Genomic DNA, 72089 nt, shown 5'->3' on the forward strand with positions numbered 1-72089 from the left:
CCGAACCCTAACCCTAACCCTTCCACGAAGCCTTACCCTCACCCATCCCCTAATCCTAACCCGTACGCTAACACTAACCCGTGCCCTCACACGTACGCTCACCCTAAACTGTTGCCGTACCCTCACCTGTACCATAAACCGTCCCCATCCCCTAACCCTAACCCTAGCCCGAACCCTAACCCTAACGCTTCCCCGAAGCCTTACCCTCACCCGTCCCCTATTCCTAACCCGTACGCTAACACTAACCCGTGCCCTCACACGTACGCTCACCCTAAACCGTTGCCTTTCCCTCACCTGGACCCTAAACGGCACCCGTCCCCTAACCCTAACCGTAGCCCGAACGCTAACCCTAACACTTCCCCTTACCCTTACCCTCACCCGTCCCCTAATCCTAAACTGTACGCTAACACTAACCCGTGCCCTCACACGTACGCTCACCCTAAACCGTTGTCGTACCCTCACCTGGACCCTAAACCGTCCCCGTCCCCTAACGCTAACCCTAGCCCGAACTCTAACCCTAGCCCTTCCCCGAAGCCTTACCCTCACCCGTCTCCTAATCCTAACCCGTACGCTAACACTAACCCGTGCCCTCACACGTACACTCACCCTAAACCGTTGTCGTACCCTCACCTGGACCCTAAACCGTCCCCGTCCCCTAACCCTAACCCTAGCCCGAGCTCTAACCCTAACCCTTCCCCGAAGCCTTACCTCACCCGTCCCCTAATCCTAACCCGTACGCTAACACTAACCCATGCCCTCACACGTACGCTCACCCTAAACTGATGCCGTACCCTCACCTGGACCCTAAACCGTCCCCGTCCCCTAACCCTAACCCTAGCCCGAACCCTAACACTAACCCTTCCCCGAAGCCTTACCCTCATCCGTCCCCTAATCCTAACCCGTACGTTAACACTAACCCATGCTCTCACACGTACGCTCACCCTAAACCGTTGCCGTACCCTCACCTGGACCCTAAACCGTCCCCGTCCCCTAACCCTAACCCTAGCCCGAACCCTAATCCTAACCCTTCCCCGAAGCCTTACCCTCACCCGTCCCCTAATCCTAACCCGTACGCTAACACTAACCCGTGCCCTCACACGTACGCTCACGCTAAACCGTTGCCGTACCCTCACCTGGACCCTAAACCGTCCACGTCCCCTAACCCTAACCCAAGCCCGAACCCTAACCCTAACCCTTCCCAGAAGCCTTACCCTCACCCGTCCCCTAATCCTAACCCGTACGCTAACACTAACCTGTGCCCTCACACGTACTCTCACCCAAAACAGTTGTCGTACCCTCACCTGGACCCTAAACCGTCCCCGTCCCCTAACCCTAACCCTAGCCCGAGCTCTAACCCTAACCCTTCCCCGAAGCCTTACCCTCACCCGTCCCCTAATCCTAACCCGTACGCTAACACTAACCCGTGCCCTCACAAGTACGCTCACCCTAAACCGTTGCCTTTCCCTCACCTGGACCGTAAACGGTCCCCGTCCCCTAACCCTAACCCTAGCCCGAACGCTAACCCTAACCCTTCCCCTTAGCCTTACCCTCACCCGTCCCCTAATCCTAAACTGTACGCTAACACTAACCCGTGCCCTCACACGTACGCTCACCCTAAACCGTTGTCGTACCCTCACCTGGACCCTAAACCGTCCCCGTCCCCTAACCCTAACCCTAGCCCGAATCCTAACCCTAACCCTTCCCCGAAGCCTTACCCTCACCCGTCTCCTAATCCTAACCCGTACGCTAACACTAACCCGTGCCCTCATACGTACGCTCAGCCTAAACCGTTGCCGTACCCTCACCTGGACCCTAAACCGTCCCCATCCCCTAACCCTAACCCTAGCCCGAGCTCTAACCCTAACCCTTCCCCGAAGCCTTACCCTCAGCCGTCCCCTAATCCTAACCCGTACGCGAACACTAACCCGTGCCCTCACACGTACGCTCACCCTAAACCGTTGTCGTACCCTCACCTGGACCCTAAACCGTCCCCGTCCCCTAAACCTAACCCTAGCGTGAACGCTAACACTAACCCTTTCCCGAAGCCTTACTCTTACCCGTCCTCTAATACTAACCGGTACGCTAACACTAACCCGTGCCCTCCCACGTACGCTCACCCTAAACCGTTGTTGTACCCTCACCTGGACCCTAAACCGTCCCCGTCCCCTAACCCTAACCCTAGCCCGAACCCTAATCCTAACCCTTCCCCGAAGCCTTACCCTCACCCGTCCCCTAATCCTAACCCGTACGCTAACACTAACCCGTGCCCTCACACGTACGCTCACCCTGAACCGTTACCGTACCCTCACTGGACCCTAAACCGTCCACGTCCCCTAACCCTAACCCTAGCCCGAACCCTAACCCTAACCCTTCCCCGAAGCCTTACCCTCACCCGTCTCATAATCCTAACCCGTAGGCTAACACTAACCCGTGCCCTCACACGTACGCTCACCCTAAACCGTTGTCGTACCCTCACCTGGACCCTAAACCGTCCCTGTCCCCTAAACCTAACCCTAGCGCGAACGCTAACACTAACCCTTTCCCGAAGCCTTACTCTTACCCGTCCTCTAATACTAACCCGTACGCTAACACTAACCCGTGCCCTCACACGTACGCTCACCATAAACCGTTGTTGTACCCTCACCTGGACCCTAAAGCGCCCCCGTCCCCTAACCCTAACCCTAGCCCGAACCCTAACCCTAAGGCTTCCCCGAAGCCTTACCCTCACCCGTCCCCTATTCCTAACCCGTACGCTAACACTAACCCGTGCCCTCACACGTACGCTCACCCTAAACCGTTGCCTTTCCCTCACCTGGACCCTAAACGGCACCCGTCCCCTAACCCTAACCCTAGCCCGAACGCTAACCCTAACCCTTCCCCTTACCCTTACCCTCACCCGTCCCCTAATCCTAAACTGTACGCTAACACTAACCCGTGCTCTCACACGTACGCTCACCCTAAACCGTTGTCGTACCCTCACCTGGACCCTAAACCGTCCCCGTCCCCTAACCCTAACCCTAGCCCGAACCCTAACCCTAACCCTTCCCCGAAGCCTTACCCTCACCCGTCTCCTAATCCTAACCCGTACGCTAACACTAACCCGTGCCCTCACACGTACACTCACCCTAAACCGTTGTCGTACCCTCACCTGGACCCTAAACCGTCCCCGTCCCCTAACCCTAACCCTAGCCCGAGCTCTAACCCTAACCCTTCCCCGAAGCCTTACCCTCACCCGTCCCCTAATCCTAACCCGTACGCTAACACTAACCCGTGCCCTCACACGTACGCTCACCCTAAACTGTTGCCGTACCCTCACCTGGACCCTAAACCGTCCCCGTCCCCTAACCCTAACCCTAGCCCGAACCCTAACACTAACCCTTCCCCGAAGCCTTACCCTCACCCGTCCCCTAATCCTAACCCGTACGCTAACACTAACCCATGCTCTCACACGTACGCTCACCCTAAACCGTTGCCGTACCCTCACCTGGACCCTAAACCGTCCCCGTCCCCTAACCCTAACCCTAGCCCGAACCCTAATCCTAACCCTTCCCCGAAGCCTTACCCTCACCCGTCCCCTAATCCTAACCCGTACGCTAACACTAACCTGTGCCCTCACACGTACGCTAACTCTAAACCGTTGCCGTACCCTCACCTGGACCCTAAACCGTCCACGTGCCCTAACCCTAACCCTAGCCCGAACCCTAAGCCTAACCCTTCCCAGAAGCCTTACCCTCACCCGTCCCCTAATCCTAACCCGTACGCTAACACTAACCTGTGGCCTCACACGTAGACTCACCCAAAACAGATGTTGTACCCTCACCTGGACCCTAAACCATCCCCGTCCCCTAACCCTAACCCTAGCCCGAACTCTAAACCTAACCCCTCCCCGAAGCCTTACCCTCACCCATCCCATAATCCTAATCTGTACGCTAACACTAACCCGTGCACTCACACTTACGCTCACCCTAAACCGTTGCCATACCCTCACCTAGACCCTAAACTGTCCCCGTCCCCTAACCCCAACCCCAGCCCGAACCCTAACAATAACCCTTCCCCAGAGCCTTACCCTCACCCGTCTCCTAATCTTAAACCGTACGCTAACATTACCACGTGCCCTCACACGTACGCTCACCCTAAACTGTTGACGTACCGTCACCTGTACCATAAACCGTCCCCATCCCCTAACCCTAACCCTAGCCCGAACCCTAACCCTAACCCTTCCCCGAAGCCTTACCCTCACCCGTCCCCTATTCCTAAACCGTACGCTAACACTAACCCGTGCCCTCACACGTACGCTCACCCTAAACCGTTGCCTTTCCCTCACCTGGACCCTAAACCGTCCCCGTCCCCTAACCCTAAACCTAGCCCGAACGCTAACCCTAACCCTTCCCTGAATCCTTACCCTCATCCGTCCCCTAATCCTAAACTGTACGCTAACACTAACCCGTGCCCGCACACGTACGCTCACCCTAAACCGTTGTCGTACCCTCACCTGGACCCTAAACCGTCCCCGTCCCCTAACCCTAACCCTAGCCCGAGCCCTAACCCTAACCCTTCCCCGAAGGCTTACCCTCACCCGTACCCTAATCCTAACCCGTACGCTAACACTAACCCGTGCCCTCACACGTACGCTCACCCTAAACCGTTGCCGTACCCTCACCTGGACCCTAAACCGTCCACGTCCCCTAACCCTAACCCTAGCCCGAACCCTAACCCTAACCCTTCCCAGAAGCCTTACACTCACCAGTTCCCTAATGCTAACCCGTACGCTAACACTAACCTGTGCCCTCACACTTACGCTCACCCTAAACCGTTGCCGTACCCTCACCTGGACCCTAAACCGTCCACGTCCCCTAACCCTAACCCTAGCCCGAACGCTAACCCTAACCCTTCCCCGAAGCCTTACCCTCACCCGTCCCCTAATCCTAACCCGTACGCTAACACTAACCCGTGCCCTCACATGTACGCTCAGCCTAAACCGTTCTCATACCCTCATCTGGACCCTAAACCGTCCAAGTCCCCTAACCCTAAGCCTAGCCCGAACCCTAACACTAACCCTTCCCCGAAGCCTTACCCTCACCCGTCCCCTAATCCTAACCCGTACGCTGACACTAACCCGTGCCCTAACACGTACGCTCACCCTAAACTGTTGCCGTACCCTCACCTGGACCCTAAACCGTCCCCGTCCCCTAACCCTAACCCTAGCCCAAACCCTAACACTAACCCTTCCCCGAAGCCTTACCCTCACCCGCCCCCTAATCCTAACCCGTCCGCTAACACTAACCCGTGCCCTCACACGTACGCTCACACTAAACTGTTGCCGTACCCTCACCTGTACCATAAACCGTCCCCATCCCCTAACCCTAACCCTAGCCCGAACCCTAACCCTAACGCTTCCCCGAAGCCTTACCCTCACCCGTCCCCTATTCCTAACCCGTACGCTAACACTAACCCGTGCCCTCACACGTACGCTCACCCTAAACCGTTGCCTTTCCCTCACCTGGACCCTAAACGGTCCCCGTCCCCTAACCTTAACCCTAGCCCGAACGCTAACCCTAACCCTTCCCCGAAGCCTTACCCTCACCCGTCACCTAATCCTAAACTGTACGCTAACACTAACCCGTGCCCTCACACGTACGCTAACCCTAAACCGTTGTCGTACCCTAACCTGGACCCTAAACCGTCCCCGTCCCCTAACCCTAACCCTAGCCCAAACCCTAAACCTAACCCTTCCCCGAAGCCTTACCCTCACCCGTCCCCTAATCCTAACCCGTACGCTAACACTAACCCGTGCCCTCACACGTACACTCACCTTAAACCGTTGTCGTACCCTCACCTGGACCCTAAACCGTCCCTGTCCCCTAACCCTAACCCTAGCCCGAGCTCTAACCCTAACCCTTCCACGAAGCCTTACCCTCACCCGTCCCCTAATCCTAACCCGTACGCTAACACTAACCCGTGCCCTCACACGTACACTCACCCTAAACTGTTGCCGTACCCGCACCTGGACCCTAAACAGTCCCTGTCCCCTAACCCTAACCCTAGCCCGAACCCTAACACTAACCCTTCCCCGAAGCCTTACCCTCACCCGTCCCCTAATCCTAACCCTTACGCTAACACTAACCCATGCTCTGACACGTACGCTCACCCTAAACCGTTGCCGTACCCTCACCTGGACCCTAAACCGTCCCCTTCCCCTAACCCTAACCCTAGCCCGAACCCTAATCCTAACCCTTCCCCGAAGCCTTACCCTCACCCGTCCCCTAATCCTAACCCGTACGCTAACACTAACCCGTGCCCTCACACGTACGCTCACCCTAAACCGTTGTTGTACCCTCACCTGGACCCTAAACCGCCCCCGTCCCATAACCCTAAACCTAGCCCGAACCCTAACCCTAACCCTTCCACGAAGCCTTACCCTCACCCATCCCCTAATCCTAACCCGTACGCTAACACTAACCCGTGCCCTCACACGTACGCTCACCCTAAACTGTTGCCGTACCCACACCTGGACCCTAAACCGTCCCCGTCCCATAACCCTAACCCTAGCCCGAACCCTAACACTAACCCTTCCCTGAAGCCTTACCCTCACCCGTCCCCTAATCCTAACCCGTACGCTAACACTAACCCATGCTCTCACACGTACCCTCACCCTAAACCGTTGCCGTACCCTCACCTGGACCCTAAACCGTCCCCGTCCCCTAACCCTAACCCTAGCCCGAACCCTAATCCTAACCCTTCACCGAAGCCTTACCCTCACCCGTCCCCTAATCCTAACCCATACGCTAACACTAACCTGTGCCCTCACACGTACGCTCACCCTAAACCGTTGCCGTACCCTCAGCTGGACCCTAAACCGTCCACGTCCCCTAACCCTAACCCTAGCCCGAACCCTAACCCTAACCCTTCCCAGAAGCCTTACCCTCACCCGTCCCCTAATCCTAACCCGTACGCTAACAGTAACCTGTGCCCTCACACATACGCTCACCCAAAACCGTTGTTGTACCCTCACCTGGACCCTAAACCGTCCCCGTCCCCTAACCCTAACCCTAGCCCGAACTCTAACCTTAACCCCTCCCCGAAGCCTTACCCTCACCCATCCCATAATCCTAATCTGTACGCTAACACTAACCCGTGCACTCACACTTACGCTCACCCTAAACCGTTGTCGTACCCTCACCTAGACCCTAAACCGTCCCCGTCCCCTAATCCCCACCCCAGCCCGAACCCTAACAATAACCCTTCCCCAGAGCCTTACCCTCACCCGTCCCCTAATCCTAAACCGTACGCTAACACTAACCCGTGCCCTCACACGTACGCTCACCCTAAACTGTTGTCGTACCCTCACTTGTACCGTAAACCATCCCCGTCACCTAACCCTAACCCTAGCCCGATCCCTGACCCTAACCCTTCTCCGAAGCCTTACCCTCAACCGTCTCCTAATCCTAACCCGTAGGCTAACACTAACCCGTGCCCTCACACGTACGCTCACCCTAAACTGTTGACGTACCGTCACCTGTACCATAAACCGTCCCCATCCCCTAACCCTAACCCTAGCTCGAACCCTAACCCTAACCCTTCCCCGAAGGCTTACCCTCACCCGTCCCTTATTCCTAACCCGTACGCTAACACTAACCCGTGCCCTCACACGTACGCTCACCCTAAACTGTTGACGTACCGTCACCTGTACCATAAACCGTCCCCATCCCCTAACCCTAACCCTAGCCCGAACCCTAACCCTAACACTCTCCCGAAGCCTTACCCTCACCCGTCCCCTATTCCTAAACCGTACGCTAACACTAACCCGTGCCCTCACACGTACGCTCACCCTAAACCGTTGCCTTTCCCTCACCTGGACCCTAAACCGTCCCCGTCCCCTAACCCTAACCCTAGCACGAACGCTAACCCTAACCATTCCCTGAAGCCTTACCCTCATCCGTCCCCTAATCCTAAACTGTACGCTAACACTAACCCGTGCCCTCCCACGTACGCTCACCCTAAACCGTTGTCGTACCCTCACCTGGACCCTAAACCGTCCCCGTCCCCTAACCCTAACCCTAGCCCGAGCCCTAACCCTAACCCTTCCCCGAAGGCTTACCCTCACCCGTACCCTAATCCTAACCCGTACGCTAACACTAACCCGTGCCCTCACACGTACGCTCACCCTAAACCGTTGCCGTACCCTCACCTGGACCCTAAACCGTCCACGTCCCATAACCCTAACCCTAGCCCGAACCCTAACCCTAACCCTTCCCAGAAGCCTTATCCTCACCCGTCCCCTAATCCTAACCCGTACGCTAACACTAACCTGTGCCCTCACACTTACGCTCACCCTAAACCGTTGCCGTACCCTCACCTGGACCCTAAACCGTCCACGTCCCCTAACCCTAACCGTAGCCCAAACGCTAACCCTAACCCTTCCCCGAAGGCTTACCCTCACCCGTCCCCTAATCCTAACCCGTACGCTAACACTAACCCGTGCCCTCACATGTACGCTCACACTAAACCGTTCTCATACCCTCATCTGGACCGTAAACCGTCCCAGTCCCCTAACCCTAAGCCTAGCCCGAACCCTAACACTAACCCTTCCCCGAAGCCTTACCCTCACCCGTCCCCTAATCCTAACCCGTACGCTAACACTAACCCGTGCCCTCACACGTACGCTCACCCTAAACTGTTTCCGTACCCTCACCTGCACCCTAAACCGTCCCCGTCCCCTAACCCTAACCCTAGCCCAAACCCTAACACTAACCCTTCCCCGAAGCCTTACCCTCACCCGTCCCCTAATCCTAACCCGTACGCTAACACTAACCCGTGCCCTCACACGTACGCTCACCCTAAACTGTTGCCGTACCCTCACCTGTACCATAAACCGTCCCCATCCCCTAACCCTAACCCTAGCCCGAACCCTAACCCTAACGCTTCCCCGAAGCCTTACCCTCACCCGTCCCCTATTCCTAACCCGTACGCTAACACTAACCCGTGCCCTCACACGTACGCTCACCCTAAACCGTTGCCTTTCCCTCACCTGGACCCTAAACGGTACCCGTCCCCTAACCTTAACCCTAGCCCGAACGCTAACCCTAACCCTTCCCCGAAGCCTTACCCTCACCCGTCCCCTAATCCTAAACTGTACGCTAACACTAACCCGTGCCCTCACACGTACGCTCAACCTAAACCGTTGCTGTACCCTCACCTGGACCCTAAACCGTCCCCGTCCCCTAACCCTTACCCTAGCCCGAACCCTAATCCTAACCCTTCCCCGAAGCCTTACCCTCACCCGTCCCCTAATCCTAACCCGTACGCTAACACTAACCCGTGCCCTCACACGTACGCTCACCCTAAACCGTTGCCGTACCCTCACCTAGACCCTAAACCGTCCACGTCCCCTAACCCTAACCCTAGCCCGAACCCTAACCCTAACCCTTCCCAGAAGCCTTACCCTCACCCGTCCCCTAATCCTAACCCGTACGCTAACACTAACCTGTGCCCTCACACGTACGCTCACCCAAAACCGTTGTTGTACCCTCACCTGGACCCTAAACTGTCCCCGTCCCCTAACCCTAACCCTAGCCTGAACTCTAACCCTAACCCCACCCCGAAGCCTTACCCTCACCCATCCCATAATCCTAATCTGTACGCTAACACTAACCCGTGCACTCACACTTACGCTCACCCTAAACCGTTGCCGTACCCTCACCTAGACCCTAAACCGTCTCCGTCCCCTAACCCCAACCCCAGCCCGAACCCTAACAATAACCCTTAACCAGAGCCTTACCCTCACCCGTCCCCTAATCCTAAACCGTACGCTAACACTAACCCGTGCACTCACACGTACGCTCACCCTAAACCGTTGTCGTACCCTCACTTGTACCGTAAACCATCCCCGTTACCTAAACCTAACCCTAGCCCGAGCCCTGACCCTAACACTTACCCGAAGCCTTACCCTCACCTGTCCCCTAATCCTAACCCGTATGCTAACACTAACCCGTGCCCTCACATGTACGCTCAACGTAAACCGTTGCCGTACCCTCACCTGGACCCTAAACCGTCCCCGTCCCCTAACCCTAACCCTAACCCTAGCCCGAACCCTAACCCTAACCCTTCCCCGAAGCCTTACCCTCAACCGTCTCCTAATCCTAACCCGTAGGCTAACACTAACCCGTGCCCTCACACGTACGCTCACCCTAAACTGTTGACGTACCGTCACCTGGACCCTAAACCGTCCCCGTCCCCTAAACCTAACCCTAGCCCGTACCCTAACCCTAACCCTTCTCCGAAGCCTTACCCTCAACCGTCTCCTAATCCTAACCCGTAGGCTAACACTAACCCGTGCCCTCACACGTACGCTCACCCTAAACTGTTGACGTACCGTCACCTGTACCATAAACCGTCCCCATCCCCTAACCCTAACCCTAGCTCGAACCCTAACCCTAACCCTTCCCCGAAGGCTTACCCTCACCCGTCCCTTATTCCTAACCTGTACGCTAACACTAACCCGTGCCCTCACACGTACGCTCACCCTAAACTGTTGACGTACCGTCACCTGTACCATAAACCGTCCCCATCCCCTAACCCTAACCCTAGCCAGAACCCTAACCCTAACACTTCCCCGAAGCCTTACCCTCACCCGTCCGCTATTCCTAAACCGTACGCTAACACTAACCCGTGCCCTCACACGTACGCTCACCCTAAACCGTTGCCTTTCCCTCACCTGGACCCTAAACCGTCCCTGTCCCCTAAGCCTAACCCTAGCGCGAACGCTAACCCTAACCCTTCCCTGAAGCCTTACCCTCATCCGTCCCCTAATCCTAAACTGTACGCTAACACTAACCCGTGCCCTCACACGTACGCTCACCCTAAACCGTTGTCGTACCCTCACCTGGACCCTAAACCGTCCCCGTCCCCTAACCCTAACCCTAGCCCGAGCCCTAACCCTAACCCTTCCCCGAAGGCTTACCCTCACCCGTACCCTAATCCTAACCCGTACGCTAACACTAACCCGTGCCCTCACACGTACGCTCACCCTAAACCGTTGCCGTACCCTCACCTGGACCCTAAACCGTCCACGTCCCCTAACCCTAACCCTAGCCCGAACGCTAACCCTAACCCTTCCCCGAAGCCTTATCCTCACCCGTCCCCTAATCCTAACCCGTACGCTAACACTAACCTGTGCCCTCACACTTACGCTCACCCTAAACCGTTGCCGTACCCTCACCTGGACCCTAAACCGTCCACGTCCCCTAACCCTAACCCTAGCCCGAACGCTAACCCTGAACCTTCCCCGAAGCCTTACCCTCACCCGTCCCCTAATCCTAACCCGTACGCTAACACTAACCCGTGCCCTCACATGTACGCTCACCCTAAACCGTTCTCATACCCTCATCTGGACCCTAAACCGTCCCAGTCCCCTAACCCTAAGCCTAGCCCGAACCCTTACACTAACCCTTCCCCGAAGCCTTACCCTCACCCGTCCCCTAATCCTAACCCGTACGCTAACACTAACCCGTGCCCTCACACGTACGCTCACCCTAAACTGTTGCCGTACCCTCACCTGGACCCTAAACCGTCCCCGTCCCCTAACCCTAACCCTAGCCCAAACCCTAACCCTAACCCTTCCCCGAAGCCTTACCCTCACCCGTCCCCTAATCCTAACCCGAACGCTAACACTAACCCGTGCCCTCACACGTACGCTCACCCTAAACTGTTGCCGTACCCTCACCTGTACCATAAACCGTCCCCATCCCCTAACCCTAACCCTAGCCCGAACCCTAACCCTAACGCTTCCCCGAAGCCTTACCCTCACCCGTCCCCTATTCCTAAACCGTACGCTAACACTAACCCGTGCCCTCACACGTACGCTCACCCTAAACCGTTGCCTTTCCCTCACCTGGACCCTAAACGGTCCCCGTCCCCTAACCTTAACCCTAGCCCGAACGCTAACCCTAACCCTTCCCCGAAGCCTTACCCTCACCCGTCCCCTAATCCTAAACTGTACGCTAACACTAACCCGTGCCCTCACACGTACGCTCACCCTAAACCGTTGCTGTACCCTCACCTGGACCCTAAACCGTCCCCGTCCCCTAACCCTAACCCTAGCCCGAACCCTAACCCTAACCCTTCCCCGAAGCCTTACCCTCACCCGTCCCCTAATCCTAACCCGTACGCTAACACTAACCCTTGCCCTCACACGTACGCTCACCCTAAACCGTTGCCGTACCCTCACCTAGACCCTAAACCGTCCACGTCCCCTAACCCTAACCCTAGCCCGAACCCTAACCCTAACCCTTCCCAGAAGCCTTACCCTCACCCGTCCCCTAATCCTAACCCGTACGCTAACACTAACCTGTGCCCTCACACGTACGCTCACCCAAAACCGTTGTTGTACCCTCACCTGGACCCTAAACTGTCCCCGTCCCCTAACCCTAACCCTAGCCCGAACTCTAACCCTAACCCCTCCCCGAAGCCTTACCCTCACCCATCCCATAATCCTAATCTGTACGCTAACACTAACCCGTGCACTCACACTTACGCTCACCCTAAACCGTTTCCGTACCCTCACCTAGACCCTAAACCATCCCCGTCCCCTAACCCCAACCCCAGCCCGAACCCTAACAATAACCCTTCACCAGAGCCTTACCCTCACCCGTCCCCTAATCCTAAACCGTACGCTAACACTAACCCGTGCACTCACACGTACGCTCACCCTAAACCGTTGTCGTACCCTCACTTGTACCGTAAACCATCCCCGTTACCCAACCCTAACCCTAGCCCGAGCCCTGACCCTAACACTTACCCGAAGCCTTACCCTCACCTGTCCCCTAATCCTAACCTGTATGCTAACACTAACCCGTGCCCTCACATGTACGCTCACCCTAAACCGTTGCCGTACCCTCACCTGGACCCTAAACCGTCCCCGTCCCCTAACCCTAACCCTAGCCCCAACCCTAACCCTAACCCTTCCCCGAAGCCTTACCCTCAACCGTCTCCTAATACTAACCCGTAGGCTAACACTAACCCGTGCCCTCACACGTACGCTCACCCTAAACTGTTGACGTACCGTCACCTGTATCATAAACCGTCCCCATCCCCTAACCCTAACCCTACCTCGAACCCTAACCCTAACCCTTCCCCGAAGCCTTACCCTCACCCGTCCCTTATTCCTAACCCGTACGCTAACACTAACCCGTGCCCTCACACGTACGCTCACCCTAAACTGTTGACGTACCGTCACCTGTACCATAAACCGTCCCCATCCCCTAACCCTAACCCTAGCCCGAACCCTAACCCTAACCCTTCCCCGAAGCCTTACCCTTACCCGTCCCCTATTCCTAAACCGTACGCTAACACTAACCCGTGCCCTCACACGTACGCTCACCCTAAACCGTTGCCTTTCCCTCACCTGGACCCTAAACCGTCCCCGTCCCCTAACCCTAACCCTAGCCCGAACGCTAACCCTAACCCTTCCCTGAAGCCTTACCCTCATCCGTTCTCTAATCCTAAACTGTACGCTAACACTAACCCGTGCCCTCACACGTACGCTCACCCTACACCGTTGTCGTACACTCACCTGGACCCTAAACCGTCCCCGTCCCCTAACCCTAACCCTAGCCCGAGCCCTAACCCTAACCCTTCCCCGAAGGCTTACCCTCACCCGTACCCTAATCCTAACCCGTACGCTAACACTAACCAGTGCCCTCACACGTACGCACCCTAAACCGTTGCCGTACCCTCACCTGGACCCTAAACCGTCCACGTCCCCTAACCCTAACCCTAGCCCGAACCCTAACCCTAACCCTTCCCAGAAGCCTTACCCTCACCCGTCCCCTAATCCTAACCCGTACGCTTACACTAACATGTGCCCTCACACGTACGCTCACCCAAAACCGTTGTTGTACCCTCACCTGGACCCTAAACTGTCCCCGTCCCCTAACCCTAACCCTAGCCCGAACTCTAACCCTAACCCCTCCCCGAAGCCTTACCCTCACCCATCCCATAATCCTAATCTGTACGCTAACACTAACCCGTGCACTCACACTTACGCTCACCCTAAACCGTTGCCGTACCCTCACCTAGACCCTACACCGTCCCCGTCCCCTAACCACCACCCCAGCCCGAACCCTATCAATAACCCTTCACCAGAGCCTTACCCTCACCCGTCCCCTAATCCTAAACCGTACGCTAACACTAACCCGTGCACTCACACGTACGCTCACCCTAAACCGTTGTCGTACCCTCACTTGTACCGTAAACCATCCCCGTTACCTAACCCTAACCCTAGCCCGAGCCGTGACCCTAACACTTACCCGAAGCCTTAACCTCACCTGTCCCCTAATCCTAACCCGTATGCTAACACTAACCCGTGCCCTCACATGTACGCTCAACCTAAACCGTTGCCGTACCCTCACCTGGACCCTAAACCGTCCCCGTCCCCTAACCCTAACCCTGACCCTAGCCCGAACCCTAACCCTAACCCTTCCCCGAAGCCTTACCCGCAACCGTCTCCTAATCCTAACCCGTAGGCTAACACTAACCCGTGCCCTCACACGTACGCTCACCCTAAACTGTTGACGTACCGTCACCTGTACCATAAACCGTCCCCATCCCCTAAACCTAACCCTAGCCCGAACCCTAACCCTAACCCTTCCCCGAAGCCTTACCCTCACACGTCCCCTATTCCTAACCCGTACGCTAACACTAACCCGTGCCCTCACACGTACGCTCACCCTAAACTGTTGACGTACCGTCACCTGTACCATAAACCGTCCCCATCCCCTAACCCTAACCCTAGCCCGAACCCTAACCCTAACCCTTCCCCGAAGCCTTACCCTCACCCGTCCCCTATTCCTAACCCGTACGCTAACACTAACCCGTGCCCTCACACGTACGCTCACCCTAAACCGTTGCCTTTCCCTCACCTGGGCCCTAAACCGTCCCCGTCCCCTAACCCTAAACCTAGCCCGAATGCTAACCCTAACCCTTCCCTGAAGCCTTACCCTCATCCGTCCCCTAATCCTAAACTGTACGCTAACACTAACCCGTGCCCTCACACGTACGCTCACCCTAAACCGTTGTCGTACCCTCACCTGGACCCTAAACCGTCCCCGTCCCCTAACCCTAACCCTAGCCCGAGCCCTAACCCTAACCCTTCCCCGAAGGCTTACCCTCACCCGTACCCTAATCCTAACCCGTACGCTAACACTAACCCGTGCCCTCATACGTACGCTCACCCTAAACCGTTGCCGTACCCTCACCTGGACCCTAAACGGTCCCCGTCCCCTAACCCTAACCCTAGCCCGAACCCTAACCCTAACCCTTCCCCGAAGCCTTACCCTCACCCGTCCCCTAATCCTAACCCGTACGCTAACACTAACCCGTGCCCTCACACGTACGCTCTCCCTAAACCGTTGCCGTACCCTCACCTGGACCCTAAACCGTCCACGACCCCTAACCCTAACCCTAGCCCGAACCCTAACCCTAACCCTTCCCAGAAGCCTTACCCTCACGCATCCCATAATCCTAATCTGTACGCTAACACTAACCCGTGCACTCACACTTACGCTCACCCTAAACCGTTGCCATACCCTCACCTAGACCCTAAACCGTCCCCGTCCCCTAACCCCAACCCCAGCCCGAACCCTAACAATAACCCTTCCCCAGAGCCTTACCCTCACCCGTCCCCTAATTCTAAACCGTACGCTAACACTACCACGTGCACTCACACGTACGCTCACCCTAAACCGTTGTCGTACCCTCACTTGTACCGTAAACCATCCCCGTTACCTAACCCTAACCCTAGCCCGAGCCCTGACCCTAACCCTTCCCCGAAGCCTTACCCTCACCTGTCCCCTAATCCTAACCCGTATGCTAACACTAACCCGTGCCCTCACATGTACGCTCACCCTAAACCGTTGCCGTACCCTCACCTGGACCCTAAACCGTCCCCGTCCCCTAACCCTAACCCTAGCCCGAACCCTAACCCTAACCCTTCCCCTAAACCTTACCCTCAACCGTCTCCTAATCCTAACCCGTAGGCTAACACTAACCCGTGCCCTCACACGTACGCTCACCCTAAACTGTTGACGTACCGTCACCTGTACCATAAACCGTCCCCATCCCCTAACCCTAACCCTAACCCTAACCCTTCCCCGAAGCCTTACCCTCACCCGTCCCCTATTCCTAACCCGTACGCTAACACTAACCCGTGCCCTCACACGTACGCTCACCCTAAACTGTTGACGTACCGTCACCTGTACCATAAACCGTCCCCATCCCCTAACCCTAACCCTAGCCCGAACCCTAACCCTAACCCTTCCCCGAAGCCTTACCCTCACCCGTCCCCTATTCCTAACCCGTACGCTAACACTAACCCGTGCCCTCACACGTACACTCACCCTAAACCGTTGCCTTTCCCTCACCTGGACCCTAAACCGTCCCCGTCCCCTAACCCTAACCCTAGCCCGAACGCTAACCCTAACCCTTCCCCGAAGCCTTACCCTCATCCGTCCCCTAATCCTAAACTGTACGCGAACACTAACCCGTGCCCTCACACGTACGCTCACCCTAAACCGTTGTCGTACCCTCACCTGGATCCTAAACCGTCCCCGTCCCCTAACCCTAACCCTAGCCCGAGCCCTAACCCTAACCCTTCCCCGAAGGCTTACCCTCACCCGTACCCTAATCCTAACCCGTACGCTAACACTAATCCGTGCCCTCACACGTACGCTCACCCTAAACCGTTGCCGTACCCTCACCTGGACCCTGAACGGTCCCAGTCCCCTAACCCTAACCCTAGCCCAAACCCTAACCCTAACCCTTCCCCGAAGCCTTACCCTCACCCGTCTCCTAATCCTAACCCGTACGCTAACATTAACCCGTGCCCTCACACGTACACTCACCCTAAACCGTTGCCGTACCCTCAACCCTCAACCCTAAACCGTCCCCGTCCCCTTACCCTAACCGTAGCCCGAACCCTAACACTAACCCTTCCCCGAAGCCTTACCCTCACCCGTCCCCTAATCCTAACCCGTACGCTAACACTAACGCATGCTCTCACACGTACGCTCACCCTAAACCGTTGAGGTACCCTCACCTGGACCCTAAACCGTCCCCGTCCCCTAACCCTAACCCTAGCCCAAACCCTAATCCTAACCCTTCCCCGAAGCCTTACCCTCACCCGTCCCCTAATCCTAACCCGTACGCTAACACTAACCCGTGCCCTCCCACGTACACGCACCATAAACCGTTCTTGTACCCTCACCTGGACCCTAAACCGTCCCCATCCCCTAACCCTAACCCTAGCCCGAACCGTAACCCTAACCCTTCACCGAAGCCTTACCCTCACCCGTCTCATAATCCTAACCCGTAGGCTAACACTAACCCGTGCCCTCACACGTACGCTCACCCTAAACCGTTGTCGTACCCTCACCTGGACCCTAAACCGTCCCCGTCCCCTAAACCTATCCCTAGCGCGAACGCTAACACTAACCCTTTCCCGAAGCCTTACTCTTACCCGTCCTCTAATACTAACCCGTACGCTAACATTAATCCGTGCCCTCACACGTACGCTCACCCTAAACCGTTGTTGTACCCTCACCTGGACCCTAAACCGCCCCCGTCCCCTAACCCTAAACCTAGCCCGAACCCTAACCCTAACCCTTCCACGAACCCTTACCCTCACCCGTCCCCTAATCCTAATCCGTACGCTAACACTAACCCGTGCACTCACACTTACGCTCACCCTAAACCGTTGCCATACCCTCACCTAGACCATAAACCGTCCCCGTCCCCTAACCCCAACCCCAGCCCGAACCCTAACAATAACCCTTCACCAGAGCCTTACCCTCACCCGTCCCCTAATCCTAAACCGTACGCTAACACTAACCCGTGCACTCACACGTACGCTCACCCTAAACTGTTGTCGTACCCTCACTTGTACCGTAAACCATCCCCGTTACCTAACCCTAACCCTAGCCCGAGCCCTGACCCTAACACTTACCCGAAGCCTTACCCTCACCTGTGCCCTAATCCTAACCCGTATGCTAACACTAACCCGTGCCCTCACATGTACGCTCACCCTAAACCGTTGCCGTACCCTCATCTGGACCCTAAACCGTCCCAGTCCCCTAACCCTAAGCCTAGCCCGAACCCTAACACTAACCCTTCCCCGAAGCCTTACCCTCACCCGTCCCCTAATCCTAACCCGTACGCTAACACTAACCCGTGCCCTCACACGTACGCTCACCCTAAACTGTTGCCGTACCCTCACCTGGACCCTAAACCGTCCCCGTCCCCTAACCCTAACCCTAGCCCAAACCCTAACACTAACCCTTCCCCGAAGCCTTACCCTCACCCGTCCCCTAATCCTAACCCGTACGCTAACACTAACCCGTGCCCTCACACGTACGCTCACCCTAAACTGTTGCCGTACCCTCACCTGTACCATAAACTGTCCCCATCCCCTAACCCTAACCCTAGCCCGAACCCTAACCCTAACGCTTCCCCGAAGCCTTACCCTCACCCGTCCCCTATTCCTAACCCATACGCTAACACTAACCCGTGCCCTCACACGTACGCTCACCCTAAGCGGTTGCCTTTCCCTCACCTGGACCCTAAACGGTCCCCGTCCCCTAACCTTAACCCTAGCCCGAACGCTAACCCTAACCCTTCCCCGAAGCCTTACCCTCACCCGTCCCCTAATCCTAAACTGTACGCTAACACTAACCTGTGCCCTCACACGTACGCTCACCCTAAACCGTTGCTGTACCCTCACCTGGACCCTAAACCGTCCCCGTCCCCTAACCCTAACCCTAGCCCGAACCCTAATCCTAACCCTTCCCCGAAGCCTTACCCTCACCCGTCCCCTAATCCTAACCCGTATGCTAACACTAACCCGTGCCCTCACACGTACGCTCACCCTAAACCGTTGCCGTACCCTCACCTAGACCCTAAACCGTCCACGTCCCCTAACCCTAACCCTAGCCCGAAACCTAACCCTAACCCTTCCCAGAAGCCTTACCCTCACCCGTCCCCTAATCCTAACCCGTACGCTAACACTAACCTGTGCCCTCACACGTACGCTCACCCAAAACCGTTGTTGTACCCTCACCTGGACCCTAAACTGTCCCCATCCCCTAACCCTAACCCTAGCCCGAACTCTAACCCTAACCCCTCCCCGAAGCCTTACCCTCACCCATCCCATAATCCTAATCTGTACGCTAACACTAACCCGTGCACTCACACTTACGCTCACCCTGAACCGTTGCCGTACCCTCACCTAGACCCTAAACCGTCCCCGTCCCCTAACCCCAACCCCAGCCCGAACCCTAACAATAACCCTTCACCAGAGCCTTACCCTCACCCGTCCCCTAATCCTAAACCGTACGCTAACACTAACCCGTGCACTCACACGTACGCTCACCCTAAACCGTTGTCGTACCCTCACTTGTACCGTAAACCATCCCCGTTACCTAACCCTAACCCTAGCCCGAGCCCTGACCCTAACACTTACCCGAAGCCTTACCCTCACCTGTCCCCTAATCCTAACCCGTATGCTAACACTAACCCGTGCCCTCACATGTACGCTCACCCTAAACCGTTGCCGTACCCTCACCTGGACCCTAAACCGTCCCCGTCTCCTAACCCTAACCCTAACCCTAGCCCGAACCCTAACCCTAACCCTTCCCCGAAGCCTTACCCTCAACCGTCTCCTAATCCTAACCCGTAGGCTAACACTAACCCGTGCCCTCACACGTACGCTCACCCTAAACTGTTGACGTACCGTCACCTGTACCATAAACCGTCCCCATCCCCTAAACCTAACCCTAGCCCGAACCCTAACCCTAACCCTTCCCTGAAGCCTTACCCTCACACGTCCCCTATTCCTAACCCGTACGCTAACACTAACCCGTGCCCTCACACGTACGCTCACCCTAAACTGTTGACGTACCGTCACCTGTACCATAAACCGTCCCCATCCCCTAACCCTAACCCTAGCCCGAACCCTAACCCTAACCCTTCCCCGAAGCCTTACCCTCACCCGTCCCCTATTCCTAACCCGTACGCTAACACTAACCCGTGCCCTCACACGTACGCTCAACCTAAACCGTTGCCTTTCCCTCACCTGGGCCCTAAACCGTCCCCGTCCCCTAACCCTAACCCTAGCCCGAACGCTAACCCTAACCCTTCCCTGAAGCCTTACCCTCATCCGTCCCCTAATCCTAAACTGTACGCTAACACTAACCCGTGCCCTCACACGTACGCTCACCCTAAACCGTTGTCGTACCCTCACCTGGACCCTAAACCGTCCCCGTCCCCTAACCCTAACCCTAGACCGAGCCCTAACCCTAACCCTTCCCCGAAGGCTTACCCTCACCCGTACCCTAATCCTAACCCGTACGCTAACACTAACCCGTGCCCTCACACGTACGCTCACCCTAAACCGTTGCCGTACCCTCACCTGGACCCTAAACGGTCCCCGTCCCCTAACCCTAACCCTAGCCCGAACCCTAACCCTAACCCTTCCCCGAAGCCTTACCCTCACCCGTCCCCTAATCCTAACCCGTACGCTAACACTAACCCGTGCCCTCACACGTACGCTCACCCTAAACCGTTGCCGTACCCTCACCTGGACCCTAAACCGTCCACGTCCCCTAACCCTAACCCTAGCCCGAACCCTAACCCTAACCCTTCCCAGAAGCCTTACCCTCACCCGTCCCCTAATCCTAACCCGTACGGTAACACTAACCTGTGCCCTCACAGGTACGCTCACCCAAAACCGTTGTTGTACCCTCACCTGGACCCTAAACCGTCCCCGTCCCCTAACCCTAACCCTAGCCCGAACTCTAACCCTAACCCCTCCCCGAAGCCTTACCCTCACGCATCCCATAATCCTAATCTGTACGCTAACACTAACCCGTGCACTCACACTTACGCTCACCCTAAACCGTTGCCATACCCTCACCTAGACCCTAAACCGTCCCCGTCCCCTAACCCCAACCCCAGCCCGAACCCTAACAATAACCCTTCCCCAGAGCCTTACCGTCACCCGTCCCTTATTCCTAACCCGTACGCTAACACTAACCCGTGCACTCACACGTACGCTCACCCTAAACCGTTGTCGTACCCTCACTTGTACCGTAAACCATCCCCGTTACCTAACCCTAACCCTAGCCCGAGCCCTGACCCTAACCCTTCCCCGAAGCCTTACCCTCACCTGTCCCCTAATCCTAACCCGTATGCTAACACTAACCCGTGCCCTCACATGTACGCTCACCCTAAACCGTTGCCGTACCCTCAACCCTCAACCCTAAACCGTCCCCGTCCCCTAACCCTAACCCTAGCCCAAACCCTAACACTAACCCTTCCCCGAAGCCTTACCCTCACCCGTCCCCTAATCCTAACCCGTACGCTAACACTAACCCATGCTCTCACACGTACGCTCACCCTAAACCGTTGCCGTACCCTCACCTGGACCCTAAACCGTCCCCGTCCCCTAACCCTAACCCTAGCCCAAACCCTAATCCTAACCCTTCCCCGAAGCCTTACCCTCACCCGTCCCCTAATGCTAACCCGTACGCTAACACTAACCCGTGCCCTCCCACGTACGCTCACCATAAAACGTTCTTGTACCCTCACCTGGACCCTAAACCGTCCCCGTCCCCTAACCCTAACCCTAGCCCGAACCGTAACCCTAACCCTTCACCGAAGCCTTACCCTCACCCGTCTCATAATCCTAACCCGTAGGCTAACACTAACCGGTGCCCTCACACGTACGCTCACACTAAACCGTTGTCGTACCCTCACCTGGACCCTAAACCGTCCCCGTCCCCTAAACCTAACCCTAGCGCGAACGCTAACACTAACCCTTTCCCGAAGCCTTACTCTTACCCGTCCTCTAATACTAACCCGTACGCTAACACTAATCCGTGCCCTCACACGTACGCTCACCCTAAACCGTTGTTGTACCCTCACCTGGACCCTAAACCGCCCCCGTCCCCTAACCCTAAACCTAGCCCGAACCCTAACCCTAAACCTTCCACGAACCCTTACACTCACCCGTCCCCTAATCCTAATGCTTACGCTAACACTAACCCGTGCACTCACACTTACGCTCACCCTAAACCGTTGCCGTACCCTCACCTAGACCCTAAACCGTCCCCGTCCCCTAACCCCACCCCCAGCCCGAACCCTAACAATAACCCTTCACCAGAGCCTTACCCTCACCCGTCCCCTAATCCTAAACCGTACGCTAACACTAACCCGTGCACTCACACGTACGCTCACCCTAAACCGTTGTCGTACCCTCACTTGTACCGTAAACCAACCCCGATACCTAACCCTAACCCTAGCCCGAGCCCTGACCCTAACACTTACCCGAAGCCTTACCCTCACCTGTCCCCTAATCCTAACCCGTATGCTAACACTAACCCGTGCCCTCACATGTACGCTCACCCTAAACCGTTGCCGTACCCTCACCTGGACCCTAAACCGTCCCCGTCCCCTAACCCTAACCCTAGCCCGAACCCTAACCCTAACCCTTCCCCGAAGCCTTACCCTCAACCGTCTCCTAATACTAACCCGTAGGCTAACACTAACCCGTGCCCTCACACGTACGCTCACCCTAAACTCTTGACGTACCGTCACCTGTACCATGAACCGTCCCCATCCCCTAACCCTAACCCTAGCTCGAACCCTAACCCTAACCCTTCCCCGAAGCCTTACCCTCACCCGTCCCTTATTCCTAACCCGTACGCTAACACTAACCCGTGCCCTCACACGTACGCTCACCCTAAACCGTTGTCGTACCCTCACCTGGACCCTAAACCGTCCCCGTCCCCTAACCCTAACCCTAGCCCGAGCCCTAACCCTAACCCTTCCCCGAAGGCTTACCCTCACCCGTACCCTAATCCTAACCCGTACGCTAACACTAATCCGTGCCCTCACACGTACGCTCACCCTAAACCGTTGCCGTACACTCACCTAGACCCTAAACCGTCCACGTCCCCTAACCCTAACCCTAGCCCGAACCCTAACCCTAACCCTTCCCAGAAGCCTTACCCTCACCCGTCCCCTAATCCTAACCCGTACGCTTACACTAACCTGTGCCCTCACACGTACGCTCACCCAAAACCGTTGTTGTACCCTCACCTGGACCCTAAACTGTCCCCGTCCCCTAACCCTAACCCTAGCCCGAACTCTAACCCTAACCCCTCCCCGAAGCCTTACCCTCACCCATCCCATAATCCTAATCTGTACGCTAACACTAACCCGTGCACTCACACTTACGCTCACCCCAAACCGTTGCCGAACCCTCACCTAGACCCTACACCGTCCCCGTCCCCTAACCCCAACCCCAGCCCGAACCCTAACAATAACCCTTCCCCAGAGCCTTACCCTCACCCGTCCCCTAATCCTAAACCGTACGCTAACACTAACCCGTGCACTCACACGTACGCTAACCCTAAACCGTTGTCGTACCCTCACTTGTACCGTAAACCATCCCCGTTACCTAACCCTAACCCTAGCCCGAGCCCTGACCCTAACACTTACCCGAAGCCTTACCCTCACCTGTCCCCTAATCCTAACCCGTATGCTAACACTAACCCGTGCCCTCACATGTACGCTCAACCTAAACCGTTGCCGTAACCTCACCTGGACCCTAAACCGTCCCCGTCCCCTAACCCTAACCCTAATCCTAGCCCGAACCCTAACCCTAACCCTTCCCCGAAGCCTTACCCTCAACCGTCTCCTAATCCTAACCCGTAGGCTAACACTAACCCGTGCCCTCACACGTACGCTCACCCTAAACTGTTGACGTACCGTCACCTGGACCCTAAACCGTCCCCGTCCCCTAACCCTAACCCTAGCCCGTACCCTAACCCTAACCCTTCCCCGAAGCCTTACCCTCAACCGTCTCCTAATCCTAACCCGTAGGCTAACACTAACCCGTGCCCTCACACGTACGCTCACCCTAAACCGTTGCCTTTCCCTCACCTGGACCCTAAACCGTCCCCGTCCCCTAACCCTAACCCTAGCGCGAACGCTAACCCTAACCCTTCCCTGAAGCCTTACCCTCATCCGTCCCCTAATCCTAAACTGTACGCTAACACTAACCCGTGCCCTCACACGTACGCTCACCCTAAACCGTTGTCGTACCCTCACCTGGACCCTAAACCGTCCCCGTCCCCTAACCCTAACCCTAGCCCGAGCCCTAACCCTAACCCTTCCCCGAAGGCTTACCCTCACCCGTACCCTAATCCTAACCCGTACGCTAACACTAACCCGTGCCCTCACACGTACGCTCACCCTAAACCGTTGCCGTACCCTCACCTGGACCCTAAACCGTCCACGTCCCCTAACCCTAACCCTAGCCCGAACCCTAACCCTAACCCTTCCCAGAAGCCTTATCCTCACCCGTCCCCTAATCCTAACCCGTACGCTAACACTAACCTGTGTCCTCACACTTACGCTCACCCTAAACCGTTGCCGTACCCTCACCTGGACCCTAAACCGTCCACGTCCCCTAACCCTAACCCTAGCCCGAACGCTAACCCTAACCCTTCCCCGAAGCCTTACCCTCACCCGTCCCCTAATCCTAACCCGTACGCTAACACTAACCCGTGCCCTCACATGTACGCTCACCCTAAACCGTTCTCATACCCTCATCTGGACCCTAAACCGTCCCAGTCCCCTAACCCTAAGCCTAGCCCGAACCCTAACACTAACCCTTCCCCGAAGCCTTACCCTCACCCGTCCCCTAATCCTAACCCGTACGCTAACACTAACCCGTGCCCTCACACGTACGCTCACCCAAAACTGTTGCCGTACCCTCACCTGGACCCTAAACCGTCCCCGTCCCCTCACCCTAACCCTAGCGCAAACCCTAACACTAACCCTTCCCCGAAGCCTTACCCTCACCCGTCCCCTAATCCTAACCGGTACGCTAACACTAACCCGTGCCCTCACACGTACGCTCACCCTAAACTGTTGCCGTACCCTCACCTGTACCATAAACCGTCCCCATCCCCTAACCCTAACCCTAGCCCGAACCCTAACCCTAACGCTTCCCCGAAGCCTTACCCTCACCCGTCCCCTATTCCTAAACCGTACGCTAACACTAACCCGTGCCCTCACACGTACGCTCACCCTAAACCGTTGCCTTTCCCTCACCTGGACCCTAAACGGTCCCCGTCCCCTAACCTTAACCCTAGTCCGAACGCTAACCCTAACCCTTCCCCGAAGCCTTACCCTCACCCGTCCCCTAATCCTAAACTGTACGCTAACACTAACCCGTGCCCTCACACGTACGCTCACCCTAAACCGTTGCCGTACCCTCACCTAGACCCTAAACCGTCCACGTCCCCTAACCCTAACCCTAGCCCGAACCCTAACCCTAACCCTTCCCAGAAGCCTTACCCTCACCCGTCCCCTAATCCTAACCCGTACGCTAACACTAACCTGTGCCCTCACACGTACGCTCACACAAAACCGTTGTTGTACCCTCACCTGGACCCTAAACTGTCCCCGTCCCCTAACCCTAACCCTAGCCCGAACTCTAACCCTAACCCCTCCCCGAAGCCTTACCCTCACCCATCCCATAATCCTAATCTGTACGCTAACACTAACCCGTGCACTCACACTTACACTCACCCTAAACCGTTGCCGTACCCTCACCTAGACCCTAAACCGTCCCCGTCCCCTAACCCCAACCCCAGCCCGAACCCTAACAATAACCCTTCACCAGAGCCTTACCCTCACCCGTCCCCTAATCCTAAACCGTACGCTAACACTAACCCGTGCACTCACACGTACGCTCACCCTAAACCGTTGTCGTACCCTCACTTGTACCGTAAACCATCCCCGTTACCTAAACCTAACCCTAGCCCGAGCCCTGACCCTAACACTTACCCGAAGCCTTACCCTCACCTGTCCCCTAATCCTAACCCGTATGCTAACACTAACCCGTGCCCTCACATGTACGCTCACCCTAAACCGTTGCCGTACCCTCACCTGGACCCTAAACCGTCCCCGTCCCCTAACCCTAACCCTAGCCCGAACCCTAACCCTAACCCTTCCCCGAAGCCTTACCCTCAACCGTCTCCTAATACTAACCCGTAGGCTAACACTAACCCGAGCCCTCACACGTACGCTCACCCTAAACTGTTGACGTACCGTCACCTGTACCATAAACCGTCCCCATCCCCTAACCCTAACCCTAGCTCGAACCCTAACCCTAACCCTTCCTCGAAGCCTTACCCTCACACGTCCCTTATTCCTAACCCGTACGCTAACACTACCCCGTGCCCTCACACGTACGCTCACCCTAAACTGTTGACGTACCGTCACCTGTACCATAAACCGTCCCCATCCCCTAACCCTAACCCTAGCCCGAACCCTAACACTAACCCTTCTCCGAAGCCTTACCCTCACCCGTCCCCTATTCCTAAACCGTACGCTAACACTAACCCGTGCCCTCACACGTACGCTCACCCTAAACCGTTGCCTTTCCTCACCTGGACCCTAAACCGTCCCCGTCCCCTAACCCTAACCCTAGCCCGAACGCTAACCCTAACCCTTCCCTGAAGCCTTACCCTCATCCGTCCTCTAATCCTAAACTGTACGCTAACACTAACCCGTGCCCTCACACGTACGCTCACCCTAAACCGTTGTCATACCCTCACCTGGACCCTAAACCGTCCCCGTCCCCTATCCCTAACCCTAGCCCGAGCCGTAACCCTAACCCTTCCCCGAAGGCTTACCCTCACCCGTACCCTAATCCTAACCCGTACGCTAACACTAACCCGTGCCCTCACACGTACGCACCCTAAACCGTTGCCGTACCCTCACCTGGACCCTAAACCGTCCACGTCCCCTAACCCTAACCCTAGCCCGAACCCTAACCCTAACCCTTCCCAGAAGCCTTACCCTCACCCGTCCCCTAATCCTAACCCGTACGCTTACACTAACCTGTGCCCTCACACGTACGCTCACCCAAAACCGTTGTTGTACCCTCACCTGGACCCTAAACTGTCCCCGTCCCCTAACCCTAACCCTAGCCCGAACTCTAACCCTAACCCCTCCCCGAAGCCTTACCCTCACCCATCCCATAATTCTAATCTGTACGCTAACACTAACCCGTGCACTCACACTTACGCTCACCCTAAACCGTTGCCGTACCCTCACCTACACCCTACACCGTCCCCGTCCCCTAACCCCAACCCCAGCCCGAACCCTAACAATAACCCTTCCCCAGAGCCTTACCCTCACCCGTCCCCTAATCCTAAACCGTACACTAACACTAACCCGTGCCCTCACACGTACGCTCACCCTAAACCGTTGTCGTACCCTCACTTGTACCGTAAACCATCCCCGTTACCTAACCCTAACCCTAGCCCGAGCCCTGACCCTAACACTTACCCGAAGCCTTACCCTCACCTGTCCCCTAATCCTAACCCGTATGCTAACACTAACCCGTGCCCTCACATGTACGCTCAAACTAAACCGTTGCCGTACCCTCATCTAGACCCTAAACCGTCCCCGTCCCCTAACCCTAACCCTAACCCTAGCCCGAACCCTAACCCTAACCCTTCACCGAAGCCTTACACTCAACCGTCTCCTAATCCTAACCCGTAGGCTAACACTAACCCGTGCCCTCACACGTACGCTCACCCTAAACTGTTGACGTACGGTCACCTGTACCATAAACCGTCCCCATCCCCTAAACCTAACCCTAGCCCGAACCCTAACCCTAACCCTTCCCCGAAGCCTTACCCTCACACGTCCCCTATTCCTAACCCGTACGCTAACACTAACCCGTGCCCTCACACGTACGCTCACCCTAAACTGTTGACGTACCGTCACCTGTACCATAAACCGTCCCCATCCCCTAACCCTAACCCTAGCCCGAACCCTAACCCTAACCCTTCCCCGAAGCCTTACCCTCACCCGTCCCCTATTCCTAACCCGTACGCTAACACTAACCCGTGCCCTCACACGTACGCTCACCCTAAACCGTTGCCTTTCCCTCACCTGGGCCCTAAACCGTCCCCGTCCCCTAACCCTAACCCTAGCCCGAACGCTAACCCTAACCCTTCCCAGAAGCCTTACCCTCACCCGTCCCCTAATCCTAACCCGTACGCTAACACTAACCCATGCTCTCACACGTACGCTCACCCTAAACTGTTGCCGTACCCTCACCTGGACCCTAAACCGTCCCCGTCCCCTAACCCTAACCCTAGACCGAACTCTAACCCTAACCCCTCCCCAAAGTCTTACCCTCACCCATCCCATAATCCTAATCCGTACGCTAACACTAACCCGTGCACTCACACTTACGCTCACCCTAAACCGTTGCCGTACCCTCACCTAGACCCTAAACCGTCCCCGTCCCCTAACCCCAACCCCAGCCCGAACCCTAACAATAACCCTTCCCCAGAGCCTTACCCTCACCCGTCCCCTAATTCTAAACCGTACGCTAACACTAACCCGTGCACTCACACGTACGCTCACCCTAAACCGTTGTCGTACCCTCACTTGTACCGTAAACCATCCCCGTTACCTAACCCTAACCCTAGCCCGAGCCCTGACCCTAACCCTTCCCCGAAGCCTTACCCTCACCTGTCCCCTAATCCTAACCCTTATGCTAACACTAACCCGTGCCCTCACATGTACGCTCACCCTAAACCGTTGCCGTACCCTCACCTGGACCCTAAACCGTCCCCGTCCCCTAACCCTAACCCTAGCCCAAACCCTAACCCTAACCCTTCCCCGAAGCCTTACCCTGAACCGTCTCCTAATCCTAACCCGTAGGCTAACACTAACCCGTGCCCTCACACGTACACTCACCCTAAACTGTTGACGTACCGTCACCTGTACCATAAACCGTCCCCATCCCCTAACCCTAACCCTAACCCTAACCCTTCCCCGAAGCCTTACCCTCACCCGTCCCCTATTCCTAACCCGTACGCTAACACTAACCCGTGCCCTCACACGTACGCTCACCCTAAACTGTTGATGTACCGTCACCTGTACCATAAACCGTCCCCATCCCCTAACCCTAACCCTAGCCCGAACCCTAACCCTAACCCTTCCCCGAAGCCTTACCCTCACCCGTCCCCTATTCCTAACCCGTACGCTAACACTAACCCGTGCCCTCACACGTACGCTCACCCTAAACCGTTGCCTTTCCCTCACCTGGACCCTAAACCGTCCCCGTCCCCTAACCCTAACCCTAGCCCGAACGCTAACACTAACCCTTCCCCGAAGCCTTACCCTCATCCGTCCCCTAATCCTAAACTGTACGCTAACACTAACCCGTGCCCTCACACGTACGCTCACCCTAAACCGTTGTCGTACCCTCACCTGGATCCTAAACCGTCCCCGTCCCCTAACCCTAACCCTAGCCCAAGCCCTAAACCTAACCCTTCCCCGAAGGCTTACCCTCACCCGTACCCTAATCCTAACCCGTACGCTAACACTAACCCGTGCCCTCACACGTACGCTCACCCTAAACCGTTGCCGTACCCTCACCTGGACCCTAAACGGTCCCCGTCCCCTAACCCTAACCCTAGCCCGAATCCTAACCCTAACCCTTCCCCAAGCCTTACCCTCACCCGTCTCCTAATCCTAACCCGTACGCTAACACTAACCCGTGCCCTCACACGTACACTCACCCTAAACCGTTGTCATACCCTCACCTGGAACCTAAACCGTCCCCGTCTCCTAACCCTAACCCTAGCCCGAGCTCTAACCCTAACCCTTCCCCGAAGCCTTACCCTCACCTGTTCCCTAATCCTAACCCGTACGCTAACACTAACCCGTGCCCTCACACGTACGCTCACCCTAAACTGTTGCCGTACCCTCAACTGGACCCTAAACCGTCCCCGTCCCCTAACCCTAACCCTAGCTCGAACCCTAACACTAACCCTTCCCCGAAGCCTTACCCTCACCCGTCCCCTAATCCTAACCCGTACGCTAACACTAACCCATGCTCTCACACGTACGCTCACCCTAAACCGTTGCCGTACCCTCACCTGGACCTTAAACCGTCCCCGTCCCCTAACCCTAACCCTAGCCCAAACCCTAATCCTAACCCTTCCCCGAAGCCTTACCCTCACCCGTCTCCTAATCCTAACCCGTACGCTAACACTAACCCGTGCCCTCCCACGTACGCTCACCCTAAACCGTTGTTGTACCCTCACCTGGATCCTAAACCGTCCCCGTCCCCTAACCCTAACCCTAGCCCGAGCCCTAAACCTAACCCTTCCCCGAAGGCTTACCCTCACCCGTACCCTAATCCTAACCCGTACGCTAACACTAACCCGTGCCCTCACACGTACGCTCACCCTAAACCGTTGCCGTACCCTCACCTGGACCCTAAACGGTCCCCGTCCCCTAACCCTAACCCTAGCCCGAATCCTAACCCTAACCCTTCCCCAAGCCTTACCCTCACCCGTCTCCTAATCCTAACCCGTACGCTAACACTAACCCGTGCCCTCACACGTACACTCACCCTAAACCGTTGTCATACCCTCACCTGGACCCTAAACCGTCCCCGTCTCCTAACCCTAACCCTAGCCCGAGCTCTAACCCTAACCCTTCCCCGAAGCCTTACCCTCACCTGTTCCCTAATCCTAACCCGTACGCTAACACTAACCCGTGCCCTCACACGTACGCTCACCCTAAACTGTTGCCGTACCCTCAACTGGACCCTAAACCGTCCCCGTCCCCTAACCCTAACCCTAGCTCGAACCCTAACACTAACCCTTCCCCGAAGCCTTACCCTCACCCGTCCCCTAATCCTAACCCGTACGCTAACACTAACCCATGCTCTCACACGTACGCTCACCCTAAACCGTTGCCGTACCCTCACCTGGACCTTAAACCGTCCCCGTCCCCTAACCCTAACCCTAGCCCAAACCCTAATCCTAACCCTTCACCGAAGCCTTACCCTCACCCGTCTCCTAATCCTAACCCGTACGCTAACACTAACCCGTGCCCTCCCACGTACGCTCACCCTAAACCGTTGTTGTACCCTCACCTGGACCCTAAACCGTCCCCGTCCCCTAACCCTAACCCTAGCCCGAACCCTAATCCTAACCCTTCCCCGAAGCCTTACCCTCACCCGTCCCCTAATCCTAAACTGTACGCTAACACTAACCCGTGCCCTCACACGTACGCTCACCCTAAACCGTTGCCGTACCGTCACCTGGACCCTAAACCGTCCACGTCCCCTAACCCTAACCCTAACCCGAACCCTAACCCTAACCCTTCCCAGAAGCCTTACCCTCACCCGTCCCCTAATCCTAACCCGTACGCTAACACTAACCTGTGCCCTCACACGTACGCTCACCCAAAACCGTTGTTGTACCCTCACCTGGACCCTAAACCGTCCCCGTCCCCTAACCCTAACCCTAGCCCGAACTCTAACCCTAACCCCTCCCCGAAGCCTTACCCTCACCAATCCCATAATCCTAATCTGTACGCTAACACTAACCCGTGCACTCACACTTACGCTCACCCTAAACCGTTGCCGTACCATCACGTAGACCCTAAACCGTCCCCGTCCCCTAACCCCAACCCCAGCTCGAACCCTAACAATAACCATTCCCCAGAGCCTTACCCTCACCCGTCCCCTAATCCTAAACCGTACGCTAACACTAACCCGTGCACTCACACGTACGCTCACCCTAAACCGTTGTCGTACACTCACTTGTACCGTAAACCATCCCCGTTACCTAACCCTAACCCTAGCCCGAGCCCTGACCCTAACACTTACCCGAAGCCTTACCATCACCTGTCCCCTAATCCTAACCCGTATGCTAACACTAACTCGTGCCCTCACATATACGCTCACCCTAAACCGTTGCCGTACCCTCACCTGGACCCTAAACCGTCCCCGTCCCCTAACCCTAACCCTAGCCCGAACCCTAACCCTAACCCTTCCCCGAAGCCTTACCCTCAACCATCTCCTAATCCTAACCCGTAGGCTAACACTGACCTGTGCCCTCACACGTACGCTCACCCTAAACTGTTGACGTACCGTCACCTGTACCATAAACCGTCCCCATCCCCTAACCCTAACCCTAGCCCGAACCCTAACCCTAACCCTTCCCCGAAGCCTTACCCTCACCCGTCCCCTATTCCTAACCCGTACGCTAACACTAACCCGTGCCCGCACACGTACGCTCACCCTAAACTATTGACGTACCGTCACCTGTACCATAAACCGTCCCCATCCCCTAACCCTAACCCTAGCCCGAACCCTAACCCTAACCCTTCCCCGAAGCCTTACCCTCACCCGTCCCCTATTCCTAACCCGTACGCTAACACTAACCCGTGCCCTCACACGTACGCTCACCCTAAACCGTTGCCGTACCCTCACCTGGACCCTAAACCGTCCCCGTCCCCTAACCCTAACCCTAGCCCAAACCCTAATCCTAACCCTTCCCCGAAGCCTTACCCTCACCCGTCCCATAATCCTAACCCGAACGCTAACACTAACCCGTGCCCTCCCACGTACGCTCACACTAAACCGTTGTTGTACCCTCACCTGGACCCTAAACCGTCCCCGTCCCCTAACCCTAAACCTAGCCCGAACCCTAATCCTAACCCTTCCCCGAAGCCTTACCCTCACCCGTCCCCTAATCCTAACCCCTACGCTAACACTAACCCGTGCCCTCACACGTACGCTCACCCTGAACCGTTACCGTAGCCTCACTGGACCCTAAACCGTCCCCGTCCCCTAACCCTAACCCTAGCCCGAACCCTAAACCTAACCCTTCCCCGAAGCCTTACCCTGAACCGTCTCCTAATCCTAACCCGTAGGCTAACACTAACCCGTGCCCTCACACGTACACTCACCCTAAACTGTTGACGTACCGTCACCTGTACCATAAACCGTCCCCATCCCCTAACCCTAACCCTAACCCTAACCCTTCCCCGAAGCCTTACCCTCACCCGTCCCCTATTCCTAACCCGTACGCTAACACTAACCCGTGCCCTCACACGTACGCTCACCCTAAACTGTTGATGTACCGTCACCTGTACCATAAACCGTCCCCATCCCCTAACCCTAACCCTAGCCCGAACCCTAACCCTAACCCTTCCCCGAAGCCTTACCCTCACCCGTCCCCTATTCCTAACCCGTACGCTAACACTAACCCGTGCCCTCACACGTACGCTCACCCTAAACCGTTGCCTTTCCCTCACCTGGACCCTAAACCGTCCCCGTCCCCTAACCCTAACCCTAGCCCGAACGCTAACACTAACCCTTCCCCGAAGCCTTACCCTCATCCGTCCCCTAATCCTAAACTGTACGCTAACACTAACCCGTGCCCTCACACGTACGCTCACCCTAAACCGTTGTCGTACCCTCACCTGGATCCTAAACCGTCCCCGTCCCCTAACCCTAACCCTAGCCCGAGCCCTAAACCTAACCCTTCCCCGATGGCTTACCCTCACCCGTACCCTAATCCTAACCCGTACGCTAACACTAACCCGTGCCCTCACACGTACGCTCACCCTAAACCGTTGCCGTACCCTCACCTGGACCCTAAACGGTCCCCGTCCCCTAACCCTAACCCTAGCCCGAATCCTAACCCTAACCCTTCCCCAAGCCTTACCCTCACCCGTCTCCTAATCCTAACCCGTACGCTAACACTAACCCGTGCCCTCACAAGTACACTCACCCTAAACCGTTGTCATACCCTCACCTGGACCCTAAACCGTCCCCGTCTCCTAACCCTAACCCTAGCCCGAGCTCTAACCCTAACCCTTCCCCGAAGCCTTACCCTCACCTGTTCCCTAATCCTAACCCGTACGCTAACACTAACCCGTGCCCTCACACGTACGCTCACCCTAAACTGTTGCCGTACCCTCAACTGGACCCTAAACCGTCCCCGTCCCCTAACCCTAACCCTAGCTCGAACCCTAACACTAACCCTTCCCCGAAGCCTTACCCTCACCCGTCCCCTAATCCTAACCCGTACGCTAACACTAACCCATGCTCTCACACGTACGCTCACCCTAAACCGTTGCCATACCCTCACCTGGACCTTAAACCGTCCCCGTCCCCTAACCCTAACCCTAGCCCAAACCCTAATCCTAACCCTTCCCCGAAGCCTTACCCTCACCCGTCTCCTAATCCTAACCCGTACGCTAACACTAACCCGTGCCCTCCCACGTACGCTCACCCTAAACCGTTGTTGTACCCTCACCTGGACCCTAAACCGTCCCCGTCCCCTAACCCTAACCCTAGCCCGAACCCTAATCCTAACCCTTCCCCGAAGCCTTACCCTCACCCGTCCCCTAATCCTAAACTGTACGCTAACACTAACCCGTGCCCTCACACGTACGCTCACCCTAAACCGTTGCCGTACCCTCACCTGGACCCTAAACCGTCCACGTCCCCTAACCCTAACCCTAACCCGAACCCTAACCCTAACCCTTCCCAGAAGCCTTACCCTCACCCGTCCCCTAATCCTAACCCGTACGCTAACACTAACCTGTGCCCTCACACGTACGCTCACCCAAAACCGTTGTTGTACCCTCACCTGGACCCTAAACCGTCCCCGTCCCCTAACCCTAACCCTAGCCCGAACTCTAACCCTAACCCCTCCCCGAAGCCTTACCCTCACCAATCCCATAATCCTAATCTGTACGCTAACACTAACCCGTGCACTCACACTTACGCTCACCCTAAACCGTTGCCGTACCCTCACGTAGACCCTAAACCGTCCCCGTCCCCTAACCCCAACCCCAGCCCGAACCCTAACAATAACCATTCCCCAGAGCCTTACCCTCACCCGTCCCCTAATCCTAAACCGTACGCTAACACTAACCCGTGCACTCACACGTACGCTCACCCTAAACCGTTGTCGTACACTCACTTGTACCGTAAACCATCCCCGTTACCTAACCCTAACCCTAGCCCGAGCCCTGACACTAACACTTACCCGAAGCCTTACCATCACCTGTCCCCTAATCCTAACCCGTATGCTAACACTAACTCGTGCCCTCACATGTACGCTCACCCTAAACCGTTGCCGTACCCTCACCTGGACCCTAAACCGTCCCCGTCCCCTAACCCTAACCCTAGCCCGAACCCTAACCCTAACCCTTCCCCGAAGCCTTACCCTCAACCATCTCCTAATCCTAACCCGTAGGCTAACACTGACCTGTGCCCTCACACGTACGCTCACCCTAAACTGTTGACGTACCGTCACCTGTACCATAAACCGTCCCCATCCCCTAACCCTAACCCTAGCCCGAACCCTAACCCTAACACTTCCCCGAAGCCTTACCCTCACCCGTCCCCTATTCCTAACCCGTACGCTAACACTAACCCGTGCCCGCACACGTACGCTCACCCTAAACTATTGACGTACCGTCACCTGTACCATAAACCGTCCCCATCCCCTAACCCTAACCCTAGCCCGAACCCTAACCCTAACCCTTCCCCGAAGCCTTACCCTCACCCGTCCCCTATTCCTAACCCGTACGGTAACACTAACCCGTGCCCTCACACGTACGCTCACCCTAAACCGTTGCCGTACCCTCACCTGGACCCTAAACCGTCCCCGTCCCCTAACCCTAACCCTAGCCCAAACCCTAATCCTAACCCTTCCCCGAAGCCTTACCCTCACACGTCCCCTAATCCTAACCCGTACGCTAACACTAACCCGTGCCCTCACACGTACGCTCACCCTGAACCGTTACCGTAGCCTCACTGGACCCTAAACCGTCCACGTCCCCTAACCCTAACCCTAGCCCGAACGCTAACCCTAACCCTTCCCCGAAGCCTTACCCTCACCCGTCTCATAATCCTAACCCGTAGGCTAACACTAACCCGTGCCCTCACACGTACGCTCACCCTAAACCGTTGTCGCACCCTCACCTGGACCCTAAACCGTCCCCGTCCCCTAAACCTAACCCTAGCGCGAACGCTAACACTAACCGTTTCCCGAAGCCTTACTCTTACCCGTCCTCTAATACTAACCCGTACGCTAACACTAATCCGTGCCCTCACACGTACGCTCACCCTAAACCGTTGTTGTACCCTCACCTGGATCCTAAACCGCCCCCGTCCCCTAACCCTAAACCTAGCCCGAACCCTAACCCTAACCCTTCCACGAACCCTTACCCTCACCCATCCCCTAATCCTAACCCGTACGCTAACACTAACCCGTGCCCTCACATGTACGCTCACCCTAAACTGTTGCCGTACCCTCACCTGGACCCTAAACCGTCCCCGTACCCTAACCCTAACCATAGCCCGAACCCTAACACTAACCCTTCCCCGAAGCCTTACCCTCACCCGTCCCATAATCCTAACCCGTACGCTAACAATAACCCATGCTCTCACACGTACGCTCACACTAAACCGTTGCCGTACCCTCACCTGAACCCTAAACCGTCCCCGTCCCCTAACCCTAACCCTAGCCCGAACCCTAATCCTAACCCTTCCCCGAAGCCTTACCCTCACCCGTCCCCTAATCCTAACCCGTACGCTAACACTAACCCGTGCCCTCACACGTACGCTCACCCTAAATCGTTGCCGTACCCTTACCTGGACCCTAAACCATCCACGTCCCCTAACCCTAACCCTAGCCCGAACCCTAACCCTAACCCTTCCCAGAAGCCTTACCCTCACCCGTCCCCTAATCCTAACCCGTACGCTAACAGTAACCTGTGCCCTCACACGTACGCTCACCCAAAACCGTTGTTGTACCCTCACCTGGACCCTAAACCGTCCCCGTCTCCTAACCCTAACCCTAGCCCGAACTCTAACCCTAACCCCTCCCCGAAGCCTTACCCTCACCCATCCCATAATCCTAATCTGTACGCTAACACTAACCCGAGCACTCACACTTACGCTCACCCTAAACCGTTGCCGTACCCTCACCTAGACCCTAAACCGTCCCCGTCCCCTAACCCCAACCCCAGCCCGAACCCTAACAATAACCCTTCCCCAGAGCCTTACCCTCACCCGTCCCCTAATCCTAAACCGTACGCTAACACTAACCCGTGCACTCACACGTACGCTCACCCTAAACTGTGGTCGTACCCTCACTTGTACCGTAAACCATCCCCGTCACCTAACCCTAACCCTAGCCCGATCCCTGACCCTAACCCTTCCCCGAAGCCTTACCCTCACCTGTCCCCTAATCCTAACCCGTATGCTAACACTAACCCGTGCCCTCACATGTACGCTCACCCTAAACCGTTGCCGTACCCTCACCTGGACCCTAAACTGTCCCCGTCCCCAAACCCTAACCCTAGCCCGAACCCTAACCCTAACCCTTCCCCGAAGCCTTACCCTCACCCGTCTCCTAATCCTAACCCGTAGGCTAACACTAACCCGTGCCCTCACACGTACGCTCACCCTAAACTGTGGCCGTACCCTCAACTGGACCCTAAACCGTCCCCGTCCCCTAACCCTAACCCTAGCCCGAAACCTAACACTAACCCTTCCCCGAAGCCTTAACCTCACCCGTCCCCTAATCCTAACCCATACGCTAACACTAACCCATGCTCTCACACGTACCCTCACCCTAAACCGTTGCCGTACCCTCACCTGGACCCTAAACCGTCCACGTCCCCTAACCCTAACCCTAGACCGAACCCTAAACCTAACACTTCCCAGAAGCCTTACCCTCACCCGTCCCCTAATCCTAACCCGTACGCTAACACTAACCTGTGCCCTCACACGTACGCTCACCCAAAACCGTTGTTGTACCCTCATCTGAACCCTAAACCATCCCCGTCCCCTAACACTAACCCTAGCCCGAACTCTAACCCTAACCCCTCCCCGAAGCCTTACCCTCACCCATCCCATAATCCTAATCTGTACGCTAACACTAACCCGTGCACTCACACTTACGCTCACCCTAAACCGTTACCGTACCCTCACTGGACCCTAAACTGTCCACGTACCCTAACCCTAACCCTAGCCCGAACCCTAACCCTAACCCTTCCCCGAAGCCTTACCCTCACCCGTATCATAATCCTAACCCGTAGGCTAACACAAACCCGTGCCCTCACACGTACGCTCACCCTAAACCGTTGTCGTACCCTCACCTGGACCCTAAACCGCCCCCGTCCCCTAACCCTAAACCTAGCCCGAAGCCTAACCCTAACCCTTCCACGAAGCCTTACCCTCACACATCCCCTAATCCTAACCCGTACGCTAACACTAACCCGTGCCCTCACACGTAAGCTCACCCTAAACTGTTGCCGTACCCTCACCTGGACCCTAAACCGTCCCCGTCCCCTAAACCTAACCCTAGCGCGAACGCTAACACTAACCCTTTCCCGAAGCCTTACTCTTACCCGTCCTCTAATACTAACCCGTACGCTAACACTAACCCGTGCACTCACACGTACGCTCACCCTAAACCGTTGTCGTACCCTCACTTGTACCGTAAACCATCCCCGTCCCCTAACCCTAACTCTAGCCCGAGCTCTAACCCTAACCCTTCCCCGAAACCTTACCCTCACCCGTCCCCTATTCCTAACCCGTACGCTAACACTAACCCGTGCCCTCACACGTACGCTCACCCTAAACCGTTGCCTTTCCCTCACCTGGACCCTAAACGGTCCCCGTCCCCTAACCCTAACCCTAGCCCGAACACTAACCCTAACCCTTCCCCTTAGCCTTACCCTCACCCGTCCCCTAATCCTAAACTGTACGCTAACACTACCACGTGCCCTCACACGTATGCTCACCCTAAACCGTTGTCGTACCCTCACCTGGACCCTAAACCGTCCCCGTCCCCTAACCCTAACCCTAGCCCGAACACTAACCCTAACCCTTCCCCGAAGCCTTACCCTCACCCTTCTCCTAATCCTAACCCGTACGCTAACACTAACCCGTGCCCTCACACGTACACTCACCCTAAACCGTTGTCGTACCCTCACCTGGACCCTAAACCGTCCCCGACCCCTAACCCTAACCCTAGCCCGAGCTCTAACCCTAAGCCTTCCCCGAAGCCTTACCCTCACCCGTCCCCTAATCCTAACCCGTACGCGAACACTAACCCGTGCCCTCACACGTACGCTCACCCTAAACTGTTGCCGTACCCTCACCTGGACCCTAAACCGTCCCCGTCCCCTAACCCTAACCTTAACCCTAGCCCGAACCCTAACACTAACCCTTCTCTGAAGCCTTACCCTCACCCGTCCCCTAATCCTAACCCGTACGCTAACACTAACCCGTGCCCTCACACGTACGCTCACCCTGAACCTTTACCGTACCCTCACTGGACCCTAAACCGTCCACGTCCCCTAACACTAACCCTAGCCCGAACCCTAATGCTAACCCTTCCCCGAAGCCTTACCCTCACCCGTCCCCTAATCCTAACCCGTACGCTAACACTAACCCGTGCCCTCACACGTACGCTCACCCTAAACCGTTGCCGTACTCTCACCTGGACCCTAAACCGTCTACGTGCCCTAACCCTAACCCTAGCCCGAACCCTAACCCTAACCCTTCCCAGAAGCCTTACCCTCACCCGTCCCCTAATCTTAACCCGTACGCTAACACTAACCTGTGCCCTCACACGTACGCTCACCCAAAACTGTTGTTGTACCCTCACCTGGACCCTAAACCGTCCCCGTCCCCTAACCCTAACCCTAGCCCGAACTCTAACCCTAACCGCTCCCCGAAGCCTTACCCTCACCCATCCCATAATCCTAATCTGTACGCTAACACTAACCCGTGCACTCACACTTACGCTCACCCTAAAACGTTGCCGTACCCTCACCTAGACCCTAAACCGTCCCCGTCCCCTAACCCTAACCCTAGCCCAAACCCTAATCCTAACCTTTCCCCGAAGCCTTACCCTCACCCGTCCCCTAATCCTAACCCGTACGCTAACACTAACCCGTGCCCTCACACGTACTCTCACCCTGAACCGTTACCGTACCCTCACTGGACCCTAAACCGTCCACGTCCCCTAAACCTAACCCTAGCCCGAACCCTAACCCTAACCCTTCCCCGAAGCCTTACCCTCACCCGTCTCATAATCCTAACCCGTAGGCTAACACTAACCCGTGCCCTCACACGTACGCTCACCCTAAACCGTTGTCGTACCCTCACCTGGACCCTAAACCGTCCCCGTCCCCTAACACTAACCCTAGCCCGAGCTCTAACCCTAACCCTTCCCCGAAGCCTTACCCTCACCCTTCCCCTAATCCTAACCCGTACGCTAACACTAACCCGTGCCCTCACACGTACGCTCACCCTAAACTGTTGCCGTACCCTCACCTGGACCCTAAACCGTCCCCGTACCCTAACCCTAACCCTAGCCCGAACCCTAACACTAACCTTTCCCCGAAGCCTTACCCTCACCCGTCCACTAATACTAACCCGTACGCTAACACTAACCCGTGCCCTCACACGTACGCTCACCCTAAACCGTTGTTGAACCCTCACCTGCACCCTAAACCGCCCCCGTCTCCTAACCCTAACCCTAGCCCGAACCCTAACCCTAAACCTTCCCCGAAGCCTTACCCTCACCCATCCCATAATCCTAACCCGTACGCTAACACTAACACGTGCCCTCACACGTACGCTCACCCTAAACTGTTGCCGTACCCTCACCTGTACCATAAACCGTCACCATCCCCTAACCTTAAACCTAGCCCGAACCCTAACCCTAACGCTTCCCCGAAGCCTTACCCTCATACGTCCCCTATTCCTAACCCGTACGCTAACACTAACCCGTGCCCTCACACGTACGCTCACCCTAAACCGTTGCCGTACCCTCACCTGGACCCTAAACCGTCCCCGTTCCCTAACCCTAACCCTAGCCCGAACCCTAACACTAACCCTTCCCCGAAGCCTTACCCTCACCCGTCCCCTAATCCTAACCCGTACGCTAACACTAACCCATGCCCTCACACGTACGCTCACCCTAAACCGTTGCCGTACCCTCACCTGGACCCTAAACCGTCCCCGTCCCCTAACCCTAACCCTAGCCCGAACCCTAATCCTAACCCTTCCCCGAAGCCTTACCCTCACCCGTCCCCTAATCCTAACCCGTACGCTAACACTAACCCGTGCCCTCACACGTACGCTCACCCTGAACCGTTACCGTAGCCTCACTGGACCCTAAACTGTCCACGTCCCCTAACCCTAACCCTAGCCCGAACGCTAACCCTAACCCTTCCCCGAAGCCTTACCCTCACCCGTCTCATAATCCTAACCCGTAGGCTAACACTAACCCGTGCCCTCACACGTACGCTCACCCTAAACCGTTGTCGCACCCTCACCTGGACCCTAAACCGTCCCCGTCCCCTAAACCTAACCCTAGCGCGAACGCTAACACTAACCCTTTCCCGAAGCCTTACTCTTACCCGTCCTCTAATACTAACCCGTACGCTAACACTAATCCGTGCCCTCACACGTACGCTCACCCTAAACCGTTGTTGTACCCTCACCTGGACCCTAAACCGCCCCCGTCCCCTAACCCTAAACCTAGCCCGAACCCTAACCCTAACCCTTCCACGAAACCTTACCCTCACCCATCCCATAATCCTAACCCGTACGCTAACACTAACCCGTGCACTCACACTTACGCTCACCCTAAACCGTTGCCGTAACCTCACCAAACCCTAAACCGTCCCCGTCCCCTAACCCCAACCCCAGCCCGAACCCTAACAATAACCCTTCCCCAGAGCCTTACCCTCACCCGTCCCATAATCCTAAACCATACGCTAACACTAACCCGTGCACTCACACGTACGCTCACCCTAAACCGTTGTCGTACCCTCACTTGTACCGTAAACCATCCCCGTCCCCTAACCCTAACTCTAGCCCGAGCTCTAACCCTAACCCTTCCCCGAAACCTTACCCTCACCCGTCCCCTATTCCTAACCCGTACGCTAACACTAACCCGTGCCCTCACACGTACGCTCACCCTAAACCGTTGCCTTTCCCTCACCTGGACCCTAAACGGTCCCCGTCCCCTAACCCTAACCCTAGCCCGAACACTAACCCTAACCCTTCCCCTTAGCCTTACCCTCACCCGTCCCCTAATCCTAAACTGTACGCTAACACTACCACGTGCCCTCACACGTATGCTCACCCTAAACCGTTGTCGTACCCTCACCTGGACCCTAAACCGTCCCCGTCCCCTAACCCTAACCCTAGCCCGAACACTAACCCTAACCCTTCCCCGAAGCCTTACCCTCACCCTTCTCCTAATCCTAACCCGTACGCTAACACTAACCCGTGCCCTCACACGTACACTCACCCTAAACCGTTGTCGTACCCTCACCTGGACCCTAAACCGTCCCCGACCCCTAACCCTAACCCTAGCCCGAGCTCTAACCCTAAGCCTTCCCCGAAGCCTTACCCTCACCCGTCCCCTAATCCTAACCCGTACGCGAACACTAACCCGTGCCCTCACACGTACGCTCACCCTAAACTGTTGCCGTACCCTCACCTGGACCCTAAACCGTCCCCGTCCCCTAACCCTAACACTAGCCCGAACCCTAACACTAACCCTTCCCCGAAGCCATACCCTCACCCTTCCCCTAATCCTAACCCGAACGCTAACACTAACCCATGCTCTCACACGTACGCTCACCCTAAACCGTTACCGTACCCTCACTGGAACCTAAACCGTCCACGTCCCCTAACCCTAACCCTAGCCCAAACCCTAACCCTAACCCTTCCCCGAAGCCTTACCCTCACCCGTCCCATAATCCTAACCCGTAGGCTAACACTAACCCGTGCACTCACACGTACGCTCACCCTAAACCGTTGTCGTACCCTCACCTGGACCCTAAATCGTCCCCGTCCCCTAAACCTAACCCTAGCGTTAACGCTAACACTAACCCTTTCCCGAAGCCTTACCCTCACCCGTCCCCTAATCCTAACCCGTACGCTAACACTAACCCGTGCCCTCACACGTACGCTCACCCTGAACCGTTACCGTACCCTCACTGGACCCTAAACCGTCCACGTCCCCTAACCCTAACCCTAGACCGAACCCTAACCCTAACCCTTCCCCGAAGCCTTACCCTCACCCGTCTCATAATCCTAAACCGTAGGCTAACACTAACCCGTGCCCTCACTCGTACGCTCACCCTAAACCGTTGTCGTACCCTCACCTGGACCCTAAACCGTCCCCGTCCCCTAAACCTAACCCTAGCGCGAACGCTAACACTAACCCTTTCCCGAAGCCTTAATCTTACCCGTCCTCTAATACTAACCCGTACGCTAACACTAACCCATGCCCTCACACGTACGCTCACCCTAAACCGTTGTTGTACCCTCACCTGGACCCTAAACCGCCCCCTTCCCCTAACCCTAACCCTAGCCCGAACCCTAACACTAACGTTCCACGAAGCCTTACCCTCACCCATCCCCTAATCCTAACCCGTACGCTAACACTAACCCGTGCCCTCACACGTATGCTCACCCTAAACTGTTGCCGTACCCTCACCTGTACCATTAACCGTCCCCATCCCCTAACCCTAACCCTAGCCCGAACCCTAACCCTAACGCTTCCCCGAAGCCTTACCCTCACCCGTCCCCTATTCCTAACCCGTACGCTAACACTAACCCGTGCCCTCACACGTACGCTCACCCTAAACCGTTGCCTTTCCCTCACCTGGACCCTAAACGGTCCCCGTCCCCTAACCCTAACCCTAGCCCGAACGCTAACCCTAACCCTTCCCCTTAGCCTTACGCTGACCCGTCCCCTAATCCTAAACAGTACGCTAACACTAACCCGTGCCCTTACACCTACACTCACCCTAAACCGTTGTCGTACCCTCACCTGGACCCTAAACCGTCCCGGTCCCCTAACCGTAACCCTAGCCCGAACCCTAACCCTAACCCTTCCCCGAAGCCTTACCCTCACCCGTCCGCTAATCCTAACCCGTACGCTAACACTAACCCATGCTCTCACACGTACGCTCACCCTAAACCGTTGCCGTACCCTCAACTGCACCCTAAACCGTCCCCGTCCCCTAACCCTAACCCTAGCCCGAGCTCTAACCCTAACCCTTCCCCGAAGCCTTACCCTCACCCGTCCCCTAAACCTAACCCGTACGCTAACACTAACCCGTGCCCTCACACGTACGCTCACCCTAAACCGTTGCCGTACCCTCACCTGGACACTAAACCGTCCACGTCCCCTAACCCTAACCCTAGCCCGAACCCTAACCCTAACCCTTCCCACAAGCCTTACCCTCACCCGTCCCCTAATCCTAACCCGTACGCTAACACTAACCCGTGCACTCACACTTACGCTCACCCTAAACCGTTGCCGTACCCTCACCTAGACCCTAAACCGTCCCCGTCCCCTAACCCCAACCCCAGCCCGAACCCTAACAATAACCCTTCCCCAGAGCCTAACCCTCAACCGTCCCCTAATCCTAAACCGTACGCTAACACTACCACGTGCACTCACACGTACGCTCACCCTAAACCGTTGTCGTACCCTCACTTGTACCGTAAACCATCCCCGTTACCTAACCCTAACCCTAGCCCGAGCCCTGACCCTAACCCTTCCCCGAAGCCTTACCCTCACCCGTCCCCTAATCCTAACCCGTATGCTAACACTAACCCGTGCCCTCACATGTACGCTCACCCTAAACCGTTGCCGTACCCTCACCTGGACCCTAAACCGTCCCCGTCCCCTAACCCTAACCCTAGCCCGAACCCTAACCCTAACCCTTCCCCAAAGCCTTACCCTCAACCGTCTCCTAATCCTAACCCGTAGGCTAACACTAACCCGTGCCCTCACACGTACGCTCACCCTAAACTGTTGACGTACCGTCACGTGTACCATAAACCGTCCCCATCCCCTAACCCTAACCCTAGCTCGAACCCTAACCCTAACCCTTCCCCGAAGCCTTACCCTCACCCGTCCCCTATTCCTAACCCATACGCTAACACTAACCCATGCCCTCACACGTACGCTCACCCTAAACTGTTGACGTACCGTCACCTGTACCATAAACCGTCCCCATCCCCTAACCCTAACCCTAGCCCGAACCCTAACCCTAACACTTCCCCGAAGCCTTGCCCTCACCCGTCCCCTATTCCTAACCCGTACGCTAACACTAACCCATGCCCTCACACGTACGCTCACCCTAAACCGTTGCCTTTCCCTTACCTGGACCCTAAACCGTCCCCGTCCCCTAACCCTGACCCTAGCCCGAACGCTAACCCTAACACTTCCCCGAAGCCTTACCCTCATCAGTCCCCTAATCCTAAACTGTGCGCTAACACTAACCCGTGCCCTCACACGTACGCTCACCCTAAACCGTTGTCGTACCCTCACCTGGACCCTAAACCGTCCCCGTCCCCTAACCCTAACCCTAGCCCGAGCCCTAACCCTAACCCTTCCCCGAAGGCTTACCCTCACCCGTACCCTAATCCTAACCCGTACGCTAACACTAACCCGTGTCCTCACACGTACGCTCACCCTAAACCGTTGCCGTACCCTCACCTGGACCCTAAACCGTCCCCATCCCCTAAACCTAACCCTAGCCCGAACCCTAACCCTAACCCTTCCCCGAAGCCTTACCCTCACCGGTCTCCTAATCCTAACCCGTACGCTAACACTAACCCGTGCCCTAACACGTACACTCACACTAAACCGTTGTCGTACCCTCACCTGGACCCTAAACCGTCCCCGTCCCCTAACCCTAACCCTAGCCCGAGCTCTAAACCTAACCCTTCCCCGAAGCCTTACCCTCACCCGTCCCCTAATACTAACCCGTATGCTAACACTAACCCGTGCCCTCCCACGTACGCTCACCCTAAACTGTTGCCGTACCCTCACCTGGACCCTAAACCGTCCCCGTCCCCTAACCCTAACCCTAGCCCGAACCCTAACACTAACCCTTCCCCGAAGCCTTACCCTCACCCGTCCCCTAATACTAACCCGTACGCTAACACTAAACCGTGCCCTCACACGTACGCTCACCCTAAACCGTTGTACCCTCACCTGGACCCTAAACCGCCCGCGTCCCATAACCCTAACCCTAGCCCGAACCCTAACCCTAACACTTCCCCGAAGCCTTACCCTCACCCATCCCCTAATCCTAACCCGTACGCTAACACTAACCCGTGCCCTCACACGTACGCTCACCCTAAACTGTTGCCGTACCCTCACCTGTACCATAAACCGTCCCCATCCCCTAACCCTAACCCTAGCCCGAACCGTAACCCTAACCCTTCCCCGAAGCCTTACGCTCACCCGTCCCCTATTCCTAACCCGTACGCTAACACTAACCCGTGCCCTCACACGTACGCTCACCCTAAACCGTTGCCTTTCCCTCACCTGGACCCTAAATGGTCCACGTCCCCTAACCCTAACCCTAGCCCGAACACTAACCCTAACCCTTCCCCTTAGCCTTACCCTCACCCGTCCCCTAATCCTAAACTGTACGCTAACACTAACCCGTGCCCTCACACGTACGCTCACCCTAAACCGTTGTCGTACCCTCACCTGGACCCTAAACCGTCCCCGTCCCCTAACCCTAACCCTAGCCCGAATCCTAACCCTAACCCTTCTCTGAAGCCTTACCCTCACCCGTCTCCTAATCCTAACCCGTACGCTAACACTAACCCGTGCCCTCACACGTACGCTCACCCTAAACCGTTGCCGTACCCTCACCTGGACCCTAAACCGTCCCCGTCCCCTAACCCTAACCCTAGCCCGAGCTCTAACCCTAACCCTTCCCCGAAGCCTTACCCTCACCCGTCCCCTAATCCTAACCCGTACGCGAACACTAACCCGTGCCCTCACACGTACACTCACCCTAAACCGTTGTCGTACCCTCACCTGGACCCTAAACCGTCCCCGTCCCCTAAACCTAACCCTAGCGTGAACGCTAACACTAACCCTTTCCCGAAGCCTTACTCTTACCCGTCCTCTAATACTAACCGGTACGCTAACACTAACCCGTGCCCTCCCACGTACGCTCACCCTAAACCGTTGTTGTACACTCACCTGGACCCTAAACCGTCCCCGTCCCCTAACCCTAACCCTAGCCCGAACGCTAACACTAACCTTCCACGAAGCCTTACCCTCACCCATCCCCTAATCCTAACCCGTACGCTAACACTAACCCGTGCCCTCACACGTATGCTCACCCTAAACTGTTGCCGTACCCTCACCTGTACCATTAACCGTCCCCATCCCCTAACCCTAACCCTAGCCCGAACCCTAACCCTAACGCTTCCCCGAAGCCTTACCCTCACCCGTCCCCTATTCCTAACCCGTACGCTAACACTAACCCGTGCCCTCACACGTACGCTCACCCTAAACCGTTGCCTTTCCCTCACCTGGACCCTAAACGGTCCCCGTCCCCTAACCCTAACCCTAGCCCGAACGCTAACCCTAACCCTTCCCCTTAGACTTACGCTGACCCGTCCCCTAATCCTAAACAGTACGCTAACACTAACCCGTGCCCTCACACGTACGCTCACCCTAAACCGTTGCCTTTCCCTCACCTGGACACTAAACCGTCCACGTCCCCTAACCCTAACCCTAGCCCGAACCCTAACCCTAACCCTTCCCAGAAGCCTTACCCTCACCCGTCCCCTAATCCTAACCCGTACTCTAACACTAACCCGTGCACTCACACTTACGCTCACCCTAAACCGTTGCCGTACCCTCACCTAGACCCTAAACCGTCCCCGTCCCCTAACCCCAACCCCAGCCCGAACCCTAACAATAACCCTTCCCCAGAGCCTAACCCTCACCCGTCCCCTAATCCTAAACCGTACGCTAACACTACCACGTGCACTCACACGTACGCTCACCCTAAACCGTTGTCGTACCCTCACTTGTACCGTAAACCATCCCCGTTACCTAACCCTAACCCTAGCCCGAGCCCTGACCCTAAACCTTCCCCGAAGCCTTATCCTCAGCCGTCCCCTAATCCTAACCCGTATGCTAACACTAACCCGTGCCCTCACATGTACGCTCACCCTAAACCGTTGCCGTACCCTCACCTGGACCCTAAACCGTCCCCGTCCCCTAACCCTAACCCTAGCCCGAAACCTAACCCTAACCCTTCCCCAAAGCCTTACCCTCAACCGTCTCCTAATCCTAACCCGTAGGCTAACACTAACCCGTGCCCTCACACGTACGCTCACCCTAAACTGTTGACGTACCGTCACGTGTACCATAAACCGTCCCCATCCCCTAACCCTAACCCTAGCCCGAACCCTAACCCTAACCCTTCCCCGAAGCCTTACCCTCACCCGTCCCCTATTCCTAACCCATACGCTAACACTAACCCATGCCCTCACACGTAGGCTCACCCTAAACTGTTGACGTACCGTCACCTGTACCATAAACCGTCCCCATCCCCTAACCCTAACCCTAGCCCGAACCCTAACCCTAACACTTCCCCGAAGCCTTGCCCTCACCCGTCCCCTATTCCTAACCCGTACGCTAACACTAACCCATGCCCTCACACGTACGCTCACCCTAAACCGTTGCCTTTCCCTTACCTGGACCCTAAACCGTCCCCGTCCCCTAACCCTGACCCTAGCCCGAACGCTAACCCTAACACTTCCCCGAAGCCTTACCCTCACCCGTCCCCTAATCCTAAACTGTGCGCTAACACTAACCCGTGCCCTCACACGTACGCTCACCCTAAACCGTTGTCGTACCCTCACCTGGACCCTAAACCGTCCCCGTCCCCTAACCCTAACCCTAGCCCGAGCCCTAACCCTAACCCTTCCCCGAAGGCTTACCCTCACCCGTACCCTAATCCTAACCCGTACGCTAACACTAACCCGTGTCCTCACACGTACGCTCACCCTAAACCGTTGCCGTACCCTCACCTGGACCCTAAACCGTCCCCATCCCCTAACCCTAACCCTAGCCCGAACCCTAACCCTAACCCTTCCCCGAAGCCTTACCCTCACCGGTCTCCTAATCCTAACCCGTACGCTAACACTAACCCGTGCCCTAACACGTACACTCACCCTAAACCGTTGTCGTACCCTCACCTGGACCCTAAACCGTCCCCGTCCCCTAACCCTAACCCTAGCCCGAGCTCTAAACCTAACCCTTCCCCGAAGCCTTACCCTCACCCGTCCCCTAATACTAACACGTACGCTAACACTAACCCGTGCCCTCCCACGTACGCTCACCCTAAACTGTTGCCGTACCCTCACCTGGACCCTAAACCGTCCCCGTCCCCTAACCCTAACCCTAGCCCGAACCCTAACACTAACCCTTCCCCGAAGCCTTACCCTCACCCGTCCCCTAATACTAACCCGTACGCTAACACTAAACCGTGCCCTCACACGTACGCTCACCCTAAACCGTTGTACCCTCACCTGGACCCTAAACCGCCCGCGTCCCCTAACCCTAACCCTAGCCCGAACCCTAACCCTAACACTTCCCCGAAGCCTTACCCTCACCCATCCCCTAATCCTAACCCGTACGCTAACACTAACCCGTGCCCTCACACGTACGCTCACCCTAAACTGTTGCCGTACCCTCACCTGTACCATAAACCGTCCCCATCCCCTAACCCTAACCCTAGCCCGAACCCTAACCCTAACCCTTCCCCGAAGCCTTACGCTCACCCGTCCCCTATTCCTAACCCGTACGCTAACACTAACCTGTGCCCTCACACGTACGCTCACCCTAAACCGTTGCCTTTCCCTCACCTGGACCCTAAACGGTCCACGTCCCCTAACCCTAACCCTAGCCCGAACACTAACCCTAACCCTTCCCCTTAGCCTTACCCTCACCCGTCCCCTAATCCTAAACTGTACGCTAACACTAACCCGTGCCCTCACACGTACGCTCACCCTACACCGTTGTCGTACCCTCACCTGGACCCTAAACCGTCCCCGTCCCCTAACCCTAACCCTAGCCCGAATCCTAACCCTAACCCTTCCCCGAAGCCTTACCCTCACCCGTCTCCTAATCCTAACCCGTACGCTAACACTAACCCGTGCCCTCACACGTACGCTCACCATAAACCGTTGCTGTACCCTCACCTGGACCCTAAACCGTCCCCGTCCCCTAACCCTAACCCTAGCCCGAGCTCTAACCCTAACCCTTCCCCGAAGCCTTACCCTCACCCGTCCCCTAATCCTAACCCGTACGCGAACACTAACCCGTGCCCTCACACGTACGCTCACCCTAAACCGTTGTCGTACCCTCACCTGGACCCTAAACCGTCCCCGTCCCCTAAACCTAACCCTAGCGTGAACGCTAACACTAACCCTTTCCCGAAGCCTTACTCTTACCCGTCCTCTAATACTAACCGGTACGCTAACACTAACCCGTGCCCTCAAACGTACGCTCACCCTAAACCGTTGTTGTACCCTCACCTAGACCCTAAACCGTCCCCGTCCCCTAACCCTAACCCTAGCCCGAACCCTAATCGTAACCCTTCCCCGAAGCCTTACCCTCACCCGTCCCCTAATCCTAACCCGTACGCTAACACTAACCCATGCTCTCACACGTACGCTCACCCTAAACCGTTGCCGTACCCTCACCTGGACCCTAAACCGTCCCCGTCCCCTAACCCTAACCCTAGCCCGAACCCTAATCCTAACCCTTCCCCGAAGCCTTACCCTCAACCGTCCCCTAATCCTAACCCGTACGCTAACACTAACCCGTGCCCTCACACGTACGCTCACCCTAAACCGTTGCCGTACCCTCACCTGGACCCTAAACCGTCCACGTCCCCTAACCCTAACCCTAGCCCGAACCCTAACCCTAACCCTTCCCAGAAGCCTTACCCTCACCCGTCCCCTAATCCTAACCCGTACGCTAACACTAACCTGTGCCCTCACACGTACGCTCACCCAAAACCGTTGTCGTACCCTCACCTGGACCCTAAACCGCCCCGTCCCCTAACCCTAATTCTAGCCCGAGCTCTAACCCTAACCCTTCCCCGAAGCCTTACCCTCACCCGTCCCCTAATCCTAACCCGTACGCTAACACTAACCCGTGCCCTCACACGTACGCTCACCCTCAACCGTTGCCTTTCCCTCACCTGGACCCTAAACTGTGCCCGTCCCCTAACGCTAACCGTAGCCCGAACGCTAACCCTAACCCTTCCCCTTAGCCTTACGCTCACCCGTCCCCTAATCCTAAACTGTACGCTAACACTAACCCGTGCCCTCACACGTACGCTCACCCTAAACCGTTGTCGTACCCTCACCTTGACCCTAAACCGTCCCCGTCCCCTAACCCTAACCCTAGCCCGAACCCTAACCCTAACCCTTCCCCGAAGCCTTACCCTCACCCGTCTCCTAATCCTAACCCGTACGCTAACACTAACCCATGCCCTCACACATACACTCACCCTAAACCGTTGTCGTACCCTCACCTGGACCCTAAACCGTCCCCGTCCCCTATCCCTAACCCTAGCCCGAGCTCTAACCCTAACGCTTCCCCGAAGCCTTACCCTCACCCGTCCCCTATTCCTAACCCGTACGCTAACACTAACCCGTGCCCTCACACGTACGCTCACCCTAAACCGCTGCCTTTCCCTCACCTGGACCCTAAACGGTCCCCGTCCCCTAACCCTAACCCTAGCCCGAACACTAACCCTAACCCTTCCCCTTAGCCTTACACTCACCCGTCCCCTAATCCTAAACTGTACGCTAACACTACCCCGTGCCGTCACACGTATGCTCACCCTAAACCGTTGTCGTACCCTCACCTGGACCCTAAACCGTCCCCGTCCCCTAACCCTAACCCTAGCCCGAACCCTAACCCTAACCCTTCCCCGAAGCCTTACCCTCACCAGTCTCCTAATCCTAACCCGTACGCTAACACTAACCCGTGCACTCACACTTACGCTCACCCTAAACCGTTGCCGTACCCTCACCTAGACCCTAAACCGTCCCCGTCCCCTAACCCCAACCCCAGCCCGAACCCTAACAATAACCCTTCCCCAGAGCCTAACCCTCACCCGTCCCCTAATCCTAAACCGTACGCTAACACTACCACGTGCACTCACACGTACGCTCACCCTAAACCGTTGTCGTACCCTCACTTGTACCGTAAACCATCCCCGTTACCTAACCCTAACCCTAGCCCGAGCCCTGACCCTAACCCTTCCCCGAAGCCTTATCCTCAGCCGTCCCCTAATCCTAACCCGTATGCTAACACTAACCCGTGCCCTCACATGTACGCTCACCCTAAACCGTTGCCGTACCGTCACCTGGACCCTAAACCGTCCCCGTCCCCTAACCCTAACCCTAGCCCGAACCCTAACCCTAACCCTTCCCCAAAGCCTTACCCTCAACCGTCTCCTAATCCTAACCCGTAGGCTAACACTAACCCGTGCCCTCACACGTACGCTCACCCTAAACTGTTGACGTACCGTCACGTGTACCATAAACCGTCCCCATCCCCTAACCCTAACCCTAGCCCGAACCCTAACCCTAACCCTTCCCCGAAGCCTTACCCTCACCCGTCCCCTATTCCTAACCCGTACGCTAACACTAACCCATGCCCTCACACGTACGCTCACCCTAAACCGTTGCCTTTCCCTTACCTGGACCCTAAACCGTCCCCGTCCCCTAACCCTGACCCTAGCCCGAACGCTAACCCTAACACTTCCCCGAAGCCTTACCCTCACCCGTCCCCTAATCCTAAACTGTGCGCTAACACTAACCCGTGCCCTCACACGTACGCTCACCCTAAACCGTTGTCGTACCCTCACCTGGACCCTAAACCGTCCCCGTCCCCTAACCCTAACCCTAGCCCGAGCTCTAACCCTAACCCTTCCCCGAAGCCTTACCCTAACCCGTCCCCTAATCCTAACCCGTACGCTAACACTAACCCGTGCCCTCACACGTACGCTCACCCTAAACTGTTGCCGTACCCTCACCTGTACCATAAACCGTCCCCATCCCCTAACCCTAACCCTTGCCCGAACCCTAACCCTAACGCTTCCCCGAAGCCTTACCCTCACCCGTCCCCTATTCCTAACCCGTACGCTAACACTAACCCGTGCCCAAACACGTACGCTCACCCTAAACCGTTGCCTTTCCCTCACATGGACCCTAAACGGTCCCCGTCCCCTAGCCCGAACGCTAACCCTAACCCTTCCCCTTAGCCTTACCCTCACCCGTCCCCTAATCCTAAACTGTACGCTAACACTAACCCGTGCCCTCACACGTACGCTCACCCTAAATCGTTGTCGTACCCTCACCTGGACCCTAAACCGTCCCCGTCCCCTAACCCTAACCCTAGCCCGAACCCTAACCCTAACCCTTCCCCGAAGCCTTACCCTCACCCGTCTCCTAATCCTAACCCGTACGCTAACACTAACCCGTGCCCTCACACGTACGCTCACCCTAAACCGTTGTCGTGCCCTCACCTGGACCCTAAAACTTCCCCGTCCCCTAACCCTAACCCTAGACCGAGCTCTAACCCTAACCCTTCCACGAAGCCTTACCCTCACCCGTCCCCTAATCCTAACCCGTACGCTAACACCTACCCGTGCCCTCACACGTACGCTCACCCTAAATTGTTGCCGTACCCTCACCTGGACCCTAAACCGTCCCCGTCCCCTAACCCTAACCCTAGCCCAAACCCTAACACTAACCCTTCCCCGAAGCCTTACCCTCACCCGTCCCCTAATCCTAACCCGTACGCTAACACTAACCCGTGCCCTCACACGTACGCTCACCCTAAACTGTTGCCGTACCCTCACCTGTACCATAAACCGTCCCCATCCCCTAACCCTAACCCTAGCCCGAACCCTAACCCTAACGCTTCCCCGAAGCCTTACCCTCACCCGTCCCCTATTCCTAACCCGTACGCTAACACTAACCCGTGCTCTCACACGTACGCTCACCCTAAACCGTTGCCTTTCCCTCACCTGGACCCTAAACGGTCCCCGTCCCCTAACCTTAACCCTAGCCCGAACGCTAACCCTAACCCTTCCCTGAAGCCTTACCCTCACCCGTCCCCTAATCCTAATCTGTACGCTAACACTAACCCGTGCCCTCACACGTACGCTCACCCTAAACCGTTGTCGTACCCTCACCTGGACCCTAAACCGTCCCCGTCCCCTAACCCTAACCCTAGCCCAAACCCTAAACCTAACACTTCCCCGAAGCCTTACCCTCACCCGTCCCCTAATCCTAACCCGTACGCTAACACTAACCCGTGCCCTCACACGTACACTCACCTTAAACCGTTGTCGTACCCTCACCTGGACCCTAAACCGTCCCCATCCCCTAACCCTAACCCTAGCCCGAGCTCTAACCCTAACCCTTCCACGAAGCCTTACCCTCACCCGTCCCCTAATCCTAACCCGTACGCTAACACTAACCCGTGCCCTCACACGTACACTCACCCTAAACTGTTGCCGTACCCTCACCTGGACCCTAAACAGTCCCCGTCCCTTAACCCTAACCCTAGCCCGAACCCTAACACTAACCCTTCCCCGAAGCCTTACCCTCACCCGTCCCCTAATCCTAACCCTTACGGTAACACTAACCCATGCTCTCACACGTACGCTCACCCTAAACCGTTGCCGTACCCTCACCTGGACCCTAAACCGTCCCCGTCCCCTAACCCTAACCCTAGCCCGAGCCCTAATCCTAACCCTTCCCCGAAGCCTTACCCTCACACGTCCCCTAATCCTAATCCGTACGCTAACACTAACCAGTGCCCTCACACGTACGCTCACCCTAAACCGTTGTTGTACCCTCACCTGGACCCTAAACCGCCCCCGTCCCGTAACCCTAAACCTAGCCCGAAACCTAACCCTAACCCTTCCACGAAGCCTTACCCTCACCCATCCACTAATCCTAACCCGTACGCTAACACTAACCCGTGCCCTCACACGTACGCTCACCCTAAACCATTGTCGTACCCTCACCTGGACCCTAAACCGTCCCCGTCCCCTAACCCTAACCCTAGCCCGAATCCTAACCCTAACCCTTGCCCGAAGCCTTACCCTCACCCGTCTCCTAATCCTAACCCGTACGCTAACACTAACCCGTGCCCTCACACGTACGCTCACCCTAAACCGTTGCCGTACCCTCACCTGGACCCTAAACCGTCCCCGTCCCCTAACCCTAACCCTAGCCCGAGCTCTAACCCTAACCCTTCCCCGAAGCCATACCCTCACCCGTCCCCTAATCCTAAACCGTACGCGAACACTAACCCGTACCCTCACATGTACGCTCACCCTAAACCGTTGCCTTACCCTCACCTGGACCCTAAACCGTCCCCGTCCCCTAACCCTAACCCTAGCCCGAACCCTAACCCTAACCCTTCCCCAAAGCCTTACCCTCAACCGTCTCATAATCCTAACCCGTAGGCTAACACTAACCCGTGCCCTCACACGTACGCTCACCCTAAACTGTTGACGTACCGTCACCTGTACCATAAACCGTCCCCGTCCCCTAACCCTAACCCTAGCCCGAACCCTAACCCTAACACTTCCCCGAAGCCTTACCCTCACCCGTCCCCTATTCCTAACCCGTACGCTAACACTAACCCGTGCCCTCACACGTACGCTCACCCTAAACTGTTGACGTACCGTCACCTGTACCATAAACCGTCCCCATCCCCTAACGCTAACCCTAGCCCGAACCCTAACCCTAACCCTTCCCCGAAGCCTTACCCTCACCCGTCCCCTATTCCTAACCCGTACGCTAACACTAACCCGTGCCCTCACACGTACGATCACCCTAAACCGTTGCCTTTCCCTCACCTGACCCTTAACCGTCCCCGTCCCCTAACCCTAACCCTAGCCCGAACGCTAACCCTAACCCTTACCCGAAGCCTTACCCTCACCCGTCCCCTAATCCTAAACTGTACGCTAACACTAACTCGTGCCCTCACACGTACGCTCACCCTAAACCGTTGTCGTACCCTCACCTGGACCCTAAACCGTCCCCGTCCCCTAACCCTAACCCTAGCCCGAGCCCTAACCCTAACCCTTCCCCGAAGGCTTACCCTCACCCGTACCATAATCCTAACCCGTACGCTAACACTAACCCGTGCCCTCACACGTACGCTCACCCTAAACCGTTGCCGTACCCTCACCTGGACCCTAAACCGTCCCCGTCCCCTAACCCTAACCCTAGCCCGAACCCTAACCCTAACCCTTCCCCGAAGCCTTACCCTCACCCGTCTCCTAATCCTAACCCGTACGCTAACACTAACCCGTGCCCTCACACGTACGCTCACCCTAAACCGTTGTCGTACCCTCACCTGGACCCTAAACCGTCCCCGTCCCCTAACCCTAACCCTAGCCCGAGCTCTAATCCTAACCCTTCCCCGAAGCCTTACCCTCACCCGTCCCCTAATCCTAACCCGTACGCTAACACTAACCCGTGCCCTCCCACGTACGCTCACCCTAAATTGTTGCCGTACCCTCACCTGGACCCTAAACCGTCCCCATCCCCTAACCCTAACCCTAGCCCGAAACCTAACACTAACCCTTCCCCGAAGCCTTACCCTCACCCGTCCCCTAATACTAACCCGTACGCTAACACTAACCCATGCCCTCATACGTACGCTCACCCTAAACCGTTGTCGTACCCTCACTTGTACCGTAAACCATCCCCGTTACCTAACCCTAACCCTAGCCCGAGCCCTGACCCTAACCCTTCCCCGAAGCCTTACCCTCACCTGTCCCCTAATCCTAACCCGTAGGCTAACACTAACCCGTGCCCTCACACGTACGCTCACCCTAAACTGTTGACGTACCGTCACCTGTACCATAAACCGTCCCCATCCCCTAACACTAACCCTAGCCTGAACCCTAACCCTAACCCTTCCCCGAAGCCTTACCCTCACCGGTCCCCTAATCCTAACCCGTACGCTAACACTAACCCGTGCCCTCACACGTACGCTCACCCTGAACCGTTACCGTACCCTCACTGGACCCTAAACCGTCACGTCCCCTAACCCTAACCCTAGCCCGAACCCTAACCCTAACCCTTCCCCGAAGCCTTACCCTCACCCGTCTCATAATCCTAACACGTAGGCTAACCCTAACCCGTGCCCTCACACGTACGCTCACCCTAAACCGTTGTCGTACCCTCACCTGGACCCTAAACCGTACCCGTCCCCTAAACGTAACCCTTGCGCTAACGCTAACACTAACCCTTTCCCGAAGCCTTACTCTTACCCGTCCTCTAATACTAACCCGTACGCTAACACTAACCCGTGCCCTCACAGGTACGCTCACCCTAAACCGATGCCGTACCCTCTCCTGGACCCTAAACCGTCCCCGGCCCCTAACCGTAAACCTAGCACGAACGCGAACCCTAACCCTTCCCCGAAGCCTTACCCTCACCCGACTCCTAATCCTAATGTGTACGCTAACACTAACCCGTGCCCTCACTCGTACACTCACCCTAAACCGTTACCGTACCCTCACTGGACCCTAAACCGTCCACGTCCCGTAACCCTAACCCTAGCCCGAACCCTAACCCTAACCCTTCCCCGAAGCCGTACCCTCACCCGTCTCATAATCCTAACCCGTAGGGTAACACTAACCCGTGCCCTCACACGTACGCTCACCCTAAACCGTTGCCGTACCCTCACCTGGACCCTAAACCGTCCCCGTCCCCTAAACCTAACCCTAGCGTGAACGCTAGCACTAACCCTTTCCCGAAGCCTTACTCGTACCCGTCCTCTAATACTAACCCGTACGCTAACACTAACCCGTACCCTCACACGTACGCTCACCCTAAACCGTTGTCGTACCCTCACCTGGACCCTAAACCGTCCCCGTCCCCTAACCCTAACCCTAGGCCGAACCCTAAACCTATCCCTTCCCCGAAGCTTTACTCTCACCCGTCCCCTAATCCTAACCCATACGCTAACACTAACCCGAGTCCTCAAACGTACGCTCACTCTAAACCGTTGCCTTTCCCACACCTGGACACTAAACCGTCCCCGTCCCCTAACCCTAACCCTAGCCTGAACACTAATCCTAACCCTTCCCCGAAGCCTTACCCTCACCCGTCCCCTAATCCTAACCCGTACGCTAACACTAACCCGTGCCCTCACACGTACGCTCACCCTGAACCTTTACCGTACCCTCACTGGACCCTAAACCGTCCACGTCCCCTAACCCTAACCCTAGCCCGAACCCTAATCCTAACCCTTCCCCGAAGCCTTACCCTCACCCGTCCCCTAATCCTAACCCGTACGCTAACACTAACCCGTGCCCTCACACGTACGCTCACCCTAAACCGTTGCCGTACTCTCACCTGGACCCTAAACCGTCTACGTCCCCTAACCCTAACCCTAGCCCGAACCCTAACCCTAACCCTTCCCAGAAGCCTTACCCTCACCCGTCCCCTAATCCTAGCCCGTACACTAACACTAAACTGTGCCCTCACACGTACGCTCACCCAAAACCGTTGTTGTACCCTCACCTGGACCCTAAACCGTCCCCGTCCCCTAACCCTAACCCTAGCCCGAACTCTAACCCTAACCCCTCCCCGAAGCCTTACCCTCACCCATCCCATAATCCTAATCTGTACGCTAACACTAACCCGTGCACTCACACTTACGCTCAACCTAAACCGTTGCCGTACCCTCACCTAGACCCTAAACCGTCCCCGTCCCCTAACCCCAACCCCAGCCCGAACCCTAACAATAACCCTTGCCCAGAGCCTTACCCTCACCCGTCCCCTAATCCTAAACCGTACGCTAACACTAACCCGTGAACTCACACGTACGCTCACCCTAAACCGTTGTCGTACCCTCACTTGTACCGTAAAACATCCCCGTTACCTAACCCTAACCCTAGCCCGAGCCCTGACCCTAACCCTTCCCCGAAGCCTTACCCTCACCTGTCCACTAATCCTAACACGTATGCTAACACTAACCCGTGCCCTCACATGTACGCTCACCCTAAACCGTTGCCGTACCCTCACCTGGACCCTAAACCGTCCCCGTCCCCTAACACTAACCCTAGCCCGAACCCTAACCCTAACCCTTCCCCGAAGCCTTACCCTCACCCGTCTCATAATCCTATCCCATAGGCTAACACTAACCCGTGCCCTCACACGTACGCTCACCCTAAACCGTTTTCGTACCCTCACCTGGACCCTAAACCGTCCCCGTCCCCTAACCCTAACCCTAGCCCGAGCTCTAACCCTAACCCTTCCCCGAAGCCTTACCCTCACCCTTCCCCTAATCCTAACCCGTACGCTAACACTAACCCGTGCCCTCACACGTACGCTCACCCTAAACTGTTGCCGTACCCTCACCTGGACCCTAAACCGTCCCCGTACCCTAACCCTAACCCTAGCCCGAACCCTAACACTAACCCTTCCCCGAAGCCTTACCCTCACCCGTCCCCTAATACTAACCCGTACGCTAACACTAACCCATGCCCTCACACGTACGCTCACCCTAAACCGTTGTTGTACCCTCACCTGCACCCTAAACCGCCCCCGTCCCCTAACCCTAACCCTAGCCCGAACCCTAACCCTAACCGTTCCCCGAAGCCTTACCCTCACCCATCCCCTAATCCTAACCCGTACGCTCACACTATCCCGTGCCCTCACACGTAAGCTCACCCTAAACCGTTGCCTTTCCCTCACCTGGACCCTAAACGGTCCCCGTCCCCTAACCCTAACCCTAGCCCGAACGCTAACCCTAACCCTTCCCCTTAGCCTTACCCTCACCCGTCCCCTAAACCTAAACTGCACGCTAACACTAACCCGTGCCCTCACACGTACGCTCACCCTAAACCGTTGTCGTACCCTCACCTGGACCCTAAACCGGCCCCGTCCCCTAACCCTAACCCTAGCCCGAACCCTAACCCTAACACTTCCCCGAAGCCTTACCCTCACCCGTCTCCTAATCCTAACCCGTACGCTAACACTAACCCATGCCCTTACACGTACACTCACCCTAAACCGTTGTCGTACCCTCACCTGGACCCTAAACCGTCCACGTCCCCTAAACCTAACCCTAGCGTGAACGCTAACACTAACCCTTTCCCGAAGCCTTACTCTTACCCGTCCTCTAATACTAACCGGTACGCTAACACTAACCCGTGCCCTCCCACGTACGCTCACCCTAAACCGTTGTTGTACCCTCACCTGGACCCTAAACCGTCCCCGTCCCCTAACCCTAACCCTAGCCCGAAACCTAACCCTAACACTTCCCCAAAGCCTTACCCTCACCCGACTCCTAATCCTAACCCGTACGCTAACACTAACCCGTGCCCTACACGTACGCTCACCCTAAACCGTTGTCGTACCCTCACCTGGACCCTAAACCGTCCATGTCCCCTCACACTAAACCTAGCCCGAACCCTAACCCTAACCCTTCCCCGAAGCCTTACCCTCACCCATCCCCGAATCCTAACCGGTACGCTAACACTAACCCGTGCCCTCACACGTACGCTCACAGTAAACCGTTGTCGTACCCTCACCTGGACACTAAACCGTACCAGTCCCCTAACCATAACCCTAGCCCGAACCCTAACCCTAACCCCTCCCAGAAGCCTTACACTCACCCGTCCCCTAATCCTAACCCGTACGCTAACACTAACCCGTGCCCTCACTCGTACACTCACCGTAAACCGTTACCGTACCCTCACTGGACCCTAAACCGTCCACGTCCCCTAACCCTAACCTTAGCCCGAACCCTAAAGCTAACCCTTCCCCGAAGCCGTACCCTCACCCGTCTCATAATCCTAACCCGTAGGCTAACACTAACCCGTGCCCTCACACGTACGCTCACCCTAAACCGTTGCCGTACCCTCACCTGGACCCTAAACCGTCCCCGTCCCCTAAACCTAACCCTAGCGTGAACGCTAACACTAACCCTTTCCCGAAGCCTTACTCTTACCCGTCCTCTAATACTAACCCGTACGCTAACACTAACCCGTGCCCTCCCACGTACGCTCACCCTAAACCGTTGTTGTACCCTCACCTGGACCCTAAACCGTCCCCGTCCCCTAACCCTAACCCTAGACTGAACCCTAATCCTAACCCTTCCCCGAAGCCTTACCCTCACCCGTCTCCTAATCCTAACCCGTACGCTAACACTAACCCGTGCCCTCACACGTACGCTCACCCTGAACCTTTACCGTACCCTCACTGGACCCTAAACCGTCCACGTCCCCTAACCCTAACCCTAGCCCGAACCCTAATCCTAACCCTTCCCCGAAGCCTTACCCTCACACGTCCCCTAATCCTAACCCGTACGCTAACACTAACCCGTGCCCTCACACGTACGCTCACCCTAAACTGTTGCCGTACCCTCACCTGGACCCTAAACCGTCCCCGTACCCTAACCCTAACCCTAGCCCGAACCCTAACACTAACCCTTCCCCGAAGCCTTACCCTCACCCGTCCCCTAATACTAACCCGTACGCTAACACTAATCCATGCCCTCACACGTACCCTCACCCTAAACCATTGTTGTACCCTCACCTGCACCCTAAATCGCCCCCGTCCCCTAACCCTAACCCTAGCCCGAACCCTAACCCTAACCCTTCCCCGAAGCCTTACCCTCACCCATCCCCTAATCCTAACACGTACGCTAACACTAACCCGTGCCCTCACACGTACGCTCACCCTGAACCGTTACCGTACCCTCACAGGACCCTAAACCGTCCACGTCCCCTAACCCTAACCCTAGCCCGAACCCTAACCCTAACCCTTCCCCGAAGCCTTACCCTCACCCGTCTCATAATCCTAACCCGTAGGCTAACACTAACCCGTGCCCTCACACGTACGCTCACCCTAAACCGTTGTCGTACCCTCACCTGGACCCTAAACCGTCCCCGTCTCCTAAACCTAATCCTAGCGCGAACGCTAACACTAACCCTTTCCCGAAGCCTTACTCTTACCCGTCCTCTAATACTAACCCGTACGCTAACACTAACCCGTGCCCTCACACGTACGCTCACCCTAAACCGTTGTTGTACCCTCACCTGGACCCTAAACCGCCCCCGTCCCCTAACCCTAACCCTAGCCCGAACCCTAACCCTAACCCTTCCCCGAAGCCTTACCCTCACCCGTCTCCTAATCCTAACCCGTACGCTAACACTAACCCGTGCCCTCACACGTACACTCAACCTAAACCGTTGTCGTACCCTCACCTGGACCCTAAACCGTCCCCGTCCCCTAACCCTAACCCTAGCCCGAGCTCTAACCCTAACCCTTCCCCGAAGCCTTACCCTCACCCGTCCCCTAATCCTAACCCGTACGCTAACACTAACCCGTGCCCTCACAAGTACGCTCACCCTAAACCGTTGCCTTTCCCTCACCTGGACCCTAAACGGTCCCCGTCCCCTAACCCTAACCCTAGCCCGAACGCTAACCCTAACCCTTCCCCTTACCCTTACCCTCACCCGTCCCCTAATCCTAAACTGTACGCTAACACTAACCCGTGCCCTCACACGTACGCTCACCCTAAACCGTTGTCGTACCCTCACCTGGACCCTAAACCGTCCCCGTCCCCTAACCCTAACCCTAGCCCGAATCCTAACCCTAACCCTTCCCCGAAGCCTTACCCTCACCCGTCTCCTAATCCTAACCCGTACGCTAACACTAACCCGTGCCCTCATACGTACGCTCACACTAAACCGTTGCCGTACCCTCACCTGGACCCTAAACCGTCCCCATCCCCTAACCCTAACCCTAGCCCGAGCTCTAACCCTAGCCCTTCCCCGAAGCCTTACCCTCAGCCGTCCCCTAATCCTAACCCGTACGCGAACACTAACCCGTGCCCTCACACGTACGCTCACCCTAAACCGTTGTCGTACCCTCACCTGGACCCTAAACCGTCCCCGTCCCCTAAACCTAACCCTAGCGCGAACGCTAACACTAACCCTTTCCCGAAGCCTTACTCTTACCCGTCCTCTAATACTAACCCGTACGCTAACACTAACCCGTGCCCTCACACGTACGCTCACCCTAAACTGTTGACGTACCGTCACCTGTACCATAAACCGTACCCGTCCCCTAAACGTAACCCTTGCGCGAACGCTAACACTAACCCTTTCCCGAAGCCTTACTCTTACCCGTTCTCTAATACTAACCCGTACGCTAACACTAACCCGTGCCCTCACACGTACGCTCACCCTAAACCGTTGTCGTACCCTCACCTGGACCCTAAACCGTCCCCGTCCCCTAACCCTAACACTAGCCCGAACCCTAACCCTAATCCTTCCCCAAAGCCTTACCCTCACCCCTCCCCTAATCCTAACCCGTACGCTAACACTAACCCATGCCCTCAAACGTACGCTCACCCTAAACCGTTGTCGTAGCCTCACCTGGACCCTAAACCGCCCCCGTCCCCTAACCCTAACCGTAGACCGAACCATAACACTAACACTTCCCAAATGCCTTACCCTCACACGTCCCCTAATCCTAACCCGTACGCTAACACTAACCCGTGCCCTCACAGGTACACTCACCCTAAACCGTTGTCCTACCCTCACCTGGACCCTAAACCGTCCCCGTCCCCTAACCCTAACCCTAGCCCGAAACCTAATCCTAACCCGTCCCCGAAGCCTTACCCTCACCCGTCCCCTAATCCTAACCCGTACGCTAACACTAACCCGTGCCCTCACACGTACGCTCACCCTAAACCGATGCCGTACCCTCTCCTGGACCCAAAACCGTCCCCGGCCCCTAACCGTAAACCTAGCATGAACGCGAACCCTAACCCTTCCCCGAAGCCTTACCCTCACCCGACTCCTAATCCTAATGTGTACGCTAACACTAACCCATGCCCTCACTCGTACACTCACTCTAAACCGTTACCGTACCCTCACTGGACCCTAAACCGTCCACGTCCCCTAACCCTAACCCTAGCCCGAACTCTAACCCTAACCGCTCCCCGAAGCCTTACCCTCACCCATCCCATAATCCTAATCTGTACGCTAACACTAACCCGTGCACTCACACTTACGCTCAACCTAAACCGTTGCCGTACCCTCACCTAGACCCTAAACCGTCCCCGTCCCCTAACCCCAACCCCAGCCCGAACCCTAACAATAACCCTTGCCCAGAGCCTTACCCTCACCCGTCCCCTAATCCTAAACCGTACGCTAACACTAACCCGTGAACTCACACGTACGCTCACCCTAAACCGTTGTCATACCCTCACTTGTACCTTAAAACATCCCCGTTACCTAAGCCTAAACCTAACCCGAGCCCTGACCCTAACCCTTCCCCGAAGCCTTACCCTCACCTGTCCACTAATCCTAACACGTATGCTAACACTAACCCGTGCCCTCACATGTACGCACACCCTAAACCGTTGCCGTACCCTCACCTGGACCCTAAACCGTCCCCGTCCCCTAACCCTAACCCTAGCCCGAACCCTAACCCTAACCCTTCCCCTTAGCCTTACCCTCACCCGAACCCTAAATCTAAACTGTACGCTAACACTAACCCGTGCCCTCCTACGTACGCTCACCCTAAACCGTTGTTGTACCCTCACCTGGACCCTAAACCGTCCCCGTCCCCTAACCCTAACCCTAGCCCGAACCCTAATCCTAACCCTTCCCCGAAGCCTTACCCTCACCCGTCCCCTAATACTAACCCGTACGCTAACACTAACCCGTGCCCTCACACGTACGCTCACCCTGAACCGTTACCGTACCCTCACTGGACCCTAAACCGTCCACGTCCCCTAACCCTAACCCTAGCCCGAACCCTAACCCTAACCCTTCCCCGAAGCCTTACCCTCACCCGTCTCATAATCCTAACCCGTAGGCTAACACTAACCCGTGCCCTCACACGTACGCTCACCCTAAACCGTTGTCGTACCCTCACCTGGACCCTAAACCGTCCCCGTCCCCTAAACCTAACCCTAGCGCGAACGCTAACACTAACCCTTTCCCGAAGCCTTACTCTTACCCGTCCTCTAATACTAACCCGTACGCTAACACTAACCCGTGCCCTCACACGTACGCTCACCCTAAACCGTTGTTGTACCCTCACCTGGACCCTAAACCGCCCCCGTCCCCTAACCCTAACCCTAGCCCGAACCCTAACCCTAACCCTTCCACGAAGCCTTACCCTCACCCATCCCCTAATCCTAACCCGTACGCTAACACTAACCCGTGCCCTCACACGTACGCTCACCCTAAACTGTTGCCGTACCCTCACCTGTACCATAAACCGTCCCCATCCCCTAAACCTAAAGCTAGCCCGAACCCTAACCCTAACCCTTCCCCGAAGCCTTACCCTCACCCGTCCCCTAATCCTAACCCGTACGCTAACACTAACCCGTGCCCTCACACGTACGCTCACCCTAAACCGTTGCCTTTCCCTCACCTGGACCCTAAACGGCACCCGTCCCCTAACCCTAACCCTAGCCAGAACGCTAACCCTAACCCTTCACCTTAGCCTTTCTCTCACCCGTCCTCTAATCCTAAACTGTACGCTAACACTAACCCGTGCCCTCACACGTACGCTCACCCTAAACCGTTGTCATACCCTCACCTGGACCCTAAACCGTCCCCGTCCCCTAACCCTAACCCTAGCCCGAACCCTAACCCTAACCCTTCCCCGAAGCCTTATCCTCACCCGTCTCCTAATCCTAACCCGTACGCTAACACTAACCCGTGCCCTCACACGTACACTCACCCTAAACCGTTGTCGTACCCTCACCTGGACCCTAAACCGTCCCCGTCCCCTAACCCTAACCCTAGCCCGAGCTCTAACCCTAACCCTTCCCCGAAGCCTTACCCTCACCCGTCCCCTAATCCTAACCCGTACGCTAACACTAACACGTGCCCTCACACGTACGCTCACCCGAAACTGTTGCCGTACCCTCACCTGGACCCTAAACCGTCCCCGTCCCCTAACCCTAACCCTAGCCCGAACCCTAACACTAACCCTTCCCCGAAGCCTTACCCTCACCCGTCCCCTAATCCTAACCCGTACGCTAACACTAACCCATGCTCTCACACGTACGCTCACCCTAAACCGTTGCCGTACCCTCACCTGGACCCTAAACCGTCCTCGTCCCCTAACCCTAACCCTAGCCCGAACCCTAATCCTAACACTTCCCCGAAGCCTTACCCTCACCCGTCCCCTAATCCTAACCCGTACGCTAACACTAACCCGTGCCCTCACCGTACGCTCACCCTAAACCGTTGCCGTACCCTCACCTGGACCCTAAACCGTCCACGTGCCCTAACCCTAACCCTAGCCCGAACCCTAACCCTAACCCTTCCCAGAAGCCTTACCCTCACCCGTCCCCTAATCCTAACCCGTACGCTAACACTAACCTGTGGCCTCACACGTAGGCTCACCCAAAACAGATGTTGTACCCTCACCTGGACCCTAAACGGTCCCCATCCCCTAACCCTAACCCTAGCCCGAAACCTAACACTAACCCTTCCCCGAAGCCTTACCCTCACCCGTCCCAATACTAACCCGTACGCTAACACTAACCCGTGCCCTCACACGTACGCTCACCCTAAACCGTTGTTGTACCCTCACCTGAACCCTAAACCGCCCCCGTCCCCTAACCCTAACCCTAGCCCGAACCCTAACCCTAACCCTTCCCCGAAGCCTTACCCTCACCCGTCCCCTATTCCTAACCCGTACGCTAACACTAACCCTTGCCCTCACACGTACGCTCACCCTAAACCGTTGCCTTCCCCTCACCTGGACCCTAAACGGTCCACGTTCCCTAACCCTAACCCTAGCCCGAACGCTAACCCTAACCCTTCCCCTTAGCCTTACCCTCACCCGTCCCCTAATCCTAAACTGTACGCTAACACTAACCCGTGCCCTCACACGTACGCTCACACTAAACTGTTGCCGTACCCTCACCTGGACCCTAAACCGTCCCCGTCCCCTAACCCTAACCCTAGCCCGAACCCTAACACTAACACTTCCCCGAAGCCTTACCCTCACCCGTCCCCAAATCCTAACCCGTACGCTAACACTAACCCATTTTCTCACACGTACGCTCACCCTAAACCGTTGCCGTACACTCACCTGGACCCTAAACCGTCCCCGTCCCCTAACCCTAACCCTAGCCCGAACCCTAATCCTAACCCTTCCCCGAAGCCTTACCCTCACCCTTCTCATAATCCTAACACGTACGTTAACACTAACCCGTGCCCTCACACGTACGCTCACCTAAACTGTTGACGTACCCTCACCTGGACCCTAAACCGTCCCCGTCCCCTAACCCTAACCCTAGCCCGAACCCTAACCCTAACCCTTCCCCGAAGCCTTACCCTCACCCGTCCCCTATTCCTAACCCGTACGCTAACACTAACCCTTGCCCTCACACGTACGCTCACCCTAAACCGTTGCCTTCCCCTCACCTGGACCCTAAACGGTCCACGTTCCCTAACCCTAACCCTAGCCCGAACGCTAACCCTAACCCTTCCCCTTAGCCTTACCCTCACCCGTCCCCTAATCCTAAACTGTACGCTAACACTAACCCGTGCCCTCACACGTACGCTCACACTAAACTGTTGCCGTACCCTCACCTGGACCCTAAACCGTCCCCGTCCCCTAACCCTAACCCTAGCCCGAACCCTAACACTAACACTTCCCCGAAGCCTTACCCTCACCCGTCCCCAAATCCTAACCCGTACGCTAACACTAACCCATTTTCTCACACGTACGCTCACCCTAAACCGTTGCCGTACACTCACCTGGACCCTAAACCGTCCCCGTCCCCTAACCCTAACCCTAGCCCGAACCCTAATCCTAACCCTTCCCCGAAGCCTTACCCTCACCCTTCTCATAATCCTAACACGTACGTTAACACTAACCCGTGCCCTCACACGTACGCTCACCTAAACTGTTGACGTACCCTCACCTGGACCCTAAACCGTCCCCGTCCCCTAACCCTAACCCTAGCCCGAACCCTAACACTAACCCTTCCCCGAAGCCTTACCCTCACCCGTCCCCTAATCCTAACCCGTACGCTAACACTAACCCATGCTCTCACACGTACGCTCACCCTAAACCGTTGCCGTACCCTCACCTGGACCCTAAACCGTCCCCGTCCCTTAACCCTAACCCTAGCCCGAACCCTAATCCTAACCCTTCCCCGAAGCCTTACCCTCACCCGTCCCCTAATCCTAACCCGTACGCTAACACTAACCCGTGCCCTCACACGTACGCTCACTCTAAACCGTTGCCGTACCCTCACCTGGACCCTAAACCGTCCACGTGCCCTAACCCTAACCCTAGCCCGAACCCTAACCCTAACCCTTCCCAGAAGCCTTACCATCACCCGTCCCCTAATCCTAACCCGTACGCTAACACTAACCTGTGGCCTCACACGTAGGCTCACCCAAAACAGATGTTGTACACTCACCTGGACCCTAAACCGTCCCCGTCCCCTAACCCTAACCCCAGCCCGAACTCTAAACCTAACCCCTCCCCGAAGCCTTACCCTCACCCATCCCATAATCCTAATCTGTACGCTAACACTAACCCGTGCACTCACACATACGCTCACCCTAAACCGTTGCCATACCCTCACCTAGACCCTAAACCGTCCCCGTCCCCTAACCCCAACCGCAGCCCGAACCCTAACAATAACCCTTCCCCAGAGCCTTACCCTCACCCGTCCCCTAATCTTAAACCGTACGCTAACATTACCACGTGCACTCAAACGTACGCTCACCCTAAACCGTTGTCGTACCCTCACTTGTACCGTAAACCATCCCCGTTACCTAACCCTAACCCTAGCCCGAGCCCTGACCCTAACCCTTCCCCGAAGCCTTACCCTCACCCGTCCCCTAATCCTAACCCGTATGCTAACACTAACACGTGCCCTCACATGTACGCTCACCCTAAACCATTGCCGTACCCTCACCTGGACCCTAAACCGTCCCCGTCCCCTAACCCTAAACCTAGCCCGAACCCTAACCCTAACCCTTCCCCGAAGCCTTACCCTCACCCGTACCCTATTCCTAACCCGTACGCTAACACTAACCCGTGCCCTCACACGTACGCTCACCCTAAACCGTTGCCTTTCCCTCACCTGGACCCTAAACCGTCCCCATCCCCTAACCCTAACCCTAGCCCGAACGCTAACCCTAACCCTTCCCCGAAGCCTTACCCTCACCCGTCCCCTAATCCTAAACTGTACGCTAACACTAACCCGTGCCCTCACACGTACGCTCACGCTAAACCATTGCCGTACCCTCACCTGGACCCTAAACCGTCCACGTCCCCTAACCCTAACCCAAGCCCGAACCCTAACCCTAACCCTTCCCAGAAGCCTTACCCTCACCCGTCCCCTAATCCTAACCCGTACGCTAACACTAACCTGTGCCCTCACACGTACGCTCACCCAAAACAGTTGTCGTACCCTCACCTGGACCCTAAACCGTCCCCGTGCCCTAACCCTAACCCTAGCCCGAACGCTAACCCTAACCCTTCCCCCTAGCCTTACCCTCACCCGTCCCCTAATCCTAAACTGTACGCTAACACTAACCCGTGCCCTCACACGTACGCTCACCCTAAACCATTGTCGTACCCTCACCTGGACCCTAAACCGTCCCCGTCCCCTAACCCTAACCCTAGCCCGAATCCTAACCCTAACCCTTCCCCGAAGCCTTACCCTCACCCGTCTCCTAATCCTAACCCGTACGCTAACACTAACCCGTGCCCTCATACGTACGCTCACCCTCAACCGTTGCCGTACCCTCACCTGGACCCTAAACCGTCCCCATCCCCTAACCCTAACCCTAGCCCGAGCTCTAACACTAACCCTTCCCCGAAGCCTTACCCTCAGCCGTCCCCTAATCCTAACCCGTACGCGAACACTAACCCGTGCCCTCACACGTACGCTCACCCTAAACCGTTGTCGTACCCTCACCTGGACCCTAAACCATCCCCGTCCCCTAAACCTAACCCTAGCGTGAACGCTAACACTAACCCTTTCCCGAAGCCTTACTGTTAACCGTCCTCTAATACTAACCCGTACGCTAACACTAACCCGTGCCCTCACACGTACGCTCACCCTAAACCGTTGTTGTACCCTCACCTGGACCCTAAACCGCCCCCTTCCCCTAACCCTAACCCTAGCCCGAACCCTAACACTAACCCTTCCACGAAGCCTTACCCTCACCCATCCCCTAATCCTAACCCGTACGCTAACACTAACCCGTGCCCTCACACGTACACTCACCCTAAACTGTTGCCGTACCCTCACCTGTACCATAAACCGTCCCCATCCCCTAACCCTAACCCTAGCCCGAACCCTAACCCTAACGCTTCCCAGAAGCCTTACCCTCACCCGTCCCCTATTCCTAAACCGTACGCTAACACTAACCCGTGCCCTCACACGTACGCTCACCCTAAACCGTTGCCTTTCCCTCACCTGGACCCTAAAAGGTCCCCGTCCCCTAACCCTAACCCTAGCCCGAACGCTAACCCTAACCCTTCCCCTTAGCCTTACGCTGAACCGTCCCCTAATCCTAAACAGTACGCTAACACTAACCCGTGCCCTTACACCTACGCTCACCCTAAACCGTTGTCGTACCCTCACTTGGACCCTAAACCGTCCCCGTCCCCTAACCCTAACCCTAGCCCGAGCTCTAACCCTAACCCTTCCCCGAAGCCTTACCCTAACCCGTCCCCTAATCCTAACCCGTACGCTAACATTAACCCGTGCCCTCACACGTACGCTCACCCTAAACTGTTGCCGTACCCTCACCTGAACCCTAAACCGTCCCCATCCCCTAACCCTAACCCTAGCCCGAACCCTAACACTAACCCTTCCCCGAAGCCTTACCCTCACCCGTCCCCTAATCCTAACCCGTACGCTAACACTAACCCATGCTCTCACACGTACGCTCACCCTAAACCGTTGCCGTACCCTCACCTAGACCCTAAACCATCCCCGTCCCCTAACCCTAACCCTAGCCCGAGCTCTAACCCTAACCCTTCCCCGAAGCCTTACCCTCACCCGTCCCCTAATCCTAACCGGTACGATAACACTAACCAGTGCCCTCACACGTACGCTCACCCTAAACCGTTGCCGTACCCTCACCTGGACCCTAAACCGTCCACGTCCCCTAGCCCTAACCCTAGCCCAAACCCTAACCCTAACCCTTCCCAGAAACCTTACCCTCACCCGTCCCCTAATCCTAACCCGTACGCTAACACTAACCTGTGGCCTCACACGTAGGCTCACCCAAAACAGATGTTGTACCCTCACCTGGACCCTAAACCGTCCCCGTCCCCTAACCCTAACCGTAGGCCGAACTCTAACCCTAACCCCTCCCCGAAGGCTTACCCTCACCCAGCCCATAATCCTAATCTGTACGCTAACACTAACCCGTGCACTCACACTTACGCTCACCCTAAACCGTTGCCGTACCCTCACCTAGACCCTAAACCGTCCCCGTCCCCTAACCCCAACCCCAGCCCGAACCCTAACAATAACCCTTCCGCAGAGCCTTACCCTCACCCGTCCCCTAATTCTAAACCGTACGCTAACACTACCACGTGCACTCACACGTACGCTCACCCTAAACCGTTGTCGTACCCTCACTTGTACCGTAAACCATCCCCGTTACCTAACCCTAACCCTAGCCCGAGCCCTGACCCTAACCCTTCCCCGAAGCCTTACCCTCACCCGTCCCCTAATCCTAACCCGTATGCTATCACTAACCCGAGCCCTCACATGTACGCTCACCCGAAACCGGTGCCTTACCCTCACCTGGACCCTAAACCGTCCCCGTCCCCTAACCCTAACCCTAGCCCGAACCCTAACCCTAACCCTTCCCCAAAGCCTTACCCTCAACCGTCTCCTAATCCTAACCCGTAGGCTAACACTAACCCATGCCCTCACACGTACGATCAACCTAAACTGTTGACGTACCGTCACCTGTACCATAAACCATCCCCATCCCCTAACCCTAACCCTAGCCCGAACCCTAACCCTAACCCTTCCCCGAAGCCTTACCCTCACCCGTCCCCTAATCCTAAACCGTACGCTGACACTACCAAGTGCACTCACACGTACGCTCACCCTAAACCGTTGTCGTACCCTCACTTGTACCGTAAACCATCCCCGTTACCTAACCATAACCCTAGCCCGATCCCTGACCCTAACCCTTCCCCGAAGCCTTACCCTCACCCGTCCCCTAATCCTAACCCGTACGCT

Source organism: Leucopleurus acutus, assembly GCF_964270905.1.
Source record: "Leucopleurus acutus genome assembly, chromosome: 16".
NCBI classification, from domain to species: Eukaryota; Metazoa; Chordata; class Mammalia; order Artiodactyla; family Delphinidae; genus Leucopleurus; species Leucopleurus acutus.